Source organism: Somniosus microcephalus, chromosome 34 (assembly GCF_052327205.1).
Source record: "Somniosus microcephalus isolate GS21.2 chromosome 34, FLI_Smic_1.0, whole genome shotgun sequence".
NCBI classification, from domain to species: Eukaryota; Metazoa; Chordata; class Chondrichthyes; order Squaliformes; family Somniosidae; genus Somniosus; species Somniosus microcephalus.
Window position 1 is genome coordinate 7,303,884 of NC_141020.1, and position 64,547 is coordinate 7,368,430.

The 64,547-nt window shown below is 47.6% G+C and overlaps 1 protein-coding gene across 1 annotated transcript; it reads right to left on the minus strand.

Annotated features, from left to right (window-relative positions):
* Positions 1-13,629: 13,629 nt before the first annotated feature.
* LOC147096705 (BTB/POZ domain-containing protein 7-like) lies at positions 13,630-60,679 on the minus strand. The gene is made up of 9 exons (XM_085973303.1): positions 59,651-60,679; positions 55,533-55,741; positions 47,137-47,212; positions 42,961-43,121; positions 27,879-28,022; positions 24,167-24,353; positions 20,270-20,448; positions 16,360-16,734; positions 13,630-14,835 (listed from the first exon to the last, which is right to left on the minus strand). Exons 1-9 carry the CDS (start codon positions 60,546-60,548, stop codon positions 13,741-13,743), a joined length of 3,324 nt encoding a protein of 1,107 aa, XP_085829429.1. The 5' UTR covers positions 60,549-60,679; the 3' UTR covers positions 13,630-13,740.
* Between the last annotated feature and the right edge of the window lie 3,868 nt (positions 60,680-64,547).

The window sequence follows — 64,547 nt, forward strand, 5'->3', positions numbered from 1 at the left end:
CTAAGGGTCAATTTTTTATCATAGCCAATCAACCTAACCCGCACATCTTTGGACCGTGGGAGGAAACCGGAGCACCCGGAGGAAACCCACGCAAACACGGGGAGAATGTGCAAACTCGGGGAGAATGTGCAAACTCCACACAGTCACCCGAGGCCGGATTCGAACCCGGGTCTCTGGCGCGGTGAGGCAACAGTGCTAACCACTATGCCACTGTGCTGCCCTCTCTGCTAGGGGAAATAGGTCCTTCCTACCCACTCTATGTAGGCCGCTCATAATTTTATACACCTCAATCAAGACTCCCCCTCAGCCTCCTCTATTCCAAAGATAGGCGCTATGTAGATGCAAGTTCTATCTAAGAGTGAGATACAACCCTTGGTCGGTGTTGAGTTAGCGGATCTCAGGCAGGACAGTGATAAGGACACCATAACTGTCCTCAGCATCCCCTCGTTCCCTCAAGCCCGACTCATGCCACTGTCTGGTACCTTGCCCAGGTAATTCTGTTGTTTTCTACAAATTCGCACATTCTACAGTCCCGACACACTGTCTGTGCTTCCATTACCTATCCTATATTTAGTTAGTTATTTATTCTACAGCAGTTATTTGTTATCTCTATTTTCTAATTTGCCTTCAATACTAAATTATGATCACTGGATTTAATTAATTTTAATTAGTTACTTCTGTTTCACGGTTTAGTATATTTAGCCGATTACATCAACTTATTTAAAGCTGATAGTTTGGCTTTGGTCACAGTCCCTTATGTATTCATTTATTTTGAAGTTCAGTAGCCCCTTAATCTGTTGTATAGTTAAATATTAAAGCATGAATAAATAATTGAAGACTTCGCTTTTATTCCTCAGGCTCCACTATTCTTTCCAGAATTAGCTACGACGTCATTTTTCAGAAGCTTCACTCCGTTTCCGAACAACTTGCATTTATATAGCGCCTTTTTGGTCGCCTTATCTGAGGAAGGATGTTCCTGCCATGGAGGGAGTGCAGCAAAGATTCACCAGACTGATACCTGGGATGGCAGGAATGACGTATGAGGAGAGATTGGGTCGATTGGGCTTATATTCGCTGGAGTTTAGAACAATGAGAGGGGATCTCATTGAAACTTATAAAATTCTAACAGGACTAGACAGACTAGATGCAGGAAGGATGTTCCCGATGGTCGGGGAGTCCAGAACCAGGGGTCACAGTCTAAGGATAAGGGGTGAGCCATTTAGGACTGAGATGAGGAGGAATTTCTTCACCCAGAGAGTGGTGAACCTGTGGAATTCTCTACCACAGAAGGCAGTGGAGACCAATTCATTAAATATATTCAAGAAGGAGTTGGATATATTTCTTAAGGCTAAAGGGATCAAGGGATATGGGGAGAAAGCAGGGACAGGGTACTGAATTTGGATGATCAGCCATGATCGCATTGAATGGCGGAGCAGGCTCGAGGGGCCGAATGGCCTACTCCTGCTCCTATCTTCTATGTTAACGTAGTAAAACGTCCCAAGACGTTTCATCAAACAAAATTCGACACCGAGCCACATAAGGAGGCATTAGGACAGGTGACCAAAAGCTTGGTCAAAAAGAGGTCGGTTTTAAGCAGCGGCTCAAAGGAGCAGCATCTTAAAAGGAAGTTTCAGTGCTGTCACCGCTGATAAGTCCGCGCTCTTTTTAAATACTCCTCTCCCGCGATGCTCCGCTTTTTTCTCCGAGCTGAGCAAAACAAAAACCCCACCAGAGGTTCAGAAGTTCATTTCAACATCACCACTAACCACTACTGCCTGGTGACCCGGTCTTCTCTCCTGATTGGTAATGTCCCTCATAATGGATCCTGGTCCTTCACCCAACGGACTCTTATCAATTAAAAAAAAGAGAACAGGAGCCGCTTGTCTTCTTACCTCATCAACAGGAAATTGAAGAAATAAAATCTGGAATATAAAAGGGGTGAAAAGTGACGCTACTGTTGTATAAAGCTCTGGTTAGACCGTGTCTGGAGTAACTGTGTTCAGATCTGGTCACCGCACCTCAGGAAGGCTAACTTGACCTTGGAGGGGGTGCAGCGCAGATTCACCAGAATGATACCAGGGCTAAAAGGATTAAATTAGGAGGAGGGCAGGTTGCATAGACTAGGCTCGTCTTATTTTTTTTATTATTATTCGTTCACTGGATGTGGGCGTCGCTGGCAAAGTTAACATTTATTGCCCATCCCCAATTGCCCTTGAGCGGCTTGCTGGGCCATTTCAGAGAGCAGTTAAGAGTCATCCACATTGCTGTGGGTCTGGAGTCACATATATCGGCCAGACCGGGTAAGGGCGGCAGATTTCCTTCCTTAAAGGGCATTAGTGAACCAGATGGGTTTTTACAACAATCCGGTAGTTTCATGGTCACCATCACTGATACTAGCTTTTTTATTCCTGATTTATTTAATTAACTGAATTTAAATTCCCCAGCTGCCGTGGTGGGATTTGAACTTATGTCACCGGATCATTAGTCCGGGCCTCTGGATTATTAGTCCAGTAACATTACCACTATGCTACCGTTCCCTAGTTTAGAAGATTAAGGGGTGATCTAATTGAGGTGTTTAACATAGAAAAATAGAAACAGGAGTCGGCCATTCAGCCCTTCGAGCCTGCTCCGCCATTCAATATGATCATGGCTGATCCTCTATCTCAATACCATATTCCCGCTCTCCCCATACACCTTGACGCCTTTTGCATCTAGAAATCTATCTAACTCCTTCTTAAATATATTCAGTGACTTGGCCTCCACAGCCTTCCGAGGTAGAGAATTCCACAGGTTCACCACCCTCTGAGTGAAGAGATTTCTCCTCATCTCAGTCCTAAATGTCCTACCCCGTATCCTGAGACTGCGACCCCTCGTTCTAGACCCCCCAGCCAGGGGAAACATCCTCCCTGCATCCAGTCTGTCTAGCCCTGATCAAAGGAGTCCATAGGGTAGATAGAAATTATTTTCTCTGGTGAGGGGAGTCCAGAACAAGGGGGCAGAACCTTAAAATTAGAGCTAGGCCGTTCAGGTGCGATGCCCGGAAGCACTTCTTCACACAAAGGGTAGTGGAAGTCTGGAAAACTCTCCCCCCAAAAAAGCTGTTGAGGCTGGGGGTCAATTGAAAATTTCAAAACAGAGATTGATAGTTTTTATTTGTTAGACAATGGTATTAAGGGGTACAGAACCACAGTGGGTAAATGGAGTTAGGATACAGATCAGCCATGATCTCATTGATTGGTGGAACAGGCTCAAGGAGCTGAATGGCCTCCTTCCGTTCATATGTATGTGGGTTTTGTGTCCAGTGCACATTCGCCACACCTCAAAGTAAGTCACACTTGCACCGAATCGTCTCGAGTCACATAAAACAACTACTCGCAACCAAATTATTTTAAGAGAGAAAACAAATTACTTTCTCTTTGTTGCTTGATCACCTGGCTTCTCTCCATGGGAAGCAGCCAGCGATTTACAAGCAATTGCTAATCTAGAAAGAAATTCCCTCTGCAACAGCCATTATCCCAACGCTCAGCACAGGATGCGGCTACTTAGTCCGCTTCCCGATCGGGAACAGCTGAGTAGAGGCCGTAAAAAGGGATAGGCCAGAGGTGAGAATTCCTTCAGGATCAGTATGGACTAGTTTCAGAGAATTGCGAGTGAGAAAAGTGACTTTAGTCCACTGACTGGGATAGTGTGCCCTGCTGTGTTATTTTTAAATCTGGGAGCTTTAAGAAGTATTAAAATGTACTGTAAACATCGAGAGAAACGAAACGGTTTGTTGGTTTACAATTGGCTACGTCACATTAGACTGCGCATCTGCGGAAGAAAGTAGTCGCGCACATGGGGTCATACTTGGAATACAGTGTCCAATACACACAAGGTATTGCATTGTTACATCTTCTCAGGCCATGCCATCGTACCGCTGGATAATCGGGCAGTGAAGGTAAACTCCCGAGCATAGGAACACTGAACCCAAGAGACTATCTAGTGAGGACTCAAAAATCGTTGGGTTTATATAGGTTATGGTCATCTATCAATATTGCCCTTAAATAAGGAAAGACTTGCATTTCTACAGCGCCTTTCACGACCACCGGACGTCCCAAAGCGCTTTACAGCCAATGAAGTACTTTTTGAAGTGTGGTCATTGTTGTAATGTAGGAGACACGGCAGCCAATTTGCACACAGCAAGCTCCCACAAACAGCAATGTGATAATGACCAGATAATCTGTTTTAGTGATGTTGATTGAGGGATAAATATTGGCCCCAGGACACCAGGGAGAACTCCCCCTGCTCTTCTTCGAAATAGTGCCATGGGATCTTTTACATCCACCGGAGAGGGAAGACGGGGCCCAGGAGATGCTGTCTTTGCTTACGCCAGTCTCAGAAAGAGTAGATTGAAGAGTGGTCCCACAGTACCTCTCCTTGAAGGTAGCTGAAGTTTCTAAACTGAGTGAAGCTTTGTATCTCTTTTAAACAGCTTTTAACAAACAAGCATCCTTACCATTAACTAGCACCGTCTAATTCGTACGGAGTTTTAATTTTGTTGGGTAGTTTATGACAATTCAAACAGATTGCTGGACATACAAACATTGGGGCGTAACCTGGTCAATATTCTGTTACATTATCTAAAAGTTTTATTCTTCTCCAGTGTTATCTTCCTGAAAAATTGGCTCTTATCCTGAAGTGCCATTGTGATCAAAACAAGTTGAATTTATATAGCGCCTTCAACATAGTAAAACGTCCCAAGGAGTTTCGCAGGAGCGATTATCAAACAAAATTCGACACCGAGCCACACAAGGAGATATTAGGACAGGTGACCAAAAGCTTGGTCAAAGAGGTAGGTTTTAAGCAGCGTCTTAAGGGAGAGAGAGGCGGAGAGATTTAGGGAGAGAATTCCACAGCTTTGGGCCGAGGCAGCTGAAGGCACGGCCGCCAATGGTGGAGCGATTAAAATCGGGGATGCTCAAGAGGCCAGAATTGGAGGAGCGCCGAGATCTCGGAGGGTTGTAGGGCTGGAGGAGGTTACAGAGATAGGGAGGGGGGGGGGGGGCGAGGAGGCCATGGAGGGATTTGAAAACAAGGATGAGAATTTCTTCTTTTTTTTTTAAAAAGCTAGGATTTACAAGCATTCCATTTAAACTAATTCTGCCTACACACACGGTATAACCATAATTGCTACATTAGCTGTTCTGCTTTTGTTCCGCATTAAAAACATCTCTACATTCTTACAAAAGTTTTCAATCAGCCAGTTAAACAGTGCTCCAGTCTAGTGGCTAAAGGTCAGCGCTCCAGGCTACGCTTCCTGTAAGCAAAGACACGGAAGGTCAGGCAGTTACAAAGAAGGAAACACGTACAAGCTGTCGGTAGAGTCTTCATACATTTATTATCCTTGTAACATTAGAAAGATCCAAGCAACTATAGTACATAAATAAGTTACTATTGCGCGTGAAAAAAATTATAGAATCAATTTCTTCAGTTATTTTTTCCTAATTGACAATGTATCTACTGAAATTTTTTTTTAATTACATATCTACTGTCGTAGAAAAATAGATTTAGAAGAAACACATATAATACAGGTGGGCAAATTTACAGAGAAGGTATGAATATCACTATATATAATGTGTACATTTGGGGAGGGGGGGAATTCAGTCACTAACATGTAGGTTACAGGAGGATGAACTTGAAAAGGGTAAGGGACTCTCAGTCGCAGAAATGCGCCCAATGTAATTGCTGAAAATATTCCAATCGACATCTCGCACAGCCCACATCAGTTGGATTGCAGTGGAGTGGTACAATTAATACAGCCCAGGGCGATTATAAATGGCTCATTATAGGGCACGACCATTGTTAAAATCAGATAAGTGCTTAATACTGAAAGTGGGTGGGCAGCAATTTAAACAGGAACGTTTTGAGTGTTTTGCATTGAACAACAAGTGGTTTTCAAGTTCTGCTGGAAGACACACACACACCCCCAGGGAGTAGTGGGATTACGGTTCGTGATTTTTTTCTCCTCCCAAATGCGATCTTCCTGATTTTCGGTTAGTATATACGTTCAAAAGTTCATCAGCAAACCACCTTTAAAGGCTGCGACTCAAATGTTCCTCCCTGGGGGACTCCGCTGTTGGATCCCATCAGGCCTCCCATATCAGAAGGTCCCTGGCTCGACACCCCCCCCCAAGCACGTGCTAAATCACTTGATCCCAGTGAGGGCGGACAGGGGAGGAGGGAAACCATCCAGGGTTTCCGCTGCTGCTTGCTCTGCGGTGACCCTTGCTCTGCGGCGACCCTTGCTGTTAAGCGGCCTGCCAGCCATTGGCGATCGAGGTTCACACAAAGAGTGGTCGCATGGGAGAGCTGCTGGTGGAGGTGGAGCCGCACTGTAGAAAATGCAGTGAAAACCGCATCAAGCCTCACAATGGCTACAGTTCAGCCATGATCTAACCGAATGGCAGAACTCACGCGAGGGGCTGAATGGCCTACTCCCGATCCTCAGCTTGCATCATGGTTTAAGTAGCACGAGGAGCCAAAAAACAAACATTCCCTGACGACTTTACGAGCAATTACTTGGGGCCCATGAACTTTTAGAAAAAACTCCAGCTTAATTACATTAACTAGAAATGTTTCTCTACTCCAAGAACTTAAGAATTAGGAGCTGGAGTAGGCCATTCAGTAAGATTATGGCTGATCTTCGACCTCAACTCCACTTTCCCGCCCGATCTCCATATCCCTTGATTCCCCTAGAGTCCAAAAATCTATCGATCTCAGCCTTGAATATACTCAAAGACTCCGCATCCACAGCCCTCTGGGGCAGAGAATTCCAAAGATTCACAACCCACCGAGGGAAGAAATTCCTCCTCATCTCGAGCCTAAATGGCCGACCCCTTATCCGGAGACTGTGACCCCCCCTAGTTCTAGACTCACCAGCCAGGGGGGGGAAAACAATCTCTCAGCATCTAACCTGGCAATCCCCCTCAGAATCTTATACGTCTCCCTCTTGCCCTACCCCACTCCTCCGACCCTCTCGACAGTGCAGGTGGTGTAAATCAGACGATGCAGTCGTCCTGGGCAAGGCTACATGAAAATGAAAATGGACACCCAGAAGTAGCCCATGGGCACTTGGAGGCTTACGAATTAGTATGGTGCTTCTACTTCCCCGGAGCAGATACACTGTTCTAATGTGCTTTAAAACAAACGACTCTACCAACATTTGTTCTTGTGACGGTGGAGGCACCCCCCGCCCTCTTTCATGGGTCCAGCTGTTGAATTGACCATCTTGGGCTTACAGCCGGAGAACAGGGCTGGCTAGAACGGTAGCACTGGCAGCATAGTGGTCGACATGAATCAACCGAGCGGCCTGCGGGTGGCGCTGTCCAGGGAGAGTATCAATACTCGGGCACGGACCCAGCTTGCGCAGGACATTCTTTTAACAGGAACTAGTGAAGGACATAACTAGACCTCCATGTTGTAAAACAGTTGATTAAAGCTTTGTTTAACGCTTAGACCAAGTGCCTGGTAGTTTTCTTAAGTCAGTGGTTATGTTACCGGACTAGTAAATCCAGGGGGTCTGAAATAATGATTCACAAAGTTCAAATTCCACCACCGCAGCTGGGGAATTTAAATTCAGTTCATTAATTTAAAAAAAAAGAAAGCTAGCATCAGTAATGGTGCCGGATTGTCGTTCAAAACCCGTCTGGTTTTAGGGAAGGAAATCTGCCGTCCTTACCCGGTCTAGGCCTATACGCGAGTCCAGACCCACAGCAATGTGGTCGACTCTTCACTGCCCTCTGAAATGGCCGAGCGAGCTGCTACACCTTCACCCCATGGACTGCGGCGTTTAAAGGCGGTGGCTCACCACCACCTTCTCGAGGGCAAATAGGGACGGGCAATAAGAAACATAGGAGCAAGAGGAGGCCATTCGAGCCCGCTCCGCCATTCAATATGATCTCGGCTGATCCTCTATCTCAATACCATATTCCCGCTCTCTCCCCATACCCCTTGTGTCTAGAAATCTAGCGATCTCCTTAAATATATTCAGTGACTTGGCCTCCACAGCCTTCTGTGGTAGAGAATTGCACAGGTTCAAGAAAGAAAGAAAAAAAAGTAGTCACCCTGCATCACCATTACGCACTAATTAATTAGTGACCTGCTCAAGAACCTATTGACAAACAACAAGGAGTTGGTTGCCTGAAATCCCGTGAATTTTTTTTTTTTAAACCTTGAAGGGTGGGGGGCGGGCAGGAGACAATGACTGTGGCATCAGGAGGCCAGGTATAACCATCGATCGCCTGAAGCCACTACAGCACACAGAATTAATTAATTTTTTTTTTTTTTTTTGCATAATCCAGTCTCAAAAAGGATGCTTCCTGTGTGCAGTTTTGGTCACCTTATCTGAGGAAGGATGTTCTTGCCATGGAGGGAGTGCAGCGAAGATTCACCAGACTGATACCTGGGATGGCAAGAATGACGTATGAGGAGAGATTGGGTTGATTAGGCTTATATTCGCTGGAGTTTAGAAGAATGAGAGGGGATCTCATTGAAAGTTATAAAATTCTAACAGGACTAGACGCAGGAAGGATGTTCCCGATGGCGGGGGGAGTCCCGAACCAGGGGTCACAGTCTAAGGATAAGGGGTAAGCCATTTAGGACTGAGATGAGGAGGAATTTCTTCACCCAGAGAGTGGTGAACCTGTGGAATTCTCTACCACACAAGGCAATTGATGCCAATTCATTAAATATATTCAAGAAGGAGTTAGATATATTTCTTAAGGCTAAAGGGATCAAGGGATATGGGGAGAAAGCAGGGACAGGGTACTGAGTTGGGATGATCAGCCATGATCTGATTAAATGGCAGAACAGGCTCAAGGGGCCGAATGGCCTACTCCTGCTCCTATCTTCTATGTTTCCGACATCCAAATAAAACCCACATTTTCCATCAATAAGGAAAAATAAACTGCAAAGGGAAAATCTGTACAACAGACATTTTGAGAGTAGGACCATTTGCCCCTTAGGCAGAAAGAAAAAAGGATTTAAATATATTCAGAAAGATCAGCTTCAACAAATTAAATACAATGGGCACGCAGGTCGCAATTAAGGGCCACGGTCTCCGTATGTTTGCCCTCAATTACAACCTACAGGGATCCTACACTGCCATTTGTGTCAGTCACTCGAGATTACCAAACACTCTTTATTTAAAATACCACAAAATGTTTGTTTTGGGTTTTTTTTCTCCGTCTCTCAAAAAGTTCAAACAGAAGCGAATGGAAAACATCGCCATTTTCTTACCAGTACCCACACAGTATGTGCGAGTCAATAGCACACGGCCACTTATCAACACACACACACACACAATGCAAAATCTGCTACCTTTACCTTGCTGATCACCAGCCACTGCCAAGGCACCGCTGCCGTTTTAACCTCGCGGACCAACGGCAGAGCTCTCCGCTACCACCGTCAACCCTTGCCCTGTACCATTCCTCAAGTGGCAACGAGCAAACTGCCTGGCCCTCCCCAACTCCCCTCCGACATTCTCGATCCTTTTCGTTTACACCTTTCGTTTAACTTGCTCCAACTTTCAGCTGCAACTCTTTAAAAAAAAAATCAACTTTACTGAAACGTTCCAATTTTCTCGGGAGGCTCCGTAGAAATGTCATGGCCGCCTTTTGTGGCTTTTTGGGAAAACCTAATTGGTGCTTACTAACCGATTGGCTAGGAGAGAGAAATTAAAGACCATGTTATGGCAAATTTTGGTGAAAGGCAAGTTTGAGGAAGATTTTATTCTCACCGAATTCCCAACATGTGGAATTAAGTTCCAGGTAGGATAAAGGAGGACTGGAATCGTTTTGAGACAGTTGGATGCCAAACTGAAGTGATGGGCTGAATGGCCTTCCTCAGGTTTACCCATCTTGGGATTACACAACCAGCCCTCTACATTGCCGTCGTTTACTGGAAAGGGAACATGTTCCTGGCTAAACACGAGTCTTTTGTCAACAACTCCATGTGGTTAAGACTTCCCCAGCCTAGCTGTGACATTCAGGTGACTCGAGTACAAGTGGGCCACTTCCCTAAAAAGGGACAAGGAGAAAGAAAAAAAAGAGTAGAGTCACCCTGCATCACCATTATGCACCAATTAGTGACCTGCTCAAGAACCGAGAGCCTGGCTCGTGCACCTTCTAGTTGGCAAATGGGTGGTAGCAGCAGGAAGAACTATTTGAAAGGAATACTGGCATTTATACACACGTTCCGAGTGCAGTGATAGATATGTAGGTAAACATAATAATGGGGTGGGGTGGGGTGGGGTGGAAATAAGGGAGACACTTTTTCTCCCCCCCTGACCAGACCAAGCTCTGTATTTTGAGAACTGGACACATTCCCTTAGGGTTTAACATTAACCAGCGTCTGTGTATCTCAGCGCATTAGACAGATGGGGGTAGAGGGAAAGAGAGATCGATGGGGGTGGAGGGGGAAAAAGGGGACATAGCTGCATTGGTTCTTCTCATGATCAGTCATGGTGTAGCATTAATACCCAAAGTTCGACAAGTGACTGGTTGGAGACCCAATAGTCTGTTTTTTTTGAACAAGCTTCCCCAAAATTTTCATGAGGTAAACCGGACACTAAATGAGTCATTTTAAGCTAACCCGCCCTTGGGGAAAACTGACGGGATCGGGTGCAACTCTGGTTTTGCACCCTGCCCGATTCGACTCTCCGTTGAAGTCAATATTGGCCGGGGGTGTAAAACCGACGTTCCAGCTGATCCTGCGGGATTCCCGCCCGGCGGATTAGGTTCAAATGAACCCCATCGCCCTCCCAAGTGTCTGTGAAGTAAAACATTTTTCTTCCCTCCCACCCCGTACTCTCCGCTGTTTCACACGGAGAGGTTGGTTACAGGTTATTGACGAATTAGGAAAGTGAACCTCACTGCTCCAAGTCATGACCCCCCAACCCTCCTTCACTGCCCCCACAATCTGGTTTCGGGCTCGATAACCCCGTCATTAACACTCGGGTATACGTTCTTGGCCCGTACCCTCCTGGCTGTAGAATGCAGTGGGACTGCCGATGGAGAAAATACACACATTAAACATTCAAGTGTCCTAATTTTTGCAGTTGTGCCAGGGGTATTAGATTAACCAGCCAACCAATAATGCATTAAGCTGTAGCTGAGGTTGCAGGCCTCGGGAGAGCCTGCCTATTGAGTAGCCCTAGAACAAACCCCTGGCTCTCTAGTGGGTTTTCAAAGCAAAAATCTTATTTTTTATTAAATACCAAAAAAAAAACATGATTTCAAAGACCACTTCATCAAGTAGGGCAAAACCAGAGCTAAGGATTCGACAGACAGGGTGTTTTAGAAATAGACAATACAACTTGCAGGTGCACAGTCTTTTTAAAGTTTGTATATCATATAAAAATATATTCAAAACATAATTTGAACTTCAAGAAGCCTAAATAAAGACTGCCCCTCTCAAAAGCAGTTTAGAAACGACTTAACATAGTTAAAGTGATGAGTAAAGTGGGTTAACGCCGTGGCCATGAAGAGACAAGGTTTGGAACGGAAGATGTGACGGGTGCGAGAGAATTCACGGTGCTGTGCAGTGCTGTCACTGGGCTCATACTGGTACCGACGTGCCAATGAAAAACAAACGCCGTCAACCCAATACGTTTTCTAGTATGATGCTCTCAACCCAGCCCCCTCAAAATTTCTCCCACCACCAGTGACAGACCTACACCCCCCCCCCCCGCCAATGCTTCACCTCCAACGCTACGCCATTTAGTAAACTCTCGCCAAACACGAGCGGAGCTTGGGAGGACAGAATCGGCCACTGTACTGCTGGGTGCTTCAGTACAAGTGGACGCGGCGTGAAAATTTCACCCGCTTGTCGTTTCGCGTTTTAACAAAATCCTAGTGACGACCCAGGCTGGTTGATTCGTCCGTCCCTGTCCCTTCTCTGTTGTGTACGAGTTAAGGTGCATTTGTATTTCCGCACAGAGATAAATCAGTGGGAAAGCTGGATTACATTGTAGCGACAGTGGTTCTTCCCCGTATGGATTCAGCAAAACAGTTCCATAAACAAAAGTGATGTGTTAGCGCCAGATTTAAGGAATTCATAACTTTACTAATGGAAGCATTTTTCAGTCCATTTCCTTGCATTTGGCAACAGAAATTATGACCCCCCCCCCCCCCCCCAATCCGACTCAAAGATATTAACTTCCCTTTTATTCCCTCCTCTAAGATTCCCCTTCCCAAGGTCAGAGCAGCTAGCCTGCGCGCAGGAATTGGAGGCTGCGAGGACCGAACAGCTACCCAGGCGGACTCTGGTTTTTCCTTTCGAGTTCTTCCCCTCCCAAATGGGGGGACGGGCATCAGAAGCCCACTTCGACTAGGCGTGGAGCGGGAGTTATTTTGTTCGGTTTCAAAAGGAGGACGGAGCGGCGATATAGATAGGGGCAACCCGCGGAGCACGGTTTCTCCGCTCGTCTCAAAGGCTCGGGTTCGGTTCCACTCGCACGCAGGTGTCCTTGCTTCACGCGCAAGTCGGAAGACCGCTCAAATGCGTGCGCGGGTGAAGGGGGGGAGAGACAGCGAGAGCGAAAGAGAGAAGGCATCACAGGCGCACTTGCCAAGCCAACGTTTCCCGCTAAGCTGCGTGGCCGTGCAGCGGTCTGGAGGTCCCGCGCAGGCCGCTCACCGGCTTCTACAGGGAAGAAACCGCGCATGCGTGAGAATTTGAATGGCCCGTGCGCCCAGTTAAAGGGACCATTGTTGCCAGCGAGGGTTTGCTGGCCAGCAATCAAGCGTGGGAATCCCGACTTAACCTTTTCCTTCCTTTGTTTAGTGATGTCTAGCACGGTCACGCGGGCAGAGATCCGCCAACTCAGCACATAGCAGGAATCAAACCGGGCACTGGTCTGATCGGTACGGCCCAATTACACGACGGGCAGCAAATTTACTGGGCCACTAGTGGAGCCAATTCTTGTGATTTTAAAAGACTGTCCTGCAGTAAAGAAAGTGCTGACAACAGAAACACCCGCCTACTTCATTTCATTTAGAAAACTCCAGCCTCAACAAAAAAAAGAGCATTCCTGTTCCTGATTTCTAAGCCACTGAACCGTTTTCTTGTAATCCAATAATCCTAAGAAATTTGATTTTTGATTCCCTTGTGCTTTTCGCCTAATTTTCCATCCTCCTTAATTGCTTGGGTTTTGTTATACCTTAGACAGGACGTGGGTCCTCGTGTGCTCCTTCCACCCACTTTCCAATCTACTAGTTGAAATTACTCCACGGCCAGTTGCTGGGCTGTGCGAGACAGGGTCCCGATCAGCTCCCCCTCGAATCTGCCCTCCCTCCCTGGGAGGGCATGCCTGCTGCCTATCGAGGGCTGCCCGACGGTAGCGCAGGCTGAGAATGACCACTCAATGGGAGCGCCGTCCTGGGGCCCAATGCTCCGCCTTTGCCCAGCCGCAAACCCGACCACAATAAGAGATCCAACAGATTCATCGCTCCCAGCCTCAATCATCAGATTACTAAAGGACGTGTGATATTCCCCCAACTGAACAGATCAGGTCCCAGGCAATACAGAGATGTCAGCGAGCTTAAACTGACAAAACTGGGTCAGTCACACAAGAACTTCTATCGCACCATATAATTTTTTAAAAATTTAATGGGCACTCTTTGGACAATGGAGAGAGGGAGAGGGAAGAGAGAGAGAAAAAAATATATAAAACGTAACAGAAGAGGAATACAAATACCAGATTTAGAGAGCTGACTTTTTGTAGGGAAAGTCTCTAGCCTCGGATTTACTAGGCTGTCTCTTGGCGTTCACGCTATGGGTGATACAACAGTTTGATGGCGAGAGGAGGTTTGCCTCGGCTAGCCTTCGTCCGGAGGAGTCCTCGATGACTGAGATTAATGGCACGCCAACACTGGGGCTGGTAGGAAGACTGCAAGTCAGGTCTGTTGTCATTGGCGTGTCAGTCCCACCCCTCCGGTAAAGGTAATCGCAACAGCTAGGCTCCGGGGAAGAAAGGTTGTCCGATTTTACTGTGGTCTGCGGGGAGTTGCGTTGTCTTAGCTGAGAAGCTGGTGGTTCGCAGGAGAGAAATGAACACTTGATTGGCGACACAAGCCTAGGCCGAGGTTTCTGCTCTTCAGCCGGCAATCCATGTATCAAGTCCGTCCCCATCAAAGTCCCACCAGCAACGGCTTTATAACTAGCCAGTTCTAATGGTGGTTGCTGGTCAGGCCTTCCAAAGTGTTGATGAATGTCAAGTAGCCTTTCCTCATGAGCTGGCAGACCATGGGTCAAATCTGTGCCAGCAGTACAATGGACAACCTCTACTGTAGAAGATGGGTCAAGATTTACAGAAGTCCTCTTTAGTTCAGGCTTCTCGTGAGGATCAGTGGATTCACTGCTCAAAGTCTCTTTCCTTTTTGATGGTGAAGTAGGGTTTATCTGGGCTTGCTTATTTAGGCCTGTGGGCGGCCTGGGATTATTTTTCAAGTCCTGACAGAACGGGTGACCCTTTGAAGGGGAAGGCAACTTTTGAGACAAAACGGAGGACTGGCAAGAATCTTCAGGAGAAAAGTCATAGAAATCAGGGTAGTTCCAAAAGTCTACGTGCCTCCGAGGCTTCTGCCCCCTAGAGTGCTTCTTCTTCCTTAAACTGTACTTACTGATACCTCGACTGGAGCAGAGGGGTTCAGATGATTCCGCTGCGGGCTCCGTAGAATCCCGGCCAGCGTCAGCGACGGCTTTGCAAAGCTCAGGGTCTTTGGCGGTCAAGTTTTGCTTTGATGCGGCTGCCATGGCAATGTCAGGCATCAAGTCCTTCACCAAACTTTTGGAACTCTGTGAAGTCAAACAGTTAAATTAGACAGTAAAAATTGCCAAAGTGAATCCACACTATAGGAGGCATCAGTAGCTTTTATATTGTATTAAAAATTTTGCATCTGCACACACATCCGGTCTACTTTTTCCATTATAAATGTGGAGACACTGCAGCATCACCACTGGTGGGAGGATGTAATTGCAGCGTGACTAGTTTACATAGGATGTTTCATTATAAATATGAATCTAGGAATTTATAATAGAAATACAAAAGTGTTATTTCTGCGAGCCCTGGTCCAATCATCCCCACCCTGTAACTCTGAATCGCCTGAAGACTAAACTTGATTTCGCCTCCCCCATGTGCAATGCCACAGAAGATCAAGTAGTAATATATTAAATGTGAGGAAACAAAAGAACAACTGTATTTATTATAACGTCTTGCACGACCTCAGGACGTCCACGGTGATTTACAGCCAATGAAGCACTTTTAAAGTAGAGTCACTGTTAGAATGTAGTGAAAAATAGCAGCCAAATTGTGTACAGCAAGGTCCCACAAACAGCTAGGAGATAAATAACCAGATATTTTAGTGATGATGGTTAAGGAATAAATGTTAGCCAGGACACCAGGAGAACTCCTCTGCTCTTCTTCGGATAAGATCTTTTGCGGCCACTTGAAAGAGCAGATGGGGGCCACGATTTAACAGCACCTCCAACAGTGTATGTGCACGCCCATCCCTCCCTCGCCGCCCATCACATCTCCGGCTGAAGATCCGCGAATTAAACACAGACCAGGGATGACAGCTAGGTCCCTTCCTAGTCTGCCTCACGCTTGGCAACACCTTTTTAAAATCAATTGAGTCATTGGGACTGGGAGAAAGACAGGGGCCTAGAAGTTCGTCTCGGGCGGTATCGGATCGGCCGCCCGTTATACGCAGCACCTGATATTCAGCTCCATTGCAGTCAACTGAACTGAATACCAAGCGCTGCGTATTAACGGGCGGGACGATCCGATACCGCCCGCTTTGTACTACCGACCGAGAAGAATTTCTAGGCCAGTGCATTTTGAATAGATGCATCTACTGGGATAATGAGGAAGATGAATGCGGTAAGAAAGGAGAAAGAATTTGGAGACATTGCAGCATCACCACTGGTGGGAGGATGTAATTGCAGCGTGACTAGTTTACATAAGCAACTTCCATTATAAATGTGGCGACACTGCAGCATCACCACTGGTGGGAGGATGTAATTGCAGCGTGACTCGTTTACACGCCTTTCACGACCTCACAACGTCCCAAAGCGCCTTACCGCTACTGAAGTACTTTTGAAGTCTAGTAACTGTTGTAATGTAGGAGTCCTTAGCCATAAACAAAATGCCGGTTTACCATCAAAGCAAACCTCTCTTGTTTCGCTCCAGTAACCTCTTGGAAGGTTTAAGTACTGCAGCAGAGATCAGCGGGTACAATGCAGTAAGTAGCACAGTGACATTAGTGAAGCACAGAACAGACCCGCACCCATCTGAAGCAAGTAGTGTAAATATATACTTACAGATACCTGCTCCTCGAGTGGCATGTGGCTATCACTGGGCTCCTCACAGCTAATCGCCCTGACGGAGGCCTGCACTGCCTGCTCTGAAGTCCGAGCGCCAGAATGTGGCTGCAGGTTGGCACGCAAAGCACGGCATGAGGTAGGCTGGCTGTCATCTTTCTGTTCACTGGGTTGGGTCCGGTCTCTCCTGGGTGTTGGAGGGGGGTGGTAGGGAGGGGGAGGGGGAGGAAGCGGGGGGCTGAAATTCCTGAAAGGATCCAGGCTCAGGACGTTGGTTTCCTTGACTGGAGTGGTCCGACGGGAGTTTGGTTGACGGTTTGCGAAAATTGGGCTTTCAGTGCCTAAATGCTCATTAGGAAAATACACTGTGGGATACTGCAATGGAAAGAGGATAAAAAGGTAAGTGGAAGGAACATTAGATCTCTTTTAGAGAAAAAACACACAGCTGGTAAAGAGACACAAAATATTGCAAATCTGAAATATAGGCAGAATAAGCTGGAAACACACAGCGGCGATGTTCCCTGCAATGTTTTTTGGGGTGCATGAGCCCTTTAACTGGCTGCGCGGTCCATTCAATTTCTCCACGCATGCGCGGTTTTTTCCTTTGGAAAACCGGTGAGCGGCCTGCGCGGGACATCCAGACCGCTGTTGGGCCGTGCGGCTCAACAGCAACATTGCACAGCGCGTCAAGCAACATCGGAAAGGAAAGGCCAACATTTCAAATTAGAATCTTTCTTCACAGTTCCGACGACGGGTCCACACTAATGTTGCCTCCAATTTTAATTTTTTTAAGCGCGTGGGCATTCAAATATTTGCGTGTGCGCGGTTTCTTCCATTGAAAAGCTGGTGAGCGGCCTGTGCGAGACCTCCAGACCGCTGTGCGTCCGCGCAGCTTAGCGGGAACATTGGTCCGCACCCAATAAGTTAGCTTCGTCTCTCTTTCTCTCCCCCACCGCCCCCCACCCCCAAAAGTACACTTTCTATTATTTTGTGTTTTTTATTTTAAAATTCCTTTATTAATTCGATCAATAATGTCTCTGGCTGGAACAGGATGTGGGAGAGTCTCGAGCCTGCTCACACCCGTAAGGCCGTTGCTCAGACAGATTGCGGGCTTCATTTGGGCTGTACAGGTTTTTTTTTTTTAATATAAACGGGAGAGCAACAACAACAACTACTTGCATTTATGGAACGTCTTTAACGTAGTTAAACATCCCAAGGTGCTTCACAGGAGCAGTGATCAAAATTTGACAGCGAGCCAGATAAGGAGATATTAGGACAGGTGACCAAAAGCCTGGTCAAAGAGGTCGGTTTTAAGGAGTGTCTTAGAGAGAGAGGCGGAGAGGATTAGGGAGGGAATTCCAGCGCTTAAGGGCCCAGGCAGCTGAAGGCACGGCCGCCAATGGTGGAGCGATGGGAATTGTGGACACGCAAGAGGCCAGAATCGGAGGAGCGCAGAGATTCAGGAGGGTTGTAGGGCTGGAGGAGGTTACAGAGATATGGAGGGGGCAGCAGAATAACGCCTTGTGCGTTACATAATATTACGCCTCATTCCTTCTTAAGCAGCTCACCGGCGAGTTTACCATGAGCCAGGCCACAGGAGATCATCTGGTGTTAATAGCATAGAAACATAGGAGGAGTCGGCCATTCGAGCCTGCTCCGCCATTCAATATGATCATGGCTGATCCTCTATCTCAATACCATATTCCCACTCTCTCCCCATACCCCTTGATGCCTTTTGTGTCTAGAAATCTATCTAGCTCCTTCTTAAATATATTCAGTGACTTGGCCTCCACAGCCTTCTGTGGTAGAGAATTTCACAGGTTCACCACCCTCTGAGTGAAGACATTTCTCCTCATCTCAGTCCTAAATGTCCTACCCCGTATCCTGAGACTGTGACCCCTCGTTCTAGACCCTCCCCCCCCAGCCAGGGGAAACATCCTCCCTGCATCCAGTCTGTCTAGCCCTGTCAGAATTTTATACGTTTCAATGAGATCCCCTCTCATTCTTCTAAACTCTAGTCAATACAGGCCTAGTCGACCCAATCTCTCCTCATACGACAGTCCTGCCATCCCAGGAATCAGTCTGGTGAACCTTCGCTGCACTCCCTCTATGGCAAGTATATCCTTTCTTAGGTAAGGAGACCAAAACTGCACACAGTACCAAGGCCCTGTATAACTGTAGTAAGACATCCTTATACGGTGGCATAGTGGTTAGCACTGTTGCCTCACAGCGCCAGGGACCCGGGTTCAAATCCGGCCTCGGGTGACTGTCTGTGTGGAGTTTGCACATTCTCCCCGTGTTTGCGTGGGTTTCCTCCGGGTGCTCCGGTTTCCTCCCACAGTCCAAAGATGTGCGGGTTAGGTTGATTGGCCATGATAAAAATTGGCCCTTAGTGTTAGGGGGGGATTAAATACGTGGGGTTACAGGGATAGGGCTTGTGTGGGATGGCTGTCGGTGTAGGGACCGGGTGCTAGGGTTTGGATGATCAGCCATGATCTCGTTGAATGGCGGAGCAGGCTCGAGGGGCCAAATGGCCTACTCCTGCTCCTATCTTCTATGTTTCTATGTTTCTATACCCCAGAAATGGAGTGCCCTGCCCTATGGAAGATTATACGGATGGGAATTCTTTTGAAAAACAATTGAATATTGCCAATCTGCTTCCTTCCTTACATTTGAAGAACACAAAAAGGATTGTTCACTCTCTTAGATAAGGAGACCAAAACTGCACACGGTACTCCAGGTGTGGTCTCACCAAGGCCCTGTATAACTGTAGTAAGACACCCTCGCTCCTGTACTCAAATCCTCTTGCAATGAGAGCCAACATACCATTTGCCTTCCTAACTGCTTGCTGCACCTGCGGGTTTGCTTTCAGTTATCTGCAAGGTCCCACACAGGCCGCTCACCGGTTTTTACATTGTGAATACCGCGCATGCGCAGGCGACATTTAAAGGGGCCGCGCATTAAAAGAAACAGGCCGCGCAGAACAAAAGGGCAGCGTACAGGGAACATGGAACACCTGCACGGACCTTTTGGGCCGGAGGGCCCGTTTCTCTCTGCCGTAAATACTATCCAACATGCAGGTCACCAGCTGACAGGGCGGACAGGCACTCCATCCCCTCTAGCAGTGTGCTTCTTCAGCTCAGCCTCTAGATGGTGCCCAAGAGCAGTGCAGGGAGGGGGAATCTCGCTCACCTCTCATTTCCCCACACTCACAGCTCGTGGGGGGGGGGGGGGGAAAAAGGTGGGCAACACACAGCAAAATGTCCGACAACAAAGCCAAGATCAGGAACTCTCCACAAGGGGGAGCACGGGACAAAGAAAATAGTCTTAAAAGAAAAGTTAAAAAAAATTCAAAACAGCACGGTGTTGAATTACACCTGTAAATTACAGACGTATCAAAACTCAATTTTGTTTTGTTTTTGGCAGCGTTTTTAAGCTTGTTTGATCCATTTAGAAGTCTGTGCAACACAACAGTCTGCCCACACCCTCAAGTAAGCTGGCAAAAGTCAACTGGTAGCTCAGACTTAAGTCAAGAGTGCTCAGATGAAGGGGAGAGGGGAAAAGCAATTAAAAACAAAGTCAAATTAAAACAAAACTGGATCGAAATTTGTATCATTATATCTGCTGCACGAAATTGGTCTATTAAATACAGAAGGCTTATTAAACTGGCACAATCTAGTACAGCGCAAATCAATTCTACAGTGTACTTTCTCGACAATTAGCTGCGGGAAAACGCTGCGAAAATTCAATAGCTGCACGTGAACAATCAATTAAGATTTAAAAGTAACAGCTTTAGGTAGACAAGCCGGGCACTTGCTAAATTTCTTTTGGTCCCTAGTCGATTGGATTCCACACTGCTAACACAATAACCCCCTTTGCAGATACGCACGCCGCTTCCCCAAACGATTACCTTTAATAATTCAGTGGCTGTATCAGGAAGGCTGAACTCTCTGACCACACGTAAATAGACTGCCCGGATGACCGTGGCCCCTGCACCAATGTTCAAAGCGTATGCCCTCTGCACCTGGTCGCTGTGCCATATCTCCTTGAGCCGCCTAAACATGGCTTTAACGACGTCCACTGGAGGTACTAGAGAAAGAGAGAGAGAGAGGCTTAAAATCAGTTAATAAGATGACCACACAATAGCGATCAGTGAACAGAACGTTAGACATGAGCCATTCACACCTCCTCTAGAGTCATCTTTTGTTGCTTAACTTGTCCCATTACCCCTCTTACGATAGCAAAATACTGCGGATGCTGGAAATCCGAAACAACAACAGAAAACGCTGGAAACACTCAGCAGGCCAGGGCAGCGTCCGTGGAGAGAGAAACAGAGTCAGCGTTTCAGGTCAATGACCCTTCGTAAAGGTCATCGACCTGAAACGTCAACTCTGTTTCTCTCTCCACGGATGCTGCCGTTACCTTTCTTTATGCCTCACACCATCATTCCTTTTGTCAGTCAATCGCTGCTGCCTTCTGTCCTGTCACAGACCTTCCCTTTGTTCTTTCCTCCCCGCCCCTGCTTAAAAATCTCTCTTCTCTAACCTTTTCCAGTTATGACGAAGAGTCCTCGACCCTGAAACGTTAACTCGGTTTCTCTCTCCACGGATGCTGCCTGACCTGCTGAGCGTCTCCAGCATTTTCTGTTGTTATTTCAGATTTCCAGCTATTGTATTATGTTAGACATGAGCAGCTCGGTTTCCACTTGACTCTGGTCTTTGGTGCGGTGTGGAAAACAAGCCATCAGGGGCAACCTCAAATGCGCCAATCGGATCAATAGCACGCATTCAGACACGCAACGAACTTCCCAAACAGCTTCTGAGGACACAAATGGCAGCATTGCAGGATTTGTAACACTCGGGAGCTGCATTCTTGCCATTGCTCCTTCGTCCTGCGGCGGGGCTGACTATTTCTCCCGGGAGTAGCCCTGCCATGGTTTGGTAGGAGATGTGAGCTATTTTTAATCTGCCCTTGTACAGACTCTGGCCAGTCGTATCAGCGTTTCCCCACACCCCTCCCTCACTGTATACGAGTAATCACCCTCTAGTCAAGGCCTTTACTCACCCAGCGCGGCTACTTCTGATGCATCATTTTGTTACAATGCCATTCTCAATCAACACCCTTCAATATACTTTTGATGGGTTAGTATCTAGCGTGCATCAGTCATCAGCATTGTCCATCTCTCACACATTTTAAAAAAGTTCCACATTACAACAATTCAAAAGTACCTCATTGGCTGTAAAGCACTTTGGGACATCCCAAGGTCATGAAGGGCGCTTCATAAGAACAAAAGAAATAGGAGCAGGAGTCGGCCATTCGGCCCCTCGAGCCTGCTCCGCCATTCAATAAGATCGTGGCTGATCTGATCTTAGCCTCAACTCCATTTTTCTGCCCACTCCCCGTAACCCTCGACTCCCCTGTAAGTTCAAAAGTCTGTCTATCTCCGCCTTGAATATGTTCAATGACTCCGCCTCCACAGCTCTCTGGGGTAGAGAATTCCAAAGATTCACGACCCTCAGAGAAGAAATTCCTCCTCATCTCCGTTTTAAATGGGCGAGCTCTTATTCTGAAACTATGCCCCCTAGTTCTAGATTCCCCCACGAGGGGAAACATCCTCCCTGCATCTACCCTGTCGAGCCCCCTCAGAATTTTGTATGTTTCAATAAGATCCCCTCTCATTCTTCTAAACTCCAATCTTCTAAACTCCAATGAGTATAGGCCCAACCTGCTCAACCTTTCCTCATAAGACAACCCCTTCACCTCAGGAATCAACCTCGTGAACCTTCTCTGAACTGCCTCCAATGCAAGTATATCCTTCCTTAAATAAGGAGACCAAAACTGTACGCAGTACTCCAGGTGTGCTCTCACCAACGCCCTGTACAGTTGTAGCAAGACCTCCCTACTTTTATACTCCACCCCTTGCAATAAAGACCAACATTCCATTCGCCTTCCTAATTACTTGCTGTACCTGCATGCTAACTTTGTGTTTCATGCGCGAGGACCCCCCAGATCCCCCTGTACCGCAGCATTCTGTAGTCTCTCTCTATTTAAATAATATTTTGCTTTTCTATTCTTCCTACCTAAGTGGATAACCTCACATTTTCCCACATTATACTCAATCTAGAATCCTAGAATCTTACAGCACAGGAGGCCATTCGGCCCATCGTGCCTGTGCCTGGTCTTTGAATGAGCTCTCCAATTAGTCCCACTCCCCTGCTCTTTCCCCATAGCCTTGCAATTTAATCCCCAATTTAGTTTCCTTTTTGCCCACCCCTTTCTTGCCTTTGATTGGTCTTTCTTGCTTTCCACTTTTCCTCTGTCTTCCTTTACTTATTTTCTCTTTCCTTTTATATCTTTTCCCTTTTCCTGACCAGAATGCTGCTCCGCTGAATGACAAACTGAGAGTGGGGACTCCTGGGAATTGTAGTCTTTTACATCTGGACTCCTGTGCCCGCCATTTTGTTTGTTAACATCAGGGCCCCTACTACTATCAGACCTGCCTATGCAAGGGGTTAGTTGCTGGGTTGGGGATCGTGAATTGGAGAGAGGGCCTGAAGTCTAGACAGAGTCCATCTGCTGTTTGTGGAAGTAAGCAAGAGGTTACTGGAACAACATTTAAGAGCATGATGGAGTGGTCTGCACAGAGTGATCTTAAATGGGAGTGCTTCTGAGCCAAATTTTTGCCCACTCACTTAGCTGTATAAATGCAAGTCTGTCTTTCTATTGGATTAGTCCCCGAGACCATGGACCACGTACAGCAGGCACCTCAAAGCACTGGAGAGGTACCACCAACGCTGCCTCCGCAAGATCCTGCAAATCCATTGGCAGGATAGGCGCACCAACGTCAGTGTTCTTGCTCAGGCCAACATCCCCCAGCATCGAAGCTTTGACCGCGCTCGAACAGCTCCGATGGACGGGTCACTTTGTCCGCATGCCCGATACGAGACTCCCACAAAAAAACGCTCTACTCGGAGCTCAGGCACGGCAAGAGAGCCCCAGGTGGGCAGAGGAAACGCTTCAAGGACACCCTCAAAGCCTCCTTGAAAAAGTGTAACATCCCCACCGACACCTGGGGATCCCTGGCCCAAGACCGCACAAAGTGGAGGAGCAGCATCCGGGAAGGCGCCGAACACGGAGTCTCTTCGCCGGGAGCAAGCGGAAGCCAAGCGCAGGCAGTGCAAGGAGCACACATCAACCCAAGCGCCCCACCCACCCGCCCCTTCAACCACCGTCTGCCCCACCTGTGACAGAGACTGTAGGTCCCGCATTGGACTCATCAGTCACCTGAGAACTCATTTCTAGTGTGGAAGCAAGTCATCCTCGGTTCCAAGGGACTGCCTAAGAAGAGAAGAATCCCTGGGAAGATTAGCTGATCAAAATAAGCACAGGCGTCGGCCGTGGCTCAGTGGGTAGCCTCTGCAGTCAGAAGGTTGTGGATTCATAATCCCACTCTTAGACTGGACCACAAAAAATCTAGGCCGACAGTTCAGTGCAGTGCTGAGGGTGCGCTGTGCTGAAGAAGCCGGCCCCAAGATTATTGGAATAGTCGAGTCTGGAGCAATGTTTCCGACCCCAAGGTGCGCAGCCACGCGTCAATCACAAAGCCCCGCGCAGCCTGCTCACCGGCTGCCGCAGCCGGAAGACGCACCGCGCATGCGCGGCCACCGCGGCAAATTTAAAGGGCCCGCGCTGACCTTGGAATTAGAGGGTGCAGTGGTCTGGAGGCAACAAAAGCACGGACTTCCAAGTTACAGAGGCTGTAAACATCCGGGAGGAAGAAACAGATCGTTAACGCCGAGTAACCTACCAGGAACTTCATCGCGGAGAGCTGCAGAAACATGTTCATCGCAGTTGTGGGGGGATCCGGCATTCAGACGGGAAAAATCCGCCACGCTAGAGTCGACCATGTAGAGCGTATCTGGAACGCTGGATATCCGACTCATCCGGACCTTTTCCAAACTGGTCTGCTCCGACATCAGTTCTTCCAAGAGAATCTAAACGGATAGAATTTTGCACTCTTTTTAAATTAGGTTGTATTATCCATTTTTGTTGACTCGCTGCACAATCCCTTTCCAAATAAGTTAGCAGACACAGAGGCGGTGCACTGCCCCAGGCTTAATGCCATGGAGAGGAAAAGCACAGCTTTGATCTTCTGTGCTTCTTAGTTCCCAGTGTGAAAACTGAGGGTTAGCGGAGGGGAGGAGAGTGCGGAGAGGCGGCAATGGCGTCTTCTGCAAGCTCAGAAAGGAAGAAAGACTTGCATTTCTACAGCGCCTTTCACGACTACCAGACGTCCCAAAGTGCTTTACAGCCAATGAAGTACTTTTTGAAGTGTAGTCACTGTTGTAATGTAGGAAACGCAGCAGCCAATTTGCGCACAGCAAGCTCCCACAAACAGCAATGTGATATTGACCGGATAATCTGTTTTTGTGATGTGAATTGAGGGATAAATATTGGCCCCAGGACACCGGGGGGAACTCCCCCTGCACTTCATCGAAATAGTGCCGTAGGATCTTGTACGTCCACCTGAGAGAGCAGACGGGGCCTCGGTTTAACATCTCATCTGAAAGACGGCACCTCTGACAGTGCGGCACTCCCTCAGCACTGCACTGGGAGTGTCAGCCTGGATTTTTGTGCTCAAGTCCCTGGAGTGGGACTTGAACCCACAACCTTCTGACTCAGAGGCAAGGGTGCTACCCACAGAGCCACGGCTGACACCATTTTGACACTTTGCTTTAGTAACACAGAACAAAATGGACTGTTCAAGTGCCGTCTTTTGAATGAGACGTTAACAGAGGCCCCGTCTGCTCTCTCAGGAGGACGTAAAAGATCCCATGGCACTATTTTGAAGAGCAGGGGGAGTTCTCCCTGGTGTCCTGGGGCCAATATTTATCCCTCAATCAACATCACTAAAACAAATGATCTGGTCATTATCACATTGCTGTTTGTGGGAGCTTGCTGTGCGCAAATTGGTTGCCACGTTTCCTACATTACAACAGTGACCACACTTCAAAAAGTACTTCATTGGCTGTAAAGCGCTTTGGGACAAATAAATGCAAATCTTTCTATATTACAGGCGAGAAATGGGCATAACATAATTGGCAATAATTAAAAAGCAGCCAAACAGAAGATAAACCTCTGCCCACTTTCATCTCAAATGTTGGAATGGCCTGCAGGAATGAACTTCCTTTGGGTTCTTCAGATCCCAACATCAGTGCAATGGGTGGTTCCATTTCCTGATCGGTGAAACGCACCTTGAACTCCGAACAAATAAACCAACGTACATCTATATATCCACGTCTAACATAGTAAAGCACGTCCTGAGGCACTGCAGAGATGTGAGGAATAATGGGCGCCAAGCCAAAGGGGGAGCGATTAGAGGGGGGGGGGGGCGGGGGGTTTGAAAATGCTTAGTCAACGAGATGGGCTTTAAGGAAGGCCCTTAAATGGAGGATACCTGGGATGGCAGGAATGACATACGAGGAGAGATTGGGTCGATTAGGCTTATACTCGCTGGAGTTTAGAAGAATGAGAGGGGATCTCATTGAAACTTATAAAATTCTGACAGGACTAGACAGACTAGATGCAGGAAGGATGTTCCCGATGGCGGGGGAGTCCAGAACCAGGGGTCACAGTCTAAGGATAAGGGGTAAGCCATTTAGGACAGAGATGAGGAGGAATTTCTTCACCCAGAGAGTGGTGAACCTGTGGAATTCTCTGCCACACAGGGCAGTTGAGGCCAATTCATTAAATATATTCAAGAAGGAGTTAGATATATTTCTTAAGGCTAAAGGGATCAAGGGATATGGGAAGAAGGCAGGGACAGGGTACTGAGTTTGGATGATCAGCCATGATCTCATTGAATGGCAGAGCAGGCTCGAGGGGCCGAATGGCCTACTCCTGCTCCTATCTTCTATGTTTCTAGGAGTGGGAGAGACAGAGGTTTAGGAAGGGAATTCTAGACGGTGGGACCTCGGCAGCTGAAAGCGTGAGCAGCAATAGCCTTCCCTCCACAGGAATACATATGGATGGGACTTGGGACGCAAGTGGAAAGCACAGCTAATGGGCTATCTTGCAGGACCGCCGCTGTTTAGGCATGGAGATCGATGACCTACAGCAAGTTGCAAGGCAGTAGTTCGGCTCGGCCTTCAGGGAGCATTAGAAACCCTGGACAGCAAACATCAGCACAACCCTGCCCAAGATTGACTTGGAGCCTTAAACTCACCACCAGTTTTTATTCTTCGCCGTATCAGTGCTGGGCTATTCATGGCGAGGGCGAGAGGGAGCGACATTACAGCTGAGCCCAGTCTTGCACACGACATGTACAGATGTGCACTTTCCAGCGCTCGGGGGGAGGGCTAGGGGAGATGGGGGGTGGGGGGAAGATCGTCACTGTGCAGCAATCAGGAGTAGAAATGCTGGCTGATATTCTCTTCCCTTAGTCAGGCACTCCGAATGCTGCCCCATGTGAAGTCAGCCAAGACATAGAATGATACAGCACAGGAGGCCGCCATTCAGCCCATCGTGCCTGTGCCGGCTCTTTGAAAGAGCTCTCCAAATAGTCCCACTCCCCCTGCTCTTCCCCCATAGCCCTGCAATTCTTTCCCCCCCCCCCCCCCCCCCCCCCCCCAATTTTAAGTATATATTCAATTCCCTTTTGAAACTTACTATTGAATCTGCTTCCACCGCCCTTTCAGGCAGCGCGTTCCAGATCATAACAACTCACTGCGTAAAAAACATTTCTCCTCATTTCCCCCCTGGCTTTTTTGCCAGTGATCTTAAATATATGTGTCCTCTGGTAACCGACCCACCCACAAGTGGAATGAATTACTCTATATTTACTCTCATCAAAATCCCTCATAATTTTGAACACCTCTATTAAGTCTCCTCTTAACCACCTCTGATCGGAGGAGAACACAATCCTGGCAACAGACTGCCAGGAAATAACATTTCAAGATGAAAAAACAGCAGGAATAAATCAGGGTTCTTTCTCCCTTGCATAACAAGGGGAGAATGCTCATTTTGGCAACGGCTTAAATGTCTCTTTTTACTGAAACCACCGGCATGACTGATCAGAATGAAAGTGAGACAATCACAACAGCAAAAAAAAAAGGATGAAAATGGAGCACTGAGAAACTGGGTCCAGCAGCCAAGGAGCATAATAAATCGGCGCAGAGTTAAATCCTGACTAGCTGGATGTACAAACCCCCTCCACCCCCATTACCACTCCGCTAATTAGCTAGCATTAAATCAGAGCTGACAACCAGGGAAGTGAGGTGGAACGAGCGCTGGCTTTTATTTAATGACCCACGCTGGAGGCATCGAAAGAACAGGCAGCATAGCCGAAACGGTTTTCCCATTAATGTTCCGCTACAGTTAACCACATAGCCCTGCCTGTGGCGAACGGTCGACACCAGGCTGCAGATCTGCAACTTTTCCGAAACTGCGGTGTTCTCCGTCTGGTGGGGGGGGGGGGGGGGGGGGGAAAACCCCAAACAGGCGGGTTTGCATTTACTTGCCTTGGCTTCCTCGATGTACGGGGAGAAGAGTCGCGGTCTGGCGCCGATGCCAGAAGCCTTGAGGCAAAACCACGCTCTGGATTTCCTGCCCTCTGGAGGAGGCAGCATGTCCAACGGGGGCGAGCTGATCAACGCCCGCTTCATCTGCAACACACACAAAAAAAGAATTTTTTCTCCCCCCACTTTGTAATGAGAGTACTTGAGAACGAAAACCGTACAATATGCACAGGAGTGCACGCCACAGTTAAACACACACTTTCAGCCGAGCTCGATACAACATAAGAACAGGAGGAGGCCACTTAGCCCCCTCGCGCCTGTTCCACCATTCAATGAGATCATGGCTGATCTGCAGCCCAACTCCATATACCGTGCTCGCTGACCCACATTGGCTCCCGGTTAAGCAGCGTCTCGATTTCAAAATTCTCATCATTGTTTTCAAATCCCTCCACGGCCTCGTCCCCTTCCTAGCTCTCTAACCTCCTTCAGCCCCACAACCCCGCCGAGATATCTGCGCTCCTCTAATTCTGCCCTCTTGAGCATCCCTGATTATAATCGCTCAACCTCTGGTGGCCGTGCCTTCTGTTGCCTGGGCCCTAAGCTCTGGAATTCCCTGCCTAAACCTCTCCGCCTCGCTACCTCTCTCTCCTCCTTTAAGACGCTCCTTAAAACCGACCTCTTTGACGAAGCTTTTGGTCACCAGCCCTAATTTATCCTTATGTGGATTGGTGTCAAATTTTTTGTTTTAAAATACTCCTGTGCAGCGCCTTGGGACGTTTTACTACGTTAAAGGCGCTATATAAATACAAGTTATTGTTTGCTCCATATCCCTTAATAGCTTTGGTTAAGAAAAATCTATCAATCTCGGATTTAAAATTAACTGACCTAGCATCAACTGCAGTTTTCGGAAGAGAGTTCCAAACGTCTACCACCCTTTGTGTGTAGAAGTGTTTCCTAATTTCACTCCTGACAGGCCTGGCTCTAATTTTTTAGACTCTGCCCCCTCGTCCTAGACTCCCCAACCAGCGGAAATAGTTTCTCTCGAATCTACTCCATCAGTTCCCCTTAATATCTTGAAAACTTCAATCAACCCCCTCCCATTAACTTCAAAGTTTACCTCGTGGGAGAGCCACAGAAGCTTCAGTGGCAGAGATGACAGCTGATAAACCTGCCGGGTCTTTGTGGTCAGTTTATGTTCTGACCATTCCGATTCCTGGGATGGCAGGACTGTCGTATGAGGAGAGATTGGGTCGACTAGGCCTGTATTGACTAGGAGTTTAGAAGAATGAGAGGGGAATGTCATGAATCTGATCATTCATGAAGAAATGACTCATGAAGTAACACTGGGCAGCCAGCTGGTGGCGCTGTCCAAGGAGTATAAATACTCAGGCGTGGGCCCAGCTTGCTCAGGATGTTTCTGTAACCAGGAACTAGTGATGTAACTAGAATCTCATGGTTTTGAAACAGTTGATTAAAGTCTTGTTTTATACTCAAACCAAGGGCTCAGTAGTCTTTTTAGATCAGGGATCTCGTGGAAACGTATAAAATTCTGACCGGGCTAGACAGACTGGATGCAGGGAGGATGTTTCCCCCTGGCTGGGGGGGGGGGGGGGGGGGGCGGGGGGGTCTAGAACGAGGGGTCACAGTCTCAGGATACAGGGTCGGACATTTAGGGGCTGAGATGAGGAGAAATTTCTTCACTCAGAGGGTGGTGAACCTGTGGAATTCTCTACCACAGAAGGCTGTGGAGGCCAAGTCACTGAATATATTTAAGAAGGAGATTGATAGATTTCTAGACACAAAAGGCATCAAGGGGTATGGCGAGAGCGCGGGAATATGGTATTGAGATAGAGGATCAGCCATGATCATATTGAATGGCGGAGCAGGCTCGAAGGGCCGAATGGCCGACTCCTGCTCCTATTTTTCTATGGGCCGGGTCTTTGCTGCGGTATGGCTCTACGAGCATTAGCCACCCTCACTAAAGTGGCCAATCACCTAGCCAAGGTGGCGAGAGTTGTCCAACTATTAACTGGGACGCACCACAGCCATTAAGGGGCACGGGAGCATTGTGGTTATGTTACTGAACTAGTAATCCAGGAGTCTGAACTAATGATCTGGAGACGAGTTCAAATCCCTCCAGGGAAGTCGGGAATTGATTAAATAATTAAATATCTGTTGGTTGCAAAAACCCATCTGGTTCACTAATGTCACTTTAGGGAAGGAAATCTGCCGTCCTTACCCGGTCTGGCCTATATGTGACTCCAGACCCACAGCAATGTGGTTGATTCTTAACTGCCCTTGGAAATGGCCACTAGGAAGCCACTCCGTCATATCAAAAAAACTGCTACGATGGACAGCAGCGGGTCGAGACGGTGGCTTCTCCAGGGCAATTAGAGATGGGCAATAAATGCTGGCCTTGCCAGCGATGCCCACATCCCGTAAACAAATAATAAATAAAAAAACTAGCCCATTTGGTTCACTGGGCAGCGATCAATGACAGGACCTGTGGTTAATATTCCCTTCCCTAATCCAAGAGCACTGAGTTTAGAAGATTGAGAGGGGATCTCATCGAAACCTATAAAATTCTGTCAGGCCTGGACAGACTAGATGCAGGAAGGATGTTCCCGATGGCCGGGGAGTCCAGAACCAAGGGTCATAGTCTAAGGATAAGGGGTAAGCCATTTAGGACTGAAATGAGGAGGAATTTCTTCACCCAGAGAGTGGTGAACCTGTGGAATTCTCTGTCACAGAGGGCGGTGGAGGCCAGTTCATTAAGTATATTCAAGAAAGAGTTGGATATATTTCTTAAGGCTAAAGGGATCAAGGGATATGGGGAGAAGGCAGGGACAGGGTACTGAATTTGGATGATCAGCTATGATCTCATTGAATGGCGGAGCAGGCTCGAAGGGCCTACTCCTGCTCCTATCTTCTGTGTTTCTATGTTTCTAAGCCAACTGTAGCATCGTTAATTCAACACAGACTGGGGCCTTCATGGGCGGGTATCGCACGGAGCAGTGTATTTACCAACTAAACCATCGGGGAGCTCACTCACACAAGGATAACACGCTACCGGGCTGGGAAAGAGCCAAATCGATTCTGTGCTCTGCTGGTTTGGGTGTACATGAGATGGAGAGCCAGAGTGAAAGAGTAAAGGGACGGAGACTCTGCTTCGCTGCTAACCTGGCCGCCGCTCTATATCGGGCAAGCCCAATGGCATTTGCCCCAGGGCAGTTTTAACTGGCTGTAAATTTCAGGTTCCACGCCAAAGGAATTATGTTGATAACAGAGTGGCGCCTGTTCAATGATGGGTGCTAGATGCACACAAGATATGGCTGCTTTAGGAGACCAGGAATGGCAAGCCACATAACGCGTAATGTATTTTTCTGCTGCTAAAGTAAGTCACCTTGTTACGCAAACGGCAAGTTCATTTGAGAGTTTAGTTGCTCTCCACGCTGCAGGGAAGAACCTTGGCATGGTTTTTTATTATTTTTTGTTAAAAAGGAGCACTCGGTAAGGTCGATTAAAAGAGACATTCTTATTTAGGTATTTTCTGTTCTTGAAGAGTTTCAAAAGGTACATTCGAAATTTCTGTCCTTACATTTTGTTCCTGTGAGACAGAAATTTGAAGTGTGATTGACGGGAAATGTACACCACTTATATAACTAGCAGATCCCTTGTGGCGTTATTCATGTTAAGTGAGAGGATGCACTCTTTTATAAAAGTCAGAAACATTATACTATTTAAAGTGAATGCGCGTGTTCCTTTCAGGCTACATGCCTAATAATGTTAAGTAAATAGTGGGTTCATACAGAGGTCAATTAAGAGGGCGCTGCTGTTAAGTAAATACTGGGAGACTGCAGACATTCTGTCTCTGGTATATCGAGAACTATTGCTTTTCCTATATATTGTTCTTTGACGTGTGGCAGAAAGTTGTGACTGACAGGGAATGCACGCTACTTGTACTATTTTGTAATACGATCAATAGATTACCCATCTCTTCTCTTATCTCTTAGGCAGTCCCTCGGAACCGAGGATGACTTGCTTCCACATTAAAAATGAGCTCGCAGGTGACTGATGAGTCCAATGCGGGACCTACAGTCTCTGTCACAGCTGGGGCAGACAGTGGTTGAAGGGGCGGGTGGGTGGGGTGCTTGGGTTGACGTGCACTCCTTGCGCTTGGCTTCCGCTTGCTCCGGGCGAAGAGACTCAGCTGTGGCTCAGTGGCTAGCACGCTCGCCTCCGAGTCAGAAGGTTGTGGGTTCAAGTCCCACTCCAGAGACTTGAGCACATAATCTAGGCTGACACTCTTGGTGCAGTACTGAGGGAGCGCTGCACTGTTGGAGGTGCCATGTTTAAAATGAGACGTTAAGCCGTCCCTCTGATCCTGTCCTTCCTAGGGTCCTACCATTCATTGTGTATTCCCTTGCCTTGTTAGTCCTCCCAAAATGCATCACCTCACACTTTTCAGGGTTAAATTCCATTTGCCACTGTTCTGCCCATCTAACCAACCCATCTATATCGTCCTGTAGCCTGAGGCTTCCCTCCTCGCTATTTACCACTCCACCAATTTTCGTGTCATCTGCAAACTTACTGATCATACCTCCTACATTCATATCTAAATCAGCAAAGGACCCAGCACCGATCTCTGTGGTACACCACTGGACACAGGCTTCCAGTCACAAAAACAATCTTCGACCATCACCCTCTGCCTCCTGCCACTAAGCCAATTTTGGATCCAATGTGCCAAATTGTCCTGGATCCCATGGCCTCTTACCTTCTTGACCAGTCTCCCATGTGGGACTTTGTCAAAAGCCTTACTGAGGTCCATGTAGACTACATCAACTGCACTACCCTCATCCACACACCTAGTCACCCCCTCGAAAAATTCAATCAAATTGATTAGACATGATCTCCCCCTGACAAAGCCATGCTGACTATCCTTGATTAATCCTTGCCTCTCCAAATGGAGACTAATTCTGTCCCTCAGAATTTTTTCCAATAATTTCCCTACCACTGATGTTAGGCTCACTGGCCTGTAATTCCCTGGTTTATCCCTACTACCCTTCTTGAATAATGGTACTACGTTAGCTGTTCTCCAGTCCTCTGGCACCTCCCCTGCGGCCAGAGAGGTTCTGAAAATTTGTGTCAGAGACCCTGCAAGCTCCTCCCTTGCCTCACACAGCAGCCTGGGATACATCTCATCTGGGCCTGGGGATTTATCCACTTTTAAGCCTGCTAAAACTGCTAGTACCTCCTCCCTCTCAATACTAATTTGTTCAAGTATATCACAATCCCCCTGCCTGATTTCTATGCCTACATCGTCCTTCTCCATAGTGAACACAGATGCAAAATATTAATTTAAAACCTCACCTACATCTTCCGGCTCTACAAACAGATTGCCACTTGGTCCCTAATGGGCCCTACACTTTCACTGGTTATCCTCTTGCCCTTAATATACTTATAAAACATCTTGAAATTTTCCTTTATTTTGCCCGCCAGTGTTTTTTCATGCCCCCTCTTCGCTCTAATTTTTTTTTAATTTTTTTTTAATAAAAAGTACCTCCCTGCACTTTCTATACTCCTCTAGGGCTTCCACTGTTTTTAGTCCTTTGTATCTGCCAAAAGCCTCCCTTTTTTTCCTAATCCATTCTTGTATATCCCTTGACATCCAGGGTTCCCTGGGCTTGTTGGTCCCACCCTTGACCTTTACGGGAACATGTTGACGTTGTACTCTCTCTATTTCTTTTCTGAAAGACTCCCACTGCTCTGATGTGGATTTTCCTACAAGTAGCTGATCCCAGTTCACTTTGGCCAGATCCTGCCTTATTATATTAAAATCGGCCTTCCCCCAATTTAGAACCTTTATTTCCGGTCCATCTTTGTTCTTTTCCATGACTACCTTAAATCTCACCGAATTATGGTCACCGTCACCAAAATGCTCTCCTACTGACACTTCCACCACTTGCCCGGCTACACTCCCTAGAATTAGGTCCAGTACCACCCCCTTTCTTGTAGGACTTTCTACATGCTGGCTCAAAAAGCTCTCCTGGATGCACTTTAAGAATTCCGCACCCTCTAAGCCTTTCACACTCTGACTATCCCAGTTAATATTCCAGAAGTTGAAATCCCCTACTATTTCTACACTTCTGATATTTGCCTACATATCTGTGCCTCTATCTTCCCCTGACTGTTTGGGGGCCTATAGTACACTCCCAGCAAAGTGCTTGCCCCCTTTTTGTTTTTAAGTTCTACCCATATGGCCTCATTAGAGGAACTTGCTAAGATATCATCCCTCCTTACAGCAGTAATTGACTCCTTGATTAATATTGCAACACCCCCTCCTCTTTTACACCCCCCTCTGTCTCGCCTGAAGATTCTATACCCCGGAATATTGAGCTGCCAGTCCTGACCCTCCCTCAACCATGTCTCTGTGATAGCAACAATATCATACTCCCATGTGTTCATCAACACCTTCAATTCATCTGCCTTACTTGCAAAACTCCTTGCATTAAAATAAATGATATCCAGCCTTGCCATACTCCCTTGTGCCGTTACATATTTGCTCTGCCTTCCAAGCTAACTTGTTTTTTCCTTTATATTTGGCTGTGCATCACTCTCTGCTATAGCTCCACCCCGTATCCCATCCCCTTGCCAAATTAGTTTAAAACCGCACCCCCCCGCCCCCACAAACAGTACTAGCAAACCTCCCCGCAAGGATGTTGGTCCCGTTCCGGTTCAGGTGCAACCCGTCCAACTTGTACAGGTCCCACCTTCCCCAGAAGCAGACCCAGTGATCCAGGAAACTAAAGCCCTCCGTCCTGCACCAACTCTTTAGCCAGGCATTCACCTGCTCCTCCTATTCCTATACTCACTAGCACGTGGCACCGGGAGTAATCCAGAGATTGCAACCTAATCTGCTACCCAGCTCCCTAAATTCTTGTTGCAGGACCTCATCCCTCTTTCTACCCATGTCGTTGGTACCAATGTGAACCACGACCTCTGACTGTTCACCCTCCCCCTTCAGAACGCCCTGCAGCCGTTCAGTGACATCCTTGACCCTGGCACCAGGGAGACAACATACCATCCTGGAGTCCCGTCTACGGCCACAGAACCGTCTATCTGTTCCCCTTACGATAGAATCCCCTATCACTATTGCTCTCCCACTCTTTTTCCTCCCCTCCTGTGCAGCTGAGCCACTCGTAGTGCCACGGACTGGGCTCTTGCTGCATTCCCCTGAGAAACCATCTCCCCTAGCAGTATCCAAAACGGAGAGGGAGATGGACCCAGGGGACTCCTGCACTACCTTCCTAGTTCTTTTACTCTGTCTGGCGGTCACCCATTTCCTGTCTGCCTGTGCACTCTTTACCTGCGGTGTGGTGTGACCACCTCGTTAAACGTGCTATCCACGAAGATCTCAGCTTCGTGGATGCTCCACAATGTCTCCAGCCGCAGCTCCAGCTCCGAAACGCGATTGAGTAGCTGTAGCTGGAGACACTTCCTGCACGTGTTCGGCCTGGACACCAAAACTGTCCCTGGCTTCCCACATAGCACAGGAGGAGCACTCCACGCTGCCGAGCTGCCCTGCCATGTCCTACCCTTAATTTACTCCCTTTAATCTAAAGGAAGTAAAGAATATTAAATACACTAGGGACCTTACTTCCCTTTAAACACTACTTACTCTAAATTAGAGACATTACTTTTACTTTAACGACTAGACTGTAGAAATACTCACCAGGTCCTGGAAGCTGACAAAGATAGAAAAAGGAACACCTCCCTCCCCGAACTCCCTCACTCACCAAACTCTCAGCTTAACACTCTGTTCCAAGCTGCACTCCGTCTAGCGCCTTTAACGTAGCAAAATGTCCCAAGGCGCTTCACACACAAACAATTACAATTACTAGATAGCAGCCCATCACCATCGCAGAGCAACTATGAATGGGCAATAAACAATCAATTTTAAAATGCACAATTCAACCAACTTGTTCTGCTGAAGCTTAGGTCTGGCCAGTGTTTGGATCAAAACAAAATTGTTAATGAAATCGGAGTGCAATGACGTTACATCCTAAAGTATATACACAGGCATACTTTCAGTCCTGGGGAAAGAGTGCCAAGTGTTCATCGCACAGCTAGAATCAGACTTGTATAAATAGTTTACTGCACTTCAAAAAGAAATTTTACCACTTTAAAGCAGTATTGATGTCTTTAAACACAGGTTTATACCAGTCCCATAGGAACAATGCTCTAGTTTCAAAATATATTTAGGCACACAGGCTGGGGCACATTTCCTCTTTGCTCAGTCCTACAAGTGTTTCAGATTTTCCCTGCCCTAAGCCCAGGAATGTTGCATTGCCTGGGCACCGTGAATACAGGAATGCTGAACAGGGAGGGGGGGGGGGGGGGGGGGGTGGAGCTGGCCAATTTTCTATTCACCATGGATGGAAAGTCAGGCAAGTGCTGCTCTCTGCTCAATGCTCCTGTATGCACTGGTCCCTCGCAATCCATTGACCCCAGAGGCGGGACCAGGAATAATCTGCCACAGTAAGCTGGTCTCGTTTGGATTTCAGGCGACTTGATATTGAAAAGATGGCACCCAGTGTTCACACGACTAGATCCAGTTCCCTATCCTGGCAGGAGATGAATAACACCGCGCCGCCCCCCCCCCAAAAAAATAAGTGTCTATGATCAGCAGCGTTTATTTGCAACACCAGTGGGTTGGACCAGATTTCTGATTGGTCCCCACCCTTCCGATCCCCTGACCTTCTCCACAGGGAGAAAAGCGTGGTTGAGGCCGCAGTCCTGCGGCTAGGCGCATACGTGTTTGGAACCTCCGGTGTGCATGCGCAGCCACAATGTCGGGTGCGCATGCGCGGTTCCGGGACGGTGTTTAGGCACCCCCCCCCAACCCCACCAATACATCGCGCAACTTTAAATGCATCAGTGTATGTCTCCTGTATGACTCTGGACTGCACCAGGCTGCATGTTTACACCACTGGACATGCAGGGAGCCTCAGCAAGCCGATTCCAATTCCCTTTTCCCAGATGCTGTATCTGCATTATCATAAATACCCGTGATTGATGCATTCCCAGCAGATTTTGCGTTTCATAGTGATATTACATCACCTTATGCAAACGTGTGATTAGCAGAATAGAAGTTGATGTACAGCCAAGTTTTTGGGGACGGTGAGTAATTTGGAAACAAGTTCTTTTTTTCTTGAAATAGAACATTTTGTATTCTGACCCATGGTTTTTTGTCTCCCTATTCACCGATTAAACATTTAAAAAAAATCATAATAAAAAAGCTTCTGCTCCATCCCCTGCTGGAAAATGCATGTATTTGACTATCGGTTAAAGACAGGATTGGACTTGGCTGTGATGGCCTACACAGCCGAATAGTATACCGACATTTGTTGTACAGGCTTACACCTGAAGAGAGGCCCTCTTGGACAAGGTACCGGAGGGCAGGGCAAGGGCAGCAGGCACAGGGGAACACCACCAGCTCCAAGTTCCCCTCCAAGTCACACACCATCCAGCCTTGGAAATATATCGGCCGTTCCTTCATCGTCGCTGGGTCAAAATCCTGGAACTCCCTCCCTAACAGCACTGTGGGAGTTCCTTCGCCACACGGGACTGCAGCTGTTCAAGGCGGCGGCTCACCACCACCTTCGCAAGGGCAATTAGGGATGGGCAATAAATGCTGGCCCTGCCAGCAACACCCGCATCCAGTCAATTAATTAAAAAAAAAAAATGGTATCCCTGGAACAGTACCAGCAAGAGTCAGTGGCTTCGGGAGGGGAGGAAAAAATTAGTTGTAATTTTTGGCAACAGTTTGATGAAACTGCAATTTGAAAAAGCTCTCCAAGAGTTTATTTTCAATTGGCAGCCTATTATATTTTTTAAAAATGAAGCCATTGTCCATTTTGATTATGGGTATTTATGATAATGCAGGTACAGTATCTGGGAAAAGGGAATCAAAATCAGTTTGCTGGTGCAGTCCTCAGCAATGTTCCCAGTATTTTTTGGGGGGTACACAGCCCCCATAAAGGGGCAGTGCGACCCATTCACAGTTTTTAAACATTGAAAAAGGTCTGCCACGGGCTGCGCGGAACCGGCAGAGTCGAGGGAGCATTTGTCCCGAGTTAAACAGACTAGAAGGTCCCAGGTTTCATCCCCAAGTCTGTACAGAGTTGGCCGATTTCAGCAGGTGCAGCAGTCGTGATGCTACAACTTGCCTCAGTGTTTGAGCTTTTCTTTGGCGGGGGGGGGGGGGGGGGGGGGGCGGTGGGGGAGAGGAGTAGTTGGGGCTCTCAGATTTCTGTGTGGATATCAAGTGAGGATATATTTCTTAAGGCTAAAGGGATCTAGGGGTATGGGGAGAAAGCAGGGACTGGGTACTGAAATTGGATGCTCAGCCAGGATCGCATTGAATGGCGGAGCAGGCTCGAGGGGCCGAATGGCCTACTCCTGCTCCTATCTTCTATGTTTCTATGGGACAGCGATGCCCTCAGTTAAATGGCCTTCAGGCTCATGTATGAAGCACTGCCACTCGAGGGAGCGGCCAGAGGACTGCGAGTGACCCTGATCTGTACTCTTGCCAGAGTCAGTGCCCTGGGGGAGGAGGAAGTCAGTCATTTTGCTAATCAGATACAGAATATTTATACACTGAATACAGCATACGTGGGCAACTGGCTCCAAATAGCCTTGTGTGCATTCCTGAGCTTCATCGCTCCATCGGCGCTATATAAATGTGCATCTTTGTTTCTTTGTTAATGCTTGCAGTACCCATGCTATGGTGGAAACTTTTCTATCTTGGATTTCATGCTACATCAAATCCTTAGTGACCTCCTAATTTTTCATCCCCTTGCATACCAATTTTTTTAACCATATTTAAACCTGAAGTTTTAGTGCTCTTCTAGAAAAAATTTCCTCCGTTTAAACTTCCAAGTAGATTTGAACAACAACTTGTATTTACACAGCGCCTTTAATGCAGTAAAACATCCCAAGGTGCGTGACAGGAGCGATTGTCAGACAAAATTTGACACCGAGCCACATAAGGAGATATTAGGCCAGGTGACCAAAAACTTGGTCGAAGAGGTCGGTTTTAAAGAGCAGGTTAAAGGAGGAGAGGTAGAGAGATTTAGGGAGCGAATTCCAGAGTGCAGGACCTAGACAATGATGGGGCAAAAGAAATCAGGGAATGCACAAGAGTCCAGAATTTGAGGAACGCAGAGTTTTCACAAAGCTGGAGGAGGGTAGAGAGATAGGGAAGAGGGGGACGAGGCCATGGAGGGATGTGAACACAAGAATGAGAATTTTAAGTTCGAGGCGTTGCTAGAACGGCAGCGAATGCAAGTCAGCGAGCAAAAAATGTTAGAGCTCATCACTTTTGTCTTGCTAATTTTCTCCTTTCCTCTTCTCCTGAAGGCACTAACTCATGCTGCAGTCTGGCTCTATTGACACTCCTCGGCCCAAGCCAAATGGCTCTCAATCAAGCAGCAGCTTAGACAGTGTGTGCTGGCAAGCTCTTCAATCATGAAGGGTATCACGGCCGAGCCCGATCTTGTTCTCGCTGGACACACATTTTCCATCTGCGGTCGCTGGCCGCAAATCAGGACAGGAAACGGGGGCCAACTGTCCCCCTTTCCTAAACCAGGCACGCCGAGACCACATGCAAGCGCAACCCCCCCCCCCCCCAACCCACCACCCCACCCCACCCACCACCCCACCCCACCCCCCACCCCACCCCCCCACCACTGGCTGAAATCAGCTAACTCATGACGAGCCTCAACACTTCCGATAAATATCCTGGCCAAAGTCTCCTACTATTCAGACACTTGGCATTTTCCCAAATGTGTGGTCTGTGGATCACTGCAACGATAATTAACGTAACAGGGCAGCCATGACTTGTACTGTTATGACGTAATACAGTTGGAGAATATATGAATACATATTCCCAGAAAAGCTGGTTATTTCCTCCAGCTAAAGAATGCCTTAGCCAACAGCAGTCTTCAGTTCCCATTTTCTAAGTTAACAGCAGAGGATTTGCTAAATGCAAGGGTTTGCGCAATGCAAATCTGGTTGTACGTTTAAATGACTAAATTAAAGCCCATGGGATTAAAGGGGCAGTGGCAGCGTGGATATGAAATTGGCTAAGGGACAGAAAACAGAGTAGTGGTGAACGGTTGTTTTCCAGACAAGAGGGAAGTATACAGTGGTGTTCCCCTGTTGTCGGTATTAGGACCACTGCTCTTTGATGTTTATGGTATGTTGGCCTTCATTGCAAGAGGATTTGAGTACAGGAGCAAGGATGTCTTACTAGTTATACAGGGCCTGGGTGAGACCACACCTGGAGTACTGTGTGCAGTTTTGGTCTCCTTACCTAAGAAAGGATATACTTGCCATAGAAGGAGTGCAGCAAAGGCTCACCAGGCTGATGCCTGGGATGGCAGGACTGTTGTATGAGGAGAGATTGGGTCGACTAGGCCTGTGTTCACTAGAGTTTAGAAGAATGAGAGGGGATCTCATTGAAACGTATAAAATTCTGACAGGGCTAGACAGACTAGATGCAGGGAGGATGTTTCCCCTGGCTGGGGGGTCTAGAACGAGGGGTCACAGTCTCAGGACACGGGGTAGAACATTTAGGACTGAGATGAGGAGAAATTTCTTCACTCAGAGGGTGGCGAACTTGTAGAATTCTCTACCACAGAAGGCTGTGGAGGCCAAGTCACTGAATATATTTAAGAAGGACAGATAGATTTCTAGACGCAAAAGGCGTCAAGGGGTATGGGGAGAGAGCGGGAATATGGTATTGGGATAGAGGATCAGCCATGATCATATTGAATGGCGGAGCAGGCTCGAAGGGCCGAATGGCCTACTCCTGCTCCTATTTTTCTATGTTTCTATATTAATGACTTGGATTTAGGTATACAGGGCATAATTTCAAAGTTTGTAGATGACATGAAACTCGGAAATATAGTAAACGATAAGGAGGATAGGAACAGGCTTCAGGAGGACATAGACAGACTGGTGAAATAGGCAGACACATGGCAGATGAAAGTTAACGCAGTGTGAAGCGATACATTTTATTAGGAAGAATCAGGAGAGACAATATAAACTAAATGGCACAATTTTAAAGGGGGTGTAGGAACAGAGACCTGGAGAGAGCGGGGGTGTATGTAAAAAAAAATCTTGGAAGGTGGCAGGACAAGTTGAGAAGGCTGTCAAAAAAGCATACAGGATCCTTGGCTTTATTAATAGAGGCAGAGAGCACAAAAAGTTATGCTAAACTTTTATAAAACACTTGGTTAGGCCTCAGCTGGAGTATGGTGTTCAATTTTGGGCACCAGACTTTAGGAAGGATGCAGAAGGGATTTACTAGAATGGTACCAGGGATGAGGGACTTCAGTTATGTGGATCAACTGGAGAAGCTGGATCGACTTAGAACAGAGAAAGTTAAGCGGAGATTTGATAGAGGTGTTCAAAATCATGAATGGGTTTGATAGAGTAAATAAGGGGAAACTGTTTCCAATGGCAGACGGGTCGGTAACCAGAGGACACAGATTTAAGGTGATTGGCAAAAGAACAAGAGGGGACATGAGGAAACATTTTTTTACGCAGCGAGTTGTTGTGATCTGGAATGCGCTGCCTGAAAGGGCGGTGGAAGCAGATTCAATAGTAACATTCAGAAGGGAATTGGAAAAATACTTGAAGGGGAAAAAATTTGCAGGGCTATGGGGAAAGAGCAGGGGGGAGTGGGACTAATTGGAGAGCTCTTTCAAAGAGCCGGCACAGGCACGATGGGCTGAATGGCCTCCTTCTGTGCTGTATCATCCTATGACGTCTGGAAAGCCCAAACCCAGAATCGGGTGCTCAGCCGAGCGCGCAGGCTGACCACGGTGAGGCAAAGAATGCCGGTTGCTGTAGTCTTTGTGCAAATCAGCATTACCATCGCCAAATCCCCCACCATCAACATCCTGGGGTTCACCATTGACCAGGAACTTAACTGGACCAGCCACATAAATACTGTGGCAACAAGAGCGGGTCAGAGGCTGGGAATTCTACAGCGAGTGTCTCACCTCCTGACTCCCCAAAGCCTTTCCACCATCTACAAGGCACAAGTCAGGAGTGTGATGGAATACTCTCCACTTGCCTGGATGAGTGCAGCTCCAACAACACTCAAGAAGCTCGACACCATCCAGGACAAAGCAGCCCGCTTGATTGGCACCCCATCCACCACCTTAAACATCCACTCCCTCCACCACTGGCGCACCGTGGCTGCAGTGTGTACCATCTACAAGATGCACTGAAGCAACTCGCCAAGGCTTCTTCGGCAGCACCTCCCAAACCAGCGACCTCTTCCACCTAGAAGGACAAGGGCAGCAGGCACATGGGAACACCACCAGCTCCAAGTCACACACCATTCTGAATTAGAAGTATATTGCCGATCCTTCATCGTCGCTGGGTCAAAATCCTGGAAGTCCCTCCCTAACAGCACTGTGGGAGCACCTTCACCACACGGACTGCAGCGGTGGCCTCGCCAGCGACGCCCAGATCCCGTAAGCGAATAAAATAAAAATAAATAAAATTGTCCAGGGTAGGAAATGAACCACTTCAAAATCCGGGCAGATCTACAACAGCTCCGAGAGAAATGCCGACTGCAGACACTGGGTGCCTAAAATGTGAAATCTTTTCCATTCCTTGGCTCTGACATTTGAGTAATTCTCAAAGAAATTTTTCAGATCACAGAAAACAAGAGGGGGGGGGGGGGCGGCGACAACCTGTGCTGCGCCAGTCGGGAGAAAGGACTTTTATTCATGGAGCATCTTATGGGACTTCCCAAAGGTGCCTCACACCCAAGGAATTAGTTTCCAGGTGTAGTCACTATTGTTACGTAGGTAAATGCTGCAGCCATATTGTGCACAGCAAGATCCCGCAAACAGCAAATTAGATGAGCAGGAAGAGAGGAGGGTAATGGGATTAGTTTGGGTTGCTCCAGCAACGAGCCGGCATAGACATCATGGACTGAACGGCCTCCTTCTGCGCTGTAAACCTCTACAGTGTGGTACAATTCCTACAAATGGTCACTTACAGCGTCAGACAGGACCTCGCTCTTCGCTGGAAGGATGTGAGCAATGCGAACGTGCGGCACCAGGTCGGAAACGATCTCGCGGAGCTGCGCGGAGTCCAAATCCCGCTTCTTCACCCCGCGTTTGTTGACGCTGTGGGCCGTCCCATTCAGCAAATTGGGCTCTGTGGCACGCAAGAGAGGAAAACAAAGCTTTTAGTTACGACACAGATTTTAATATGCCTTTGTAGTGAGTCTTTGCGCACCGAGCAAGCCTTGTCCAGCCAAGAGGGCAACTGAAGCCCTGCTGTTGGGCCTCGGCTGAGGCTGCTATACAAGGAGGTGTGCAAGCAGCACCGAGTGACCCATTCGAAGATTGTCTCTTCCCCTTTGGCATGCCTGGCTCGCACTTGGCATCGCTTTACAATCAAGCCTATCGTTGGGGAGGGTGGGGGCCAGAGTGACACAAACCCTAGACAGCGTGGATAGGCAGGGCCTATTTCCCTTAGCAGAGAGGTCAATAACAAGGGGGCATAGATTTAAAGTAATTGGTAGAAGGAAGGATTAGAGGGGAGTCAAGGAGAACATTTTTCACCCAGAGGGCGGTGGGGGTCTGGAACTCACTGCCTGAAAGGGTGGTAGAGGCAGAAACCCTCACTGCATTTAAAAAAGTACTTGGATATGCACTTGCAGTGCAGTAACCTACAAGGCTACGGACCAAGAGCTAGAAAGTGAGATTAGGCTGGATAGCTCTTTTCGGCCGGCAGTCTCGATGGGCCGAATGGCCTCCTCCTGCGCCGCAAGTTTTAATGATTCTACGATAAACCCACATCCCCATCACTCCAATGGAACAATGCACTGAATTTCTAGGCTTTGAAGATTTGTTGGGATGGAGGGGACAGCATTTAAGCAAACCAGGGAAACAAACCGCAGAAAGTCAGCGGGTGCATTAACACTCCCAACTATAGTCGAGTCAGATTATAGATCCCATTGCACTGGGAACTCCCAGCAACTGGGGGTTTCCAAACCTGAACTGCAGATCGTTTACCACGATGTAAATGCGATCTGAAGCAGTTTAGGCTCCAAGCTCTTCTTTCCTTTTGCACGCAACAGTGTAATGCAATGGTGCAATCAGCTGGTTGAGTTTCACAATGGGGAAGTTCATGGGCATTGGCGGAACCAATCTGAAATCAACTCTCCATACCCGCAGCAACCTTGACTCGCTCACTGCTCTGTGCACGCAGTGTAACTGCACCACGGAGTGGAGAAACTACCCAACGGGGTCAATTTCAGGAGGCCGCACTCCATCCAGAGTACGATTCTCGTGTTGAGCACAATCAGTCCTCCATTTGGTTTCTGCGCTCAACCATCACGCGCTAAATACACGCACAGCTTCTGTCCATGAACAGTTCGAGGGGGTCGGGAAGTCCGGGGGGGGGGGGGGGGGGGGGCGGTTTCGGTTCAAGGTCCTCAATTCAATCTCGATGACTCTGCATGGTTTTCCAGTAGAGTTAAGCGGCTCCAGAACAGTGCAATGTTGCACCACCACCCCCGCGACTTTCTATTCCCTTGACAGAAGATCGACCATAAGAATGAGGAAGGCCATTCAGCCCATCTAAATTCATCCACCCAGAAAGATACTAAAGTTGCATCCAATTGGTTCTTCACGGCTCCAGGCAGAATTTCCTGATATTCGCCCTTAAGGAGTTCAAACCTGTGGCCTTTTGTCCTGCACATCCAATTTAAAGTAATATTCCTTTACATAATTAATTAAAGTTGTCTGCGGATTCATATGTAAGAAGTCACACAACACCAGGTTATAGTCCAAGAGTTTTATTTGAACTATAACCTGGTGTTGTGTGACTTCTTACATTTGTCCAGCACCGGCATCTCCACACCATGGCTGATTCATAGTCAGTGGGCGGAAAATTCAATCCCTGATTAACGACCAGAGTCACGGACTTTCAGTTTTCTTGGGGGAGGGGTAAACTAGAATGAGCGCCTCAAAACACTGGTACAAAAGAGAGTGGTGAGAACGTGGAACTCGCTACCACAGGGAGTGGCGAACAGGACAGATGCATTTAAGGGGAAGCTAGATGAACATACGAGGGAGAAAGGAATAGAGGGTTACGCTGTTAAGAGTTAGGCAAGGACGGGAGGAGGCTTGAGTGGAGCATAAACGCCAGCATGGACCTGTTGGGCCAAAAGGCCAGTTTCTGTGCTGTAAATTCTAGGTAAAAAAAATTCTAGAATCCAATGTAATAAGAATGGAATCAGTGATCGTAAACCGGTGATCCTGGCTACGCTGTTTATTGAAGTGCAGATCTGGAGATCCACTTACACTGCAGTTTGCTCTAATTAAACCTACGATAAGTAAATTCTACAATCCAAATCCAGAGCAGACAGTAAAATCAAAATGGGAGGTCTCTGCGGCCAAGGGCTTTTTGCAACACTTGTGTGTGTGTATATATGAAAAGGCGTGATAAATAATAATAAAAATAAATTCACATATATAAGCAAGCTCAGTATGTGCCCCTAAGCGTTAATTCAGATGTCGGCACTCCACAAATCAAAGCAATTATGATCACAGTGGGACAAGCGCCAGCAAGCAATGAATCTGGCTCCAAACTAGTCGACACATGCAATCATCCAGACTCAACTATTACTGGTCTTTAAGCAGCCGCCCACACCCATAATTATTGCACTACTTCAAACAAGCCTTCGATGTGAAGAGGGAGAGAGGGAAAAAAAAAAAAAACTTTGCATCAGCCCATATTCAACACTGTAAAAAAAGGTCACACGCACACAAGTCACTTTATGTTCAAGGTTGCCAATTTACAAGTGCGGGAGGTGGTCAGGAAGCACAGGATAAGGCGCTGTATGAAGCAGTGAATTTCCCTTCCCTTCCTGAAGATGTGGCGTCAAGCTGAGCCGCTGTTGTGTGGGCTGCCCGGTGATACCTCACCCCTAAGTGGCTACACTTCATGTGTGAACTAGACACTGAATTCAAGCATAGGACAAACACAACAACTTGCATTTATACAGTGCCCATAATATGAGCAAACATCCCAAGCCGCTTCACAGGAGCGTAATCAGCCAAAAAATTGACAGCGAGCCACGTAAGGAGATATTGGGGCCGGTGATTAAAAGCTTGGTCGAAAAGGTAGGTTTTAAGGAGTGTCTTAAAGGAGGCGGAGAAGTTTAGGGAGGGAATTTCAGAGCTTAGGGCCTAGACGACTGAAGGCATGGCCGCCAATGGTGGGGGCAAAGGAAGTGGGGAATGACTGGTGTCTCAAAGCATGTATGGTCTCCTCCCCCCTCCAAAAAAGCTCCGCAGATTTATCTAGTAAGCGGCTAAGCTATATAAACTAGGACTGCTCCCAGCTTCAATTCCCAGTGTAGAGATCACATTCAGACAGGGATACTACAATAGCCCTTAGCCTCGCTGGGTTATGGGCAAATATTTTAGTAAAATAAAAAGATGCCAGATTGATTGCTAAATAGCCACCCCCCTGCACACACGGTGAAAACAGGATCGAGTTCTGGCTACAGTATCAGCACGGAGGAACCGTCCACCGACACTCGCTGTCGAGCCGCGCACAATGAACGGGAGGGGGGGGGGGCGGTCACTCAGGTAAGGCAGGGAGCCCGGTGACTTGTGGAATTATACCCCAGGAAGCAGTCAATGGGCAGAAAATTACGGGCTGGCAAATGGGAGAAGCAGAAAACCCTGGCCATTGTGGTCACGGAAGGTGGGGCCCAAATTTGCGAGGGGTGCGGCGGGGGGAAAGAAAAGAGAAACACACGCTAAAATAGTGGAGCAAAATAAAAGTACCATCTTAGTGCTCTGGCTGAAATATGAAACTTTCAGATAGGGGAATTGGGGCTGGAAGAGATTAGTTTCATGCCGAGCTATAGAAGTGTCTCAAAGCTGGTAGTTTTGGGAGGTTCCACGCCACATTTTCACAGCCAAGCTGTACCGAAACATTACGTTACCGCAAACGGCAGCAATGACGAGATTATGATGTACAGGCAGTAGCTCAAACTATTAAGACGATGATTAGGCCACAGCAGAGACCATCACCAGACAGTAAAAAGCAGCAGGACCCTAACTAGGTCAGAACACGGGAACTGGCAGGCGCCCCGGGACTGCAGGTCAGCGAGTCTCTGCTGCACTCGATACACCTGCGCATAACTCACCTTCATCCGACAGACGCTTTGCCAGCTGGTGTTCAGCCCATTTAATCACAGCCTTCAGGATATCGTGTTCACTTGCCTGCAAAGGGGGGTGGGGGAAAGAGAGGCACCACGTCAGCATCAATATCACACAGTTTTTTCTCCACTGCTACATTTTTTCCACCCTCCTCTCCTGAAGGTGCCGACTCTCGCTGGGGTCAAAAACATTAATCATGCCGGATTTTGGTGCCCTCATATTCATAGCCAGCCAGGAAATAGTCATCTGTTGTCCTCTAGTACCACACCCAAACTTCACATGCCCCCAGATAGCAACGGCCAACAGGCCACGAGAACGGACATAACCAAACCCAATCTGGTCTTACCCCCTACCCCAAACGGATTATAATCAGTGGCAGAGGCTGGAACCGATTCCCTTCCTTAGTCCAGTGTTGCTCAGGCCAGTCATGGTGTCACTAGACACCTTTACTCTGGGAGGATTGGAATATAAGGGGGTAGAAGCTATGCTGCAGTTGTACAAAGCCCTGGTTAGACCCCACCTGGAGTACGGTGTTCAGTTCTGGGCACCACACCTTAGGAAACATATATTGGCATTGGGAGGGAGTGCAGCGTAAGTTTACTGGAACAATACCTGGACTTCAGGGGATAAATTACAAGGAGAGATTACACAAACTAGGAATTTCGATTAAGGGATGACTTGATCAAAGTATTCAAGGTATTGAGGGGAACGATAGGGTAGATAAAAACTATTTCTGCTAGTTGAGGAATCTAGGACTAGGGGACATAGCCTAAAAATTAGCCAGGCCTTCCAGGAGTGAAGTTAGGAAACACTTCTACACGTGAAGGGTGGTAGAAGTTTGGAACTCTCTTCCGCAAACAGCAGTTGATGCTGGGTCCATTGTTCATTTTAAATCCGAGATTGATAGATTTCTGTTAACTAAAAAGGTATTACGGGGATATGGAGCAAAGGCGGGTAGATGGAGTTAGGTCACAGATCAGCCATGATCTCACTGAACGGTGGAACAGGCTCGAGGGGCTGAATGGCCTCCTCTTGCGCGGTATCATTCAAAGTTTCTATAATTTCACACCGATCAAGTCATTCAGTTCGGGATATTACAATTACCCTCAGCCGCGATGGGTTATGGAGGAGTTTTCTTTTAATAATTAAAAAAATGGTCGAATTCCCACATCTGATTGCTGGCCCCGCGACCCCTGCACACACATAGATGTCTGGTGAAAATAGGATAGAGATTGTGTTGTGCCGGAGGCTGTAAATAGAAAGCATATCCCACAGGCTCCTGGTTCTGTATGGCTTAGTACAAAAACATTTGAATCTGTCTCAGACAGCTAGAATTAAAACATACCCAACTAATGATATAGTTCCATCGATACAGCGCTTTATTAAAAAAAATTTATATTATAGAAATATTATAGTGTTTTACTCTCGAGCACCCTTTTGCTCAGAGTAAGGACACCGCGGAGGTAAATAGGCATGATTAGAGGGACAGGCTCAAAACACTTCAAAGAGAGGGGTTTTTTGAAGGAGGGGAGAAGGAGATAGCATGACAAACTGATCAAAAAATGCACAGCCCTCCTGATACATTCCTTACAAGCCTAGACAAGCCTTCTTCCAATAACCACCCCACCCCCCAACATACACCAAAAAAACCACAAGAAAAGACATTCTCACTTCAAAATTTTTTTGTTGAGTGCAGTTACTGCTCAACGTCGAATCTTGAAAAGGTAAAAAAAAAGGAAACTGACTCCACAACACCTAAAAGCACACAACAGCTGCAGCAACTCGCCAAGGTTTCTTCGGCAGCACCTCCCAAACCCGCGACCTCTTCCACCTAGAAGGACAAGGGCAGCAGGCGCATGGGAACACCGCCACCTCCAAGTTCCGCCCCTCCAAGTCACACACCATCCTGACTTGGAAATATATCGCCGATCCTTCATCGTCGCTGGGTCAAAATCCTGGAACTCCCTCCCTAACAGCACTGTGGGAGCACCTTCACCACACGGACTGCAGCGGTTCAAGGCGGCGGCTCACCACCACCTTCTCAAGGGGCAACTAGGGATGGGCAATAAATGCCGGTCTCGCCCAAATCCAGTGAATGAATTTTTTTTTTTTTTTTTTAAATCTCGTTTAATGTCAGTACTTTTGACTTCCGAAAGCTCAGGGCCTCACTTAGCCAGTGGCAAAACCAAAGCAGATTCACTAGTGCCCAAAGCCAGGGAGAATGCTGAATATTCCGGCATGCCACAGAGACTCCGGCAAGTTTACTTTGGTATTGCCGGCAGCTTCGCGGGACCAGTGCGCTGGCGGGTGCGGCACTGGCGCAATATCAAAAGCAGCTGATGTCAATGCACATAGTGGAGTGGAGTGGAACAGAGTGAGCCACTTTTAAAACACAGACTTCAGGTGATCGGAAAGAATGGGCCCCAGTTTAGAAGATACTGGCTTCTGCCAACCAATACTTCAGCTTTTGCACCGTAGCATTTAAATACGCACCGGTGGCAAAAACAGGAAGGTAGATTATTATCTGAGCGGCAATAGATTGGGAGAAGGGGAAGTGCAACGAGACCTGGGTGTCCTTGTGCACCAGTCGCTGAAGGTAAACATGCAGGTGCAGCAGGCGGTTAAGAAGGCAAATGGTATGTTGGCCTTCGTAGCGAGAGGGTTCGAGTACAGGAACAAGGATGTCTTGCTGCAGTTGTACAGGGCCTTGGTGAGACCACAGCTTGAGTATTGTGTGCAGTTTTGGTCGCCTTATCTGAGGAAGGATGTTCTTGCCATGGAAGGAGTGCAGCGAAGATTCACCAGGCTGATACCTGGGATGGCAGGAATGACGTATGAAGAGAGATTGGGTCGATTGGGCTTGTATTTGCTAGAGTTTAGAAGAATGAGGATTTCTCATTGAAACTTATAAAATTCTAACAGGACTAGACAGACTAGATGCAGGAAGGATGTTCCCAATGGCGGGGGAGTCCAGAACCAGGGGTCACAGTCTAAGGATAAGGGGTAAGCCATTTAGGACTGAGATGAGGAGGAATTTCTTCACCCAGAGAGTGGTGAACCTGTGGAATTCTCTACCACACAAGGCAGTGGAGGCCAATTCATTAAATATATTCAAGAAGGAGTTAGATATATTTCTTAAGGCTAAAGGGATATGGGGAGAAAGCAGGGACAGGGTACCGAGTTTGGATGATCAGCCATGATCTCATTAAATGGCGGAACAGGCTTGAGGGGCCGAATGGCCTACTCCTGCTCCTACCTTCTACGTTTCTATGTTTTGTTGCACAACAGTTCATGCAGATCTATTTGTTCATTAAATAAAAGTATTAAAACTGGATAAAACTAAGTCAACTAGACTAGGCTCAAATATCATTACTATATACGTTACAGCTATTCGTGGAAAATACAGATATGATAAGCAATGTTCCCTTTAAGCTGCGTGACCGCGCGGCGCTCTGTAGCTCTCGCTCAGCCAGTGAGGCGGCTTTTAAGTAGAAAAACCGCGCATGCGCGGAATTTTCAATGGCCCCCCAGCCCGTTAATTGGGCCGCGCAACCCAAAAGAATTAAAGGGAACATTGATCATAAGCCTCCAATAATAATACTGTAACATTGTTAAACTAAGCTGGATTGGTTAGCGCATTCTGATTCGTGTATATGCTTTGTTGGAAGAAGTCAGTGCTGAATACAATTAACTATTCGAGACAATACCCGTTAAACACAACATTCAGTTCCAATGAAGGGATCTATCCGAAATGTTCACTTTCAGATGCTGGCTGAATTGCAGTTCAGTTCCAGCACTTTTGGTTCACATTTAAAATGCAGTTATTCTGACAGGGAGCAGAAGAAAATGTACTTGTCCGCACAGCCGTCTTTAAAAGCTTCATGCACACAGCCCCAGTTACTGGTCAGCCGTGGCTCAGTGGGTAGCACTCTCTCTCTCTCTCTCTCGCGCACCTCAGTCAGAAGGTCGTGGGTTCAAGTCCCACTCCAGAGACACGAGCGCAAAATCCAGGCCGACACTCCCAGTGCAGTACCGAGGGAGTGCCGCACTGTCGGAGGTGCAGTCTTTCAGAGGAGAGGTTGAACCGACTCCCTGTCTGTCGTCCTCAGGTGGACTATGCAGAATGCAGGGGAGCTTTCCTGGCCAATATTTATTCCTCAACCAACACCTAAAAACAGATTAGCTGGTCATTTATCTCATTTCTGTTTGTGGGAGCTTGCGGTGCGCAAATTGGCTGCTGCATTCCCTACGTTACAACAGTGACTACACTTCAAAAAGTACTTCATTGGCTGTAAAGCGCTTTGGGACGAACTGAGGTCGTGAAAGGCGCTATAGAAATGCAAGAAACATACAAGATTCTGAGGGGGTTGAACAGGGTAGATGCTGAGAGGATGTTTCCCCTCGTGGGGGAATCTAGAACGAGGGGGCATAGTCTCAGAATAAGAGGGCGCCCATTTAAGACGGAGATGAGGAGGAATTTCTTCTTTCAGAGGGTCGTGAATCTTTGGAATTCTCTACCCCAGAGAGCTGTGGAGGCGGAGTCAGTGAACATATTCAAGGCGGAGATAGGCAGATTTTTGAGCAACAGGGGAGTCAAGAGTCGCCTTATCTGAGGAAGGATGTTCTTGCCATGGAGGGAGTGCAGCGAAGATTCACCAGACTGATACCTGGGATGGCAGGAATGACGTATGAAGAGAGATTGGGTCGAATGGGCTTATACTCGCTGGAGTTTAGAAGAATGAGAGGGGATCTCATTGAAACTTATAAAATTCTAACAGGACTAGACAGACTAGATGCAGGAAGGATGTTCCCAATGGTCGGGGAGTCCAGAATCAGGGGTCACAGTCTAAGGATAAGGGGTAAGCCATTTAGGACAGAGATGAGGAGGAATTTCTTCACCCAGAGAGTGGTGAACCTGTGGAATTCTCTACCACAGAAGGCAGTTCAAGAAGGAGTTAGATATATTTCTTAAGGCTAAGGGGATCAAGGGATATGGGGAGAAAGCAGGGACAGGGTACTGAATTTGGATGATCAGCCATGATCTCATTAAATGGCGGAGCAGGCTTGAGGGGCCGAATGGCCTACTCCTGCTCCTATCTTCTATGTTATGTTTTTTGTTCAGAGGCCTAAAGCGAGGACTGGAATCAGAGCCCTGCAAATTGTTTTCCTTTCTTTAAGATTAAAAGTGACAATGCCATTAAAAAAAAGACAAATGCAACTTTTGGGTGCACAGGGTGATTCCAGGTACCAGGCAGACCGACGTTCTCTATAAGCCGCGCAGCTCTCTGTTGGCCCCACACAGCCCGGGACCGGCTTTTGCAATGTTGAAGTTCGCCCATGCGCAGTATTTTGAATGGGCTGTGCACCCAAACAAAATTACGGGGAACATGGAGGCAGATCCAAACGCACTGGGAGTGGGAATGCCAAGCACAGAGATACCGACATCTCCCTTGCCATTTGCAGTTCATTAATACCAGAATCGGAAGTGATAGGGAAGAAAAAAAAAAAAGAGACCTGTGTTTGTACACCTCATCATGCCTCTACGAACATCTTACAAGCGCTTCCTATACAACGAATTGCTTTTTATTTTTAAATTCATTTTCGGGATGTGGCCATCACTGGCAAGGCCGGCATTTACTGCCCATCCCTAGAACCGAGTGGCTTGCTAGGCCATTTCAGAGGGCAGTTAAGAGTCAGCCACGATGGCGCGGGCCTGGAGTCACGTATAGGCCCGGACCGGCAGGTTTCCTTCCAGAATTAGCGACCCAGTTGGGTTTTTACGGCAATCCGACAGCTTCATGGTCACTTTTACTGATACCAGCTTTTAAAAAAAAAAAAAAAAAAATCTCCAGATTTTAAAGCTGAATTAAACTGCCATGGAGGGATGTGAACTCACATTCTCTGGACCTCTGAACTAATAGTGCAGTAACATCACCGCTACACTACCGTGCCCACTTTAGAGTGACATGTAGGCAAGCACAGTAGCCAGTTTATTACAGCAAAGAAAAAACGATCAGTTAATTTGTTCTCAGTGGTGCTGGTTGAGGAAGGAATGCTTGCCGGGTTGAGAAATTCCCTGCTCTTCTTTAACTAGTGCAATGGGTTCCCCATCAGAATAGGCAGTCGGGTTTGGTGCTGGTTTAATGTCCTCACTGAAGGGCAGTGGCTTCAAGGTGAAGCATTCCCCCAGTATTGCAATGGCGTGCCAGCTTACATTCTGTGCTCAAGTCCTGGAGCGAAGCCATTACTTTCTGGCACAGCGCTCGCACTGCAGCGTCCAGCAGATGCATTAAATTTAACAAAATATGTTAGGAGCTTAAGTCATCTCAAGAGTAAAACAGAGCAACGGGGCTGCAGTTTGCAGACCTGCTGGGTCTCTGCCTTCCATTCGAGGCCTGCCAGGCTACATAATGTTGACCAAGTTAGGACTAGACGCCATTCAGCCCACAACCTTCGGATTCGGGGGTGGTGGGGGCGGGGGGTGACTAACACTCAACTCCATCCAACAGTAATTAACGGCAGATTCCCACTTGGGATTCCATTTTGAACTCCAGCGTCGTCACTGGGAGTAATTAGCAAATCAGCACTAAAATTCTGGAAAGAATTCCACTCGCATCATGACATTTCGAAAATCATCGGTTAGGCCTCAGCTGGAGTACTGTGTCCAATTCTGGGCACCGCACTTTCGGAAGATACAGTCGGGCCTTGGGGAGGATGCGGAGGAGATTTACTAGAATGGAACCAGGGATGAAAGACTGCAGTTGTGCGGCGAGACCGGAGAAGTTGGGATTGTTCTCCTTAAGAGCAGAGAAGGTCAAGGGGAAATTTGATAGAGGTGTTCAAAATGATGAGGGGTTTTGATAGGAGTAAGTAGAGAGAAACGATTTCCATTGGCTGGGGGGGGTCGGTAACCAGAGGACACAAATTTAAAGTCATTTGGCAAAAGAACCAGAGGGGAGATGAGGAGATTATTTTTTACTCAGCATGCTGTTGTGATCTGGAACGCACTGCCTGAAAGGGCGGTGGAAACAGATTCAGTAGCAACTTTCAAAAGGGAACTGGATAAATACCTGAAGGGGAGAAATTTGCAGGGCTGCGGGGAAAGAGCAGGGGGGAGTGGGACTAATCGGAGAGCTCTTTCAAAGAGCCGGCACAGGCACGATGGGCCGAATGGCCTCCTTCTGTGCTGTACGATTTTATGATTTCAATGTCATTTGATTCTCTCTACTGCTGCCACCACCAGAGACGGGCCAGTAAAGATCAGCGCTTCGTCCTTGTGTGATACACATCAAAACTCGCCCACCAGACACAGCCCAAGGACAAAAATCAAGACTTTTTTTCCACAATTCAACACAGGACAAAATTGCGCAGGCCCTCCATCATAAGGTCAGAAGTGGGGATGTTTGCTGATGATTGCACACTGTTCAGCACCATTCGAGACTCGTCAGATACTGACGCAGTCCGTGTCCATATGCAGCAAGACCTGGACAACATTCAGACTTGGGCTGACAAGTGGCAAGTAACATTCGCACCACACAAGTGCCAGGCAATGACCATCTCCAACAAGCGAGACTCTAACCATCTCCCCATGACATTCAATGGCATTACCATCGCAGAATCCCCCACGATCAACATCCTGGGGGTTACCATTGATCAGAAACTGAACTGGACCAGCCATATAAATACTGTGGCTACAAGAGCAGGCCAGAGGCTGGGAATTCTGCAGCGAGTGTCTCACCTCCTGACTCCCCAAAGCCTTTCCACCATCTACAAGGCACAGGTCAGGAGTGTGATGGAATACTCTCCACTTGCCTGGATGAGTGCAGCTCCAACAACACACAAGAAGCTCGACACCATCCAGGACAAAGCAGCCCGCTTGATTGGCACTCCATCCACCACCTTCAACATTCACTCCCTCCACCACCAGCGCACCGTGGCTGCAGTGTGTACCATCTACAAGATGCACTGCGGTAACTCGTCAAAGCTCCTTCAACAGCACCTTCTAAACCCGCGACCTCTACCACTCAGAAGGACAAGGGCAGCAGACGCATGGGAACATCACCACCTACAAGTTCCCCTCCAAGCTACACATCATCCTGACTTGGACCTGTATCGCCGTTCCTTCACTGTCGCTGGGCCAAAATCCTGGAACTCCCTTCCTAACAGCATTGTGGGTGTAACTACACCATATGGACTGCAGCGGTTCAAGAAGGCGGCTCACCACCATCTTCTCAAGGGCAATTAGGGATGGGCACTAAATGCAGGCCTAGCCAGCGACGCCCACATCCCATCAATGAATAAAAAAAAAAGGCCCGCTATTCCTCTAAAAACTGGAGGTGCCAGAAGAAAACCTAAGCTTACGAGCCGCAGACAGAGTTGCTACCTGCAGGTAATCGGACTGGATGGCTGCCATCAGGTGCTCCTTGCTGAGCTCGAAGAGAATGTCGGAAGCGATGACGTTACTGAACTCCTCACAGAGGAAATGCAGCATCTGACGATGGACCCATTTGGAGCCGTACGGTTGGGAGCTCCACTTCAGGATAGCAACTAGAGTGTCCAGCGTGACACTCTCGACAATCAGGTCTTCACAGCCTGCGCAGAAAGGGAAACGGAATTAGAATAAAAGAACAGCAAGAGGCTTAGTGCTAAAAAGCCAGCCTTTTGTGATCACTCTCAAACCATATCCCCTAATCCCTTCTCTAGCCACAAACACCACCATTTGCCTCTTGAATCCATTTATGTTCATGTCAGTGACCCTCCCAGTTAATTTATTTGACAACTCATTCCGCCTTTATTAAAGTGTTTGGCTGGCTTTATAGAATTTTACAGCGTTCACCCATCGCCCCTGTGCCAGTCTTCGAGATATCCACTCAAGTCCCATTCCCCTGCCTCTTCCCACACATACTAGCGCTTCATTAATGCCTTCCTTTTGGTTTCTTGCTTAAATAATGACCAGCTCTTCTCTTCACGGCCATGTTACCAGACTGATTCCTTCTCTTGCCCTTTGAGAAAGTAGTGGCGTGTGCTGGAGTTGTGTCCCACAGTGACCAATAAACCGCCAATAGCCATTCTTCATGTACGAGCATTAAGCTATTCAACCACTTGGGGCATCACAACTGAACCAGATTCTGTCTGAAACACAGAAAACTAGGAGCAGGAGTCCATTCGGCCCTTCAAGCCTGTTCCGCCATTCAATATGATCATGGGTGATCCTCTATCTCCCCATACCCCTTGAAGCCTTTTGTGTCTAGAACTCTACCCACCTCCTTCTTGAATATATTCAGTGACTTGCCCTCCACAGCCTTCTGTGGTAGAGAATTCCACAGGTTCACCACCCTCTGAGTGAAGGTCCAGAACAATGGGGCAGAACCTTAAAATTAGAGCCAGGCCGTTCAAGGGGTGATGCCAGGAAGCACTTCTTCACACAAAGGGTAGTGGAAATCTGGAACTCTTTCCCCCCCCCCCCCCCCCCCCAAAAAAAAAGCTGCCGAGGCTGGGGGTCAATTGAAAAGGTCAATACCGACTATGATAGATTTTTGTTAGGCAATGACGTTAAGGGTTACGGAACCAAGGCGGGTAGGTGGAGTTAAGACACAGATCAGCCACGATCTCACTGAATGGCGGTACAGGCTCAGAAACATAGGAGCAGGAGTCGGCCATTCGGCCCTTCGAGCCTGCTCCGCCATTCAATATGATCATGGCTGATCCTCTATCTCAATACCATATTCCCACTCTCTCCCCATACCCCTTGATGCCTTTTGTGTCTAGAAATCTATCTATCGCCTTCTTAAATATATTCAGTGACTTGGCCTCCACAGCCTTCTGTGGTAGAGAATTCCACAGGTTCACCACCCTCTGAGTGAAGAAATTTCTCCTCATCTCAGTCCTAAATGCCCTACCCCGTATCCTGAGACTGTGACCCCTCGTTCTAGACCCCCCAGCCAGGGGAAACATCCTCCCTGCATCCAGTCTCTCTAGCCCTGTCGGAATTTTATACGTTTCAATGAGATCCCCTCTCATTCTTCTAAACTCTAGTGAATACAGGCCTAGTCGACCCAATCTCTCCTCATACGACAGTCCTGCCATCCCAGGAATCAGTCTGGTGAACCTTCGCTGCACTCCCTCTATGGCAAGTATATCCTTCCTTAGGTAAGGAGACCAAAACTGCACACAGTACTCCAGGTGTGGTCTCACCAAGGCCCTGTATAACTGTAGTAAGACATCCTTGCTCCTGTACTCAAATCCTCTTGCAATGAAGGCCATTTGCCTTCCTAACTGCTTGCTGCACCTGCGTGTTTGCTTTCAGTGACTGGTGTACAAGGACACCCAGGTTCCTCTGTACATCAACATTTCCCAATCTATCACCATTTAAATAATACTCTGCCTTTGTTTTTCCTATCGAAGTCTGTCTGCCTGTACACACACACACTATATACCAAGGAGGATCTCAGATCACAAGATACTTATGAATGAGGAAGACCATTCGGCCCATCTTAATTCATCCAACTACTCTCCCCCTATTGTTTCTTTAATTAATTCTAGGGTTTTCGCCTCCGCGACTTGTCCTAAAGGTCCATTCCAAGTGAAGAACACCGCGCCCCCCCCCCCCCAAATAGCAATCCGAAAGTTACCTTTTTGAGCCTGTGCCCCCCCCCCCCGCACCCTCCCCCGCCATTGTTTATTTTAAAGTAGTATTCGGAATTAACCTTTTCCATACATGCCGGTTACTATTCGATATACCTCTACAGGACCAGCTCTCAGACACTGCCTTTCCAGGTTAAATAGCTCAAGTCTCTCTTGTCTTCCCTCACACCTCAAGACACTAGGGATCAATCTCATGGCTCTGCTGCTCTGCACTTGAAATGTCTCCCTTGTTTCTCAGTGGCCGGAACTGGACACAGTACTCGATCTGCATGTCTGACCAGAGCACAGTTTGATCGTAACTTCCTCTAATTTGTAACTACTGTTCTGGCAACGTAATAGAACATTCTATTGGCTTATATCGACGAGTGCAGCTCTACATCGACTGGACGAAAGTCGAGTTTCAACCGCATCCTTAGCTATTCCAATACCATTCGTCACACTGATTGTATCTGCAAAAAGAATGCATCAAAATGTTTTTATGCTGCAGCAAACATTGCATCTACTGAATCGCTTTGCCGCAGAGGTCACCACGCTGGTTCTGAAGTAGGGCTTCCAGGTTAGTCCATTCCAAGAACAGAGTACAGGTGGAAAATGCTCAACAAGCCGATTCATTTCCTGATAACGCAAGGTTAATGGCAACCCATCGCAGAAGATACACTGGGCGACAACTTGCACCTTTAACGTGCGAGAACATCCCAAGGCCTTTCACAGCAGCGTAATCAGACAGAAATGGACAACGAGCCGCATAAGGAGAGATTAGGGCGGGTAATTAAAAGCTTGATCAAAGAGGTAGGTTTTAAGGGGTGTCTTAAAGGGAGAGGGGGAGAATTCCAGAGTTTAGGACCTCGGCAGCTCAAGGCACAGCCGCCAATGGTGGGGTGAAGGAAATCGGGGAAGCGCAAGGGGCCAGAAGTGGAGGAACACTGGAGTTCTCGGAGGGTTGTAGGAGGTTCGAGAGATTGGGAGAGGAGAGGCCACGGATGTTGGATACTGTCAAAGCATCCTAGTCACATCCAAGAACCGCTCATGACACAGGTTTGATAAAGATTGCAGCGGCTAATCCCAAGGCTTCAAGACACAAGAAATCACATAAAATATATATATATATATATATATATATATCATACAGCACAGAAGGCCATTCGGCCCATCGTGCCGGCTCTTTGAAAGAGCTCTCCAATTAGTCCCCCCCACCCTTTCCCCAGAGCCCTGCAGATTTTTCATTTTCAAGTATTTATCAATTCCCTTTTGAAAGTTATTATTAAATCTGCTTCCACCGCCCTTTCAGGCAGCACGTTGCAGATCATCACAATTCACTGGGTAATTTTTTGCCCCCCTCCTGTCGCCACTGGTTCTATTGCCGATTATCTTCAATCCGTGCCCTCTGGTCACTGACCCTTCTGCCAATGGAAACAGTTTCTCCTTATTTACAGTATCAAAACCCTTCAAGATTTTGAACACCTTTATCAAATCTCCCCATAACCGTCTCTGCTCGAAGGAGAACAGCCCTAGCTCCGCCACATAACTGAAGTCTTTCATTCCCGCTAGCATTCTAGTAAATTTTTTCTGCATCCTCTCGAAGGTGTTGATATCCTTCCTGAGCTGCGGTGCTCAGAAGTGGCCACAACACACCAGCTGGGGCCTAACCAGTGTTTTGTAAAGGTTTAGCAGAACTTCCTAGTTTTTGCACTATGCCTCTATTTATAAAGCCATGGATCCCGTACACCTTCTTAAACAGCCTGCCTAACTTGACCTGCCACCTTCAGAGACTTGTGTCCGTACACCCCCCCCATTATTGAGGAGATTTTCTCCTGAGCAATCCCGCCCCTTCCCAGAGCACCAACACTCGCTCCTTACCTTGTGCCAGCATGTCAAACTCGATGAAGAGTGCGATATGAAACAGCTCCATGGCGTTTTCCAGTCGGGTCTCGCTGTCCTTCCCAGTTTCATCCTGCACTTCTCTTAAGCTCCCTGTCGATGGGCTGAAAGGCAGCACCAAGTCCAGGTCCACCAGGTCTGTGTACATGCAGTGCAAAATGACTTGTGCGTATTTCTTTGGAATGATTGCTTCGTTCAGCACGATCCTAGCTGGGGTCTGCAAGGTCCGGTCTGTGGTCTCTTCGCCAGTGCGTATCCGCTTCTGGAGGAGGTTCCGGAAGAACGGCGAGCGGGCGCACAGGATGGCCTTGTGACAGCGGAACTCCCCCTCCAGGCAGCCCCCTTCGAAGCCGTCGGAGACGTCGGGGTTGGAGGTAAAACTGAGGACTGCGTCGTAGTAGCAGCAGCTCTCCAGCAGGCCGTAGATGTCGAAGTGAAGGGCATTGGGCATCCCGAACTCCTCGCTGAGGCGGACCAGGACATCAACGTTCTTGATCTGGGAATCTCGCACGCCAAATTCTCCGCTGTACAAGTAGTGCAAAAGGGACGAGAGTATCGGCATGTCTATGCCCACTGTGCTGATGTCCATGACTAACTCGGCGCGTTCCAGGTTAGACAAGAGGAGGCTTTTGAAGAAAGGACACCGGGCGGCCAGTATGGCGCGGTGGACGGGGAAGCACGTACCTTGGAATACCAGGTCCACGTCCGTACAGTACTTGAACTGGTAGAGCTTGGCCAGATCTTCATTTAAGCGGCTGGCCTCTGGCCGGGCGAGGCACGCCTGAATCGCCAACTCCTTCACGGCCAGCGCGGCTTCATACTGCTTCACCAGCAGGCCCACGTCGCGCACGTCCCAGCTGCACAGGAGCTCGCGCATGTGCTTGGCATGGTCGGCTGACTTGGCCGATTTCCGGCGCCGGAACAGCTTCTTCTTCAGCAAGGCGAGGTTCGAGCTCTTCTTCTTCTCGCGCTTGTCCTGGCCGAGCCCGGAGATGCAGAACTTGCCCTCCAGCTGACACCCGAACTGAGCGTGCGAAGGAGATTCTGTCCAAGGAGTAAATGAATCACAGGTTAGATTGGCTGCCACAAGCGTTAAGCGAATCGAGGTTTTTTTTTTTTGTTTTTTTTTTTGAGATCATGGAGTTGAGGAATGTCAGTGCTGGGGAATGGAACATTTTTTTTTAAACAATCAAAACATGTATTTAGAGCATCATATAAATAGGAGGAGGCCATTCAGCCCCTCGAGCCAGTTCCACTATTCAATGAGATCATGGCTGATCTGTATCCCAACTCCATCTCCTTTTCGAATTATGCTAGCCAAGGATATATCTACCTCCAATTTAAAATGATTAATTGAACTAGCATCATAGAAAGGTAGAAGATAGGAGCAGGAGTAGGCCATTCGGCCCCTCGAGCCTGCTCCGCCATTCAATGAGATCATGGCTGATCATCCAAACTCAGTACCCTGTCCCTGCTTTCTCCCCATATCCCTTGATCCCTTTAGCCTTAAGAAATATATCCAACTCCTTCTTGAATATATTTAATGAATTGGCCTCAACTGCCTTCTGTGGTAGAGAATTCCACAGGTTCACCACTCTCTGGGTGAAGAAATTCCTCCTCCTCTTCAGTCCTAAATGGCTTACCCCTTATCCTTAGACTGTGACCCCTGGTTCTGGACTCCCCTGCCATCGGGAACATCCTTCCTGCATCTAGTCTGTTCAGTACTGTCAGAATTTTATAAGTTTCAATGAGATCCCCTCTCATTCTTCTAAACTCCAGCGAGTAGAAGCCCCTGCTGTTTGTGGAAGAGTCCCACTCTTCCACCACCCTTTGCGTGAAGACTTCTCTCCTGAATGGCCTGGCTCTGATTTTACGGTTATGTCCCCTTGCCCTCGACTCCCCCACCAGCGGAAAAAGTTTCTCTCTATCAATTCCTCTCAAAGTCCTAAAAACCTCCATCAAATCACCACTTAACCTTCTGTACTCTGGGGCACAGTTTATGCAATCGCTCCTCATAATTTAACCCTGGGTGCCCTGCAAACATTCTGGGGAGTCTACGCGGCACCAAAGGAGGTCCAGTCAAATGCACCGCAAAGTGCGTTCATTTGCAAACTTGGGTGAACAGCAAAAACCGAGTCGCTGAATAAATAAAATCCGCTGCCCACCAAGATCGTGATTTCTGTCAGCCGTGACTCAGTGGGTGGCACTCCCGCCCGAGTCAAAAGCCCCACTCCAGAGACCTGAGCACAAAAATCTAGGCAGTGCAGTGCTGAGGGAGTGCCGCACTGTCAGAGGTGCCGTCTTTCATGAGAGACATTAAACCGAGGCCCCCGTCTGCCCCCTCAGGTGGACGTAAAAGATCCCATGACACTTGACATGAATCAGTCATTCATGAAAGAAAGACTTATGAAATAATACTGAGCAGCCTACGGGTGGCGCTGCCCAGGGAGAGTATAAATACTCGGGCACGGGCCCAGCTTGCGCAGGACATTCTTAACAGGAACTAGTGAAGGACACAACTAGACCGCTATGTTGTAAAACAGTTGATTAAAGCTTTGTTTAACGCTTAGGCCTAGTAGTTTTCTTGCATCAACACTATTTCAAGGAAGAGCAGGGGAGTTATCTCTGATGTTCTGGTTAATATTTATCTCAGTTAACATCACTAACACAGATTATCTGGTCATTATCACATTGCAGTTTATGGGAGCTTGCTGTGCGCAAATTGCCTGCTGCGTTTCCTACATTACAACAGTGACTACACTTCGAAAGTACTTCATTGGCTGTAAAGCGCTTTGGGACATCCGGAGGCCATGAAAGGCGCTGGAGAAATGCAAGTCTTTCTTTATTATTCACCCCACCAGCCTCCACATTCAACGGATCATCCTCCGCCATTTCCACCACCTCCAGCATGATCCCACCACCAAATGCATCTTCCCCTCACCTCCCCTTTCAGCATTCTGTAGGGACCGCTCCCTCCGCGACACCCTAGTCCACTCCTCTACCACCCCCAGCACCCCTTCCCCTTCACCTGGCACCTTCCCGTGCAAGCGCAGGAGATGCAACACCTGCCCTTATACCTCCCCCCTTCCCATTGTCCAGGGCCCCAAACACCCCTTCCAGGTGAAACAGTGATTTACTTGTACTTCTTGCAATCTAGTATACTGTATTCGCTGCCCACGATGTGGTTTCCTCTACATTGGGGAGACCAAACGCAGATGGGGTGACTGCTTTGCGGAACACCTCCGTTCACTTTCATTCACCGCCCCATTCCCACTCAGACCTCACCGTTCTCGGCCTCTTGCCTTGTTCCACGGAAGCTCAGCGTGAGCTCGAGGAACAGCACCTCATCTTTCGATTAGGCACTCTACAGCCCTCTGGACTCAACATAGAGTTCAACAATTTCAGATCATAACCTCGGCCCCATCACACATACTTCCCTTTTTTTTTTTTAAATCCACACTTTCGTCTGAGCTTTTTTTCTTCCCTCCCACATGGCAGTTGTCCTTCATTCTGCCGGGGCCATTCACACTTCATCTAGAGCCATCCTGTGTTCCTTGAATATCTCTTAATGTCTCTCACTCTCTCCTGCTTTCTATCCAATTCCAATTTCCAATTCAAATGCTTTATTGGCATGAAAGTTTACAGAGAACCATATTGCCAAAGCTTACATAGCAAAAAGGTACAGTTTTCCAACATTCTGTAGGTGTCAATCGATTTGACATTTGTTGGGTACATACAATATTACTTTTAAACAATATTACTTTTAAACAGTCTTTGTACTTCATTTGGTACGTTCAATATTAATTTTAAACAGTCTTAATTTTAAACAGTCCTCAGGTTGTGACATGTTGTTACATATTTGGCCCCAAGGTATGGTCTGTCTCCTTCTCCTAGGACTAATCTCAATTTTGACAGGTCATCCAATTCCTTGAAATCTGGGGTTGTTTGGCTTAGCTTGTTGAATAATATGTTTCTTGATGTGTTGAATTTTTCGCATTTTAGGAGGAAATGCATCTCTGTTTCAACCTCGCCGGCCAGACATTGATCGCATATTCTATTCTCTCTAGGCTGCCAGGATTTCTTGTATCTGCCTTTTTCAATTTCCAGTTGGTGGTCGCTTAGTCTGTACCTGGTGAGGGTCTGTCTCTGTTTTCTGTCTCTGATGGTCGTGAGGTAGTCTGCCAGTTTATATTCTCTTTTTAGGGCCCGGTAACATTCTAATCTGCTTTGGCTTTCGGTTATTTTGTTCCAATGTTCCAGGTAGGTTTCTTTGCATTTTTTAATGATTTGGTTCACTCGGATTGGTGTTTGGACGGCTGTGTTGGTCTGGGGCTGGTCAGGGTCCGGCTGAGTACTTAGTTTCAGTAGCAGCTGACTCAGGGGACTCTTTTCTGGGTTTAGCTCTTGGGTCTGAAAGGCTTTGAAATGAAGGGTGTCTGGGGAGCTAGATTTGAGGTGATTTAGGAAGTTTAGTGCTCGTTTTTGGATGTTTATTATCAGTGGGTATCTGCCTAGTTCGGCTCTGCATGCATTTGTTGGCGTTTTTCTTTGGGTGCGAAGGATGCTTCGGCAGAATTCTGCATGTAGGGCTTCTATTGTGTGTTTTTCCCATTTAGTGTAGCTTTGGTGATTTAGCGGGCCCCATACTTCACTACCGTACAGTGCAATGGGCAGGATTATGCTGTCAAATATTTTGAGCCAGATTTTGACTGGGATTTGGATGTTGTAGAATTTTCTTTTTATTGCATATAGGGCTCTTCGTGCTTTTTCTTTTAGTGCATTCACTGCTATGCTGAAGCTCCCTGATGCTGTAATAGTTAGACCAAGGTAGGTGTAGCTCATAGTGTGTCCTATAGTGGTATCACTGAGGGTAAAC

Bases quoted from the DNA above. Each gene is read 5' to 3' on its own strand.
- LOC147096705 (XM_085973303.1), bottom strand. From the start codon at position 60,548: ATGCGCGAGCTCCTGTGCAGCTGGGACGTGCGCGACGTGGGCCTGCTG. The intron at 55,742-59,650 runs GTAAGGAGCGAG...CTTTCTGCGCAG, and splicing joins GTTTGACATGCTGGCACAAG to GCTGTGAAGACCTGATTGTC. The intron at 14,836-16,359 runs GTAAGTATATAT...TTGACTTCACAG, and splicing joins CACTCGAGGAGCAGGTATCT to AGTTCCAAAAGTTTGGTGAA.